Source organism: Anastrepha ludens, chromosome 2 (genome assembly GCF_028408465.1).
Source record: "Anastrepha ludens isolate Willacy chromosome 2, idAnaLude1.1, whole genome shotgun sequence".
Classification (NCBI taxonomy): Eukaryota; Metazoa; Arthropoda; class Insecta; order Diptera; family Tephritidae; genus Anastrepha; species Anastrepha ludens.
Window position 1 is genome coordinate 95,165,213 of NC_071498.1, and position 72,089 is coordinate 95,237,301.

The window sequence follows — 72,089 nt, forward strand, 5'->3', positions numbered from 1 at the left end:
TCCTTACTAAAAAGCTCTTCAACAGTGAAAATTTTCTCATCTGTGAAAATAATATTGTCATGGCCGTTGACCGCGTGCCAACGAGGGAGCTGCTGCATCTGTCGAATCTAATTTTCTTCAAGCTTTCATGTGGAGATCATCTCTAATTAGTCTTGACATGGATCTGGTCGATACATTCATTTCCCTGGATATGGTTTTCTGCTAAGTGTATTTCTGCGAATTTTTCTCGAATAGCTTTTATGACTGCACTGGTTCGGATCACGCAAAGTAAGAGCTGCCTACCTAAAACCTATGTATTTATGGGCATTTTCTGGTTAAGATGTAGCTTCGATTTGCTAAAACTCCACGTGTGCGAATCAGTATATGAACCAGGATTATCTGGCATGAGCGAAACTAATATTTTGTTTAGTATAATCTGTAAACTGAAGTAAAAAGTAATTGATTAATATACATACAGATTACCAAAATGTAAGTACAAAACTCATAACCATCAAATTGAGACTGTTATAGCCTTTTCTGTTAAGGCATAAATACTGTGATTTCTTTCATGGAGCGTTGGTACGAATATTCGCACTTTCAACAGAGTCTTTCACGACTCAGCCCAACACTTTGAGCATACACTGCCAGCTTTGTGTTTTGCATCTAATCATTTGTTATCATCGGTTTGATCCACCGCGCACAGATATTTTATCCGAAAATGTGGGCCGTACTAGGCTGATATTGAAATCATTGTCACCACTTTTGGTACATACTTTTATGAGTGGAGGAATGGCGAAAAACATAAAGAAAAACAATTCGCAGCTAAACTTTCGTTTCAAGAACAGATCTACAATATAACATTTTATGCGTCCATCTGTTTCAAAATTTTTTTATTTGCTTTCTCCAATGAGGGGACAAATTTGTTTATAAAAATGAGACTCGAAAATTTCCACGAAATGAGTTTGGCGCAATTATTGGTTACTATGATTTCCGAAGAGAGCACAACGACAAGTGCTATGCGTGACTTGTTAGTATGAAATGCATAGTAAAATCAGTAAGTCCCATCATATTCTTCTCAGTTATTGCATGGCATTTGAAGTAATCGGTTGATTGAAAATTGGGTTAAGATGCCAAAAGATAGAAAAGAAACGACGGTTGAATTTATTGTGCGTATGAAAAACCAATTTCCCAATGCTTTTGGTCGGACAAATCAGTTTTATTTTGTTCACATTGCAATTGTTTGTTTCAAGTCAAACAGCACATTGATTCAGTGAAGTACAAGGATGCTCAAGAAAGAAAAAATCAGAATTCTGAACGTGAAATGAGCCAATTGTTAATATCAAATTATCAACAGAAACATGGGCCAAATCTTTCGGAATTCAATATGGATTTATGTAAAACTTCAATCAAAGCCAACATTCCATTAAATAAAGTGAATCATCCGAGTGTAGTACAATTCATAGAAAAATACACTTCACAATCAGTTCCAGATCAAAGTACACTTCGTCGTAATTATGTGCCATATTTGTATGAAAAATCGATTGAAAAATTGCGTTTAAAAGCTGATGGAAAACATTCATTCAGAGTTCCATGAAGTAAATTTGTTGATATAAAAAGTAAAGGCTACCTTCGTCAAAGTACGTATTGCTATTTTTATCTATAGTTCAAATTCTTATATTGAAAAAACCATTAAATTCCTTCACAGTCAGCAGCTCGACGACAGCTGTTTAATCCAGCAAATCCGAACATTCCACTGCCACCCGAACCAATTGTCACTAGATGGGGAACTTGGCTACAAACATGTGATTACTATGCTGACAAATTTGACGCTTTAAAATCGGTTGTTGATTATTTGAATGATGCAGATTCGGAATGTATTCGAGATGCAAAAAAAGCGTTTAGTGCGTCCACAATTCGACAAAAGGACTTGAATTGAAAAAGTGTATAGAGCTGTATAAAGAAGTTCATTCTATCTTAGGCACAATGACCGGCGACCGTTTTTTGAAGAAGTTCGAAGAAGTGTTATCTCGGAATGTTGGATATAGTTATTTGCTTGAAATTAATGATATTTTGAATGGAGATTCATGAGCTGGCGCTTCAAATGAATATATCACAGCATTGGCACCATGTGAAATAACATTTTTTATATTTGCTGTTGCTACATCTTTGGAATTAGAACGTTCCTTCTCAACCTACAAGTCAATTTTAACTGAAAAACGGCGGTGTTTCTCGTTTGATAGTCTGAAACAACATCTTGTTTTGCCTTGCAACAATGAATTACTATAAGTACCTGGCTAACTGAAATAAAAATGTTTAATAGCCCAGGAGCTACCTTTTTGGCATTTTCGGTATTTTTTGAGAGATTTTCGAATATTATTTTGGGCTTTTTTTGCATGTTTTCATACATATTTTCGTGCATATTTTGTCTTTTTTTGCATTTTTTCGTGCATATTCCAGAATTTTTTATGCATTTTTGCATGCATATTTTGACCTTTTATTTTGCATGACTATCACAGATATTTATGCTTATTTATTGAGTGTGAAATAACTAAATACTAATTCGAATGATTAAATGAATATACACGAGCTGCAACTATCTTCCAATATTTCGACGGATATGCCCATTAAAAATATATGAATCAGCTTACATAAAGTCTCACACTAAATTTTAAAATTTTTAATCGTGGCAGTCAAAATCTATACAAATTGCATTGCCGTGAAATATGCGTGAAATTCCTATGTATCTCACGGCCAAGTAGTACTCAGTTCACGCCGTGAAAACACACGCGCAACATGCCAGCAACAATTTTTCAAATATGTCATTTAAAATTAAGCCGAAACTGAGAGTTCGTTTGCGAGTGAAGTGCCTGTGTTCGAATACTCCGAAGATATTACATTTGTCAGCGAATCATCTTCGCAAAGAGTGTAAGTCAATCCACTTCATATTTTTTTGTTTCAATACTTATACGAGTATAGTATATATGTACATAAGTATATGTTTCTTAATTTGTTCAAAGACTCTTGTCTTAGCACAATTTGCCAAATGCTTCTAGGACGGTACTCATAAATTTGATGTTTCTTCTCATGTGACAATCAATGTTGCTGGTGGAATTTCACAGCTGTGAAGTTAGAACTAGCCCAATAATCCATGGGCTGAAGAGGCACCTCTTTTTCAGGTAACCTTACAGCTAACCTTAAAAAGACAACTGTTAAAATTTACTGAGAGTGACGCTACTCTTGTTATATTCAAAACCACGGACCAAAAAGAATTCGTGTTTTAAATCCAAAAAATCCACAAAATCGTGTTGAATGATCAAAAAGTGAAATTGCGTGAGTTTGCTGACTTCGCAAAGATATCAAAAGAACGTGTTGTTTTTATATTGCATGAAATTGAACTTCGAATTGCTCCCAAATCTACCGTATTCACCAGATCTGACTCGCAGTGACTACTGGTTGTTCGCAGACCTAAAATAAATGCTCGCCGGTAAGAAATTCTCGCTCGAATGAAGAGGTTATTGCTGCAACTGAGGCTTATTTTTCGGCAAAAGTGGAGTTGTCACATTTACAACTCAACTTAATCTAATTGTGAATCGCAATAGGGGCATAAGTCATAGAAAATTACATAAATCCAGCTGATTGTCTATCTCATTTTCATCAGGATCATCATAATGTAAATTGTTTTTACTAATGTCATTGATTTTTTTGTTCATTAAAAAATATATATATTTACCCTTCTAAATAAGTTTTAAATCAAGTTTAGAGTCTTAAGTTATTTGCTCAAAATCGCAAGATTGAGCCATCTTGGGGAAAAACCGTTCTGTGAAAGGCAGGCAGATCTCTTCTTCGCCAGTGTGGTTGCTTTGTTGGTTTCCTTGAAGCTATTTACTATGCTGGTGAACCCGAGTCTTGTCTACCGATATGCTTGCTAGATACAATGGGACAAATTCTTGAGAGCATAATTTGCCACAGGCTTTCATCTTTTGCAGAAGATTCATCAACATGCCAGTTCTGCTTCAAAAAATCCCACTTAACAGTGGATACCGTGAACTGAGGTTTAGAACCGATAAAAGCATTGAAGAGCACAACGTATAAGAGGGAGTCCCCCAAGAATCAGTTATAGACCCACTATTGTGGAACCTAATGTGTGACGGTGTTTTAATGGTTATCCCTCCTAGAACCAAAGTTATTAGACTCGCGGATGACATTGCAGTTGTAATGATGGAAAAGCACATCCAAGATCTTGAGAGGATCGCCAGCGAATCAGTCAGTAGGATCAATGTTTGGTTGAAGTCAGTAGAGTTCATGAAGGTAATATTGGGACTGTAACTCTCAAGCCAAAACCCGCTATTAAATACTGAGAGGTGATGATTGGTTGTTTATTAAACTTTAAAACGCTCCTAGAATATGCTGTGGAAAGGGATCGAGTGTGCTGTGCTGTCTAGACCGAATAATGCTAAACAAAAGTGGCCCTAGCCATAGCAAAATAATGCTATATAGTAGGGTTATCGGCTCAATCCTTTTTCACGCGGCGTTGAGCATAAATAGCTACTAGAGAAAACTAATAGCTGTCTATCGGCTAAACGCTTTCCGGACTATTTTTGCTGACGCTTTCTTCGTCATTGCGGGACTAGTCCTGGTAGACATTGTGGCAAAATAAATAAAGAGACTATATGTAGTATATAAGGCTATCCTAACACGACGGTAGAGCAAGGCATTTATAAATTGCAGCAAAAGAAAGGTATCGTTCGAGACCGGTGACTCAGATAATATAAGCAGAGAGGGACGCATGAGTTAATACCCATCCCTGGGTAGAAAGGAACCATGGAAGTACAAACTAAAACCTAAATCAATTCCTTTCAAGCCACGGGCTGTTTAGAAAATAACTTCATATATTTGGCCAATACAGTTCACCAAACTGCCTAATCTACATGGAGAGAGAAGAAGATGTCCATCACGTCTTCTTCCATGCTCTGCTTCTGAAACCTCTAAAATCTTAAGCGGAGAAAATATTGAAGATTTCGTGCTGAAATCAGTTGATAACTGGAATGAAATCTGCGCTCATGTAACACATATTCATAATGATCTAAGTCGCGCGGAGTTTCGTAGGCGTTAACAACAACTAGGAACTCTTATGCTCAGTGAGATAATAGCTTCTTGGCAAGTTCCGCGGGGAGAGTGGCGGATTGTGGAGAGGTGCTTAGTACGTAGATCTAAATGTGAGGCTACAAGTTGCGCATACTGATATTTTTTTATTTAGTTAAAAAGTAATTCCAAAACGAAATTTTGCGCTACCTTGTATACATATATTGGCACTTTGGCGAAGGCGAGCATCGTAGGCGATGAAACAATGAGCTGTATGAGCTTTACGACGGTATAGATATAATGTAGTGAATAAAGAGGGATCCCTACAAAATGCTGTATATCAAAATTCTTTTCGTACGAAATACTGTAAATTAACGTAACAAAATTCTGCAGTGACAAAACTCTGTATTTACAGAATTCTGTATTTACAAAATTCTGTAAAAACAAAATTCTGTACTGTCTTAGAAAAATTCTGTATTGACGAAATTCTGTACTGACGAAATTATTAACTTAGTATTAACAAAATTCTGTATTGAAAAAATTTTCTGTTGACAAAAGTCAACGAAAAAAGGAGTTCTACGCAAAAATACGGAGGATTGCGTAGCCGCAGTCGGACTGATGAGGGTTATTTTTTTGAAGCGCGGCCGAAGGCCGCCCACGCGAATAGGAGTTCTACGCAAAAATACGGTGGATTCTATCGAAACTGAAGAAAAAAAGTGTTGAATTTCTTATCATTTACTTACAGCATTTCGTCAATACAGAATTTTGTCAATACAAAATTTCGTCAATACAGAATATTTTTTACAGAATTTTGAAATACAGAATTTCGTATACAGAATTCTATAATACAGAATTCTGAAATACAGAACTTTGTATACAGCATTTTGGAAACAAACCGAATAAAGACCCAGCGGCTCCGCTGACTGGGTCATGTCATCCAAAAAAAATGTTCGGACTCTGAAAGTATTCGTTGCCAGTACCAGTTGGAGGTAGTAGAGGAAGAGGGAAGTCCTCAACAGCTTGCTTTATTCCTTAAATCTATTTTTTTATGTTGAGTCAAATTGAAATCTTTTTTCTAGGCCTGATGCGTGTCAAAACATGCTGATGAATGAGTTAAAGATACAACGCTTTGGACTATTCGAAATTTGTTGCAAAATATGGTAGATACTGTTCTAACAAACGAAATCTTATTGAGAAAAATGTATGAATGAAGTAGAAATTAGTCGTATGTTATATGCACTAAAAAGCGACGAATTGCATTTTTCAAATTTTTTAAATTAATAATGTAATGTACTGAAAAAAAGAATAATTTCCCTTAAAAAATTATAACTGGCATTTTAAGCGCGTAAATGAACGTACAATCAGCTCAATAATGAGTACTTAGTTACATAGGCAATTATTGTAAGTCACTGTAAATTTTTTTCATTTTTGTGCCAGCTCTTTCTCTCTCCTACTGGCCCGCTCTCCCACTCGCTCTTTCGTGTTCGCCTTCGGATTGTAAAAATATCCTGTGGTGCGCTTTAACATGCCAAAGCCGCCTAAGCGACAAATTGACATTAATCACTATTGTTGCGCGATAATGTTATTTAAAAGTGTACGCATACTGTTGTTGCTACTTGTTTGCTGCGCTGGCTGCTGACTGATCCAATTGGTAAGGCGTAAATCACGCGCTGTCATTCAGCATTGTCGTAGTATTCCATTTTATCACTTGAGTCTTCCCTCTCCTCAAACATTTCTACGGTCACTATAAAATGTTGCTGCTTCCTCTGAGCTGAGTGCAGTTGTAGTTGACGGCTGTAAAGAGTCTGTTCTGGTTTTTCGATATTTTATTTAAAATAAAAACAAACATAATTTTTGATTGAAATGTTTCAATGAAATAACACGAAATAAATTAAATACCGATATAAAAGATAAATTGTTTAAATTCCACTCACAATGGGTAACTTAAGGATTTTTACATCGTTATTATTCGCTTTTACGTACTATTTGCTGTGTAGCTGTAAATTCCCGGTACAAAATAATCGTCAGGTAAGTGTTGGTGCGCACAAAAATCGGGAAATTTATTGCTGACTCAAAACGCGCTAAAAATACGACTTATTTAAAATCAGTTTATGGGTAAATATTTGTGACTAGACTGGGAACTCGTATAAATCAGCATAGAATATAAGGCACATTAGAGGTGTTTTTCAAAAAAAAAAAATATTTTTTTTAATTAAAAAAAGTTCTTTTGAAAAATACTTCCCAAAAGGGGGCGAACAATGTTTGCGCTATATAAGGTGTCTTTCAACAAATACACCTAAACTTAGTTTTAAAACATAACATGTAAAAACTTGGCTTCTTCAGGTTTCATCATATTTGCTTAGAATACGTCTCGTAACAATTATGTGCGAAAAATGACCGGTAACCTACATTCAACCAGCATTTGGAAATTTAAAAGCCTTCATAGACCAGCTAACTAACCTTCAGAGCTGAGACGTATATACTCCGTCAAAAGAGTCGATTCATGAACGCCTAATTGTTGAAGCTTCTTCGGCAACACTTTGCGCTACAGCAGCAATATTCGCAACAGAGCGTACAGTTTTTGGCCAACAAGTCCTTTTTCTATCCTCGATAAAACTAATTTCTTGAAATTTTTTCACCAAACTTTGAATTGTCGACTCATTCAGACAATTACTTCCGCCGAACAAATCAGGAATTTTGCGTTAATAAGTTTTAATAATTTTAACGCGTTGCTCTATCATGTAAAATTGTATTTCTGTCTACTTGACAAGTGTCAAACAATACAAAAAACAAAAAAAAAACAGGTATCGTTCTAGGAATTATTCACTACAGACATCTAGGCATCATTTTTGAAAGATTCTTTACTAATCTCTTGTTCGAAATATGCACTTTTATTTTATCTCTTATATTCGCTCATTATTGTGAATAATATAAAAAAGTTGTACATCCATTTCTTTCTGTTTCTTTTTCAGCTCGGCGAATCTGCGAGCTCATTTCCTTACTCCTTAGCTACTCTGAATCGTCGGCCACATACTGCCTTCAATGCGGATCGATTTAATGGACCAGCGCGTCAGAAACGTTCTAAAAAATTAGACAACTTCGTTGAATACCCAAGCACCGAAGTGTTTGATGCACCCCACCCCGGCTTCGACCGAATACCCTTCAATGATTACAATCGCATAGTTAGCGCCTTAAAAGGTTCGCGTCGCACTTTCACTATGTTATTTTAGTAGAAATATTTATGTACAACACAAGGTGGCGCAAAACTTAACACCTTATCGGAAGGTTTGTAGTTTTTGTCAATGGCATCACACGTCAATCATATTTGACGCTTTGAAACTGGACAACTGCCGTAACATATACAAACAGACAAACAATAAGGATTTCCATCAATCAAAATCATTTTATAATTTTTTGTATTTAGTGAAAAAATTGTTCAAAACACAGAAAAAATTATGATTAATTTTGCGCCATTTTGTATTTCGTTAATTTCGTTTCCATTTCTTTTATTGTGGTGTCTCGTTTTTTTTTTTTTTTTTGGTTTCCATTGCAGAGATGTTGCGTGCACGCGACGAAAAAACCATTATATTGCGCCCACGGCCTGGGCGTCGTTCGGCGGGCGGTGACTTTCCGTTATGGCACTATTTTATAGATGATGCTGACAACATGGGTCTGGATGGCTCTGATACCGCCGCTATTGTGGGCGATTCAGTTGACGCACTGGCGGATACTTCCCTGAAAAAGTCGGCACCATTCAAACCGCGACTCGGAAAACGTGGCGGAAGTCGAATATGCGAATGAATTGCTGATGGCAGTCCATAGGCCGTCCTGTTGAGGTCGTTGCGCAGTTAGCGCGTCGCAGGTGTGCTCACATGTATACATAAACATATATACATACATATATACGGACAAACATATATAGATATATACGAGTCTTGTTAGTTTATTTGTTTTGGTTTGCGTGTTGCGGTTGTGTGGTTGTGCAGCCCGAATGGTTTGGCCAGTTTGTCAAGGCTAAAAGTGATGACCTGTGTCGGCGAATTTTTGATAGCAACAAATTTTTCTATGCACATATTTACGCATTTCAATGTTGATGATAGAGATACATGCAGTTTGATAGTCACCATTCATCAAAACAGTGAAATGGCCTTTGATATTCATGGAAAAAAGGAAAATGTGAAAATCCATTTGTGTTTGAAAAGTAGAAAATATCTTTGTTATTGTGCTATGTTGGCGTTGTAGTGCAACTGAAATGTTAAAAAGATTTCTTGTTATTGCTGTAAAAGTTATCAATTACCTGGTGTCCTAAATTTAAAAAAAAAACATTTAAAACTCGCTAATTCGTATTGAAAAAGTAGAAAATAATTCTATAAATTGGGGTTTTTAATTTTAATATTTATTCAAAAGTGATACAATTAAGAAAATGCAAAAATATATTGGAAAATATTTCCACATTAAATAAATGTAAAAAAGTCGAATTTATGAAGTATTTATGTATGTACATATTTAAATAAGTTTTAAGCGGGTTTAGCATAAAGAATAAATAAATGATATAAAAGAATATAACTAAAAAAAAATAACTATAGCTATACATAGATAGATATATTAATGTAAAAAAATAAATGGCAAAAACAAATTAGATACATCATCGCTGTCGTGACGGTCCGTGTTGAAACTTGGACACCCTCAATAACTTCCTATTCTAAATCTTTTTTTCGTTTGGGTCCATCCTCAGACAGGTTCAGCTCACTAAAACTGTCGGCGATTTAGAAGTTGTTTATTTCAGCTGAGCATTCGTCGTTGTAATGCAGGTGATAGCTGACGTGATTTATTCGCACCGGTCCAAGAATGTGGCATAAAATGTTAAGCTTTTCTTCATCCGCCTTACGCATCTCCCAGGTTTCAGAAGCATAAGTAACGCACGACCTATTTATTGTTTTATAGAGTTTCAGTTTCATTCGTTTAGAAAAAAATGAGGAGCCTATAGCCTTGTATAGGAAAAGAAGACCACATTCCCCGCCTGGAGCCAGATACATATATTGCACATTGCATTGAGGTTTGTAAAAATAATTTCACAAACTTTAATAACAGCGTAAAAGACGACAAGTGCACCCGCCTCAAAACTTCAGCGCTACGATTTAGATGGCATTCGGTGAAGATAGTTTACTTCTTCCTCCTTGCACTTAAATATTAAAACTCGAAAAAATTTTAAATTTTAAATTAAAATTAAAAACTTAAAAAAAGTTTTTTTTTATTAAATAAAAAACTTAAAATTAAATTTTTTTTAATTTTAAATTTAAATTTGAGTGAACAAGTTAAATTTTTTTATTTTTTTGAGTAAACAAAAATTTTATATTACTTAAAAAAAAAATTTTAAAAGTTTATTTTATATGTAAAAAAATTAAAATATTGTATTAAAACTTGTAAAATGTTTTAATTTAAAATTAAAAACTTAAAAAATGTTGTTTTTTTATTAAATAAAAAACTTAAAATTTATGTTTGTTTTATTTTAAATTTAAATATGAGTGAACAAGTTAAATTTTTTTTTGAGTTAACAAAATTATTACTTTAATTTTTTTTTCATATACAATTTTTTTTAATCTTTATAAAAAAATGCAGAAAAAAATTTAATCTCTGAAAAAAGTTTAGAAATTTAAAAATAAATTTAAAAAATTTATTTTATGTATTGTATAAAAAAGATTAAAATATTAAAACTTGGCAAATATTTTAATTTAAAATTAAAATTAAATACTTAAAAAATTGTATATTTTTTAATAAATAAAAAATTTTAAATTAAAATTTTTGAATTTTAAAATTAAATTTGAGTGAAAAAAAATTAAAATTTTTAAATTTTTAATTTAAATTTAAATTTAAATTAAAAAATTTTTTTTTGAGTAAACAAAATTTTTACTTTAAGTTTTTTCATTTAGAAGTTTTTTTTTTTAACTTTTATAAACAAAATATGCAGAAAAATTCGTATAGAAAAAATAGTTGTAGAAAGAAATTAAGACTTTAAGACCCAATTTTCCTGCAACCACTCAATATTTACTCCCCCACATACGAATTTACGCAAGAGAACGGAACGAAGTCGAACCATTTTTGAACCGGACGATAGATTATGATAAAAAATGGGAAAGTTTGTTCACAAACGACAAAAAAAATCCTAACTAGAATTGATGAAATCATGCTGAGCAAAACAAAAAAACAAGCACAAACAGGAAAATGATCGCTAAGCCAGGGAGTGATTCGCTACAAGTTGTACCCAACGACCAAAACACTCTGTTGGTAGTTAACTGGGCATACTGAAGCAGACGATCTACCAGAAGTGATCAAAAAGGGTAAATAAGGAGGGTTTTGTATTTCATTAAGACACCACCAACCTGTACTCTTCTTTATTGATGCGACAAAAGCTTTGAAAGTTTGGTTGGGACATCAAGACATATAATGCAAGCCTGGCACTTTCTCTTTTCACAAGTTTGCAAAATTTTCTTGGTGGTACAAAGCTATTTTCAAGAACGGCTTGTAAAAGTACGTTGACAAGGTTTTTGTTTTTTACGAATAGAGACGAGAACTTCTTCAATCGTAAACTTTTGAATTTATTTATATATTTATTTCCATTTACATATTTGATTTAACTAGTTACATACAGTGAAGAGCATAACTGAGTGCATGTAGATTTATTTTAATATATTTATATACTAGCAAACCCGGCCCCCTTCGCTGGGCACACTAAAATAGAATAGATATGGTTTATTCTTTATTCTTTATTCAAGCGCTTTGGCATAAACAATATTTTTTGTTTTTCTATTTGTTTTTGAGTAAATATAAAATATAAATTGAAAATCAGGAAAACAGAAGATTGTTTTCAAATTTCAAATCAACGCATATGAATAAACAATCTTCTTTTTTCCTGATCATCCATGAATTTTTCGTTTCAATTTATATGTTTTATTAAGCATTGGAGCTTTTTTAACCATTATCCATTTATATTTAAAAAAAAAAAAAAAAAACGAAAAAAATTGTTTTTTCCACGAACACATAATTTCATTCGGGTTTCACATTAAATTCTCAAATTTCGTAAGAAATTATTCACTGTTCCAAAACCCACTCCAAAAAAATTCACAAACAATTTTTACATGTTGCACTTACGTTTTTTCCTTATGGCATCCAAATCAGAAAGAAATATTGACACATTGTAACTCACACTGTCAATTTGACAGTTCAGTTCCGCCCCAAGCGTTAAAAAGTAAGCGACATTATGGCTGGTTCAAAAGAACGCTGTACCCGTTGCCAGTGCTCCGAATTACAACCAAACTTTACGAAACCCATTTTCAATACTTACTTAACAATGTGCGTAAGTTTGGTTTAATTCGGTGCAAAGACACGGCGGGTCCACGTTTTGGCATATATTTCGAGACCCTAGTCATCAATAGGTATGAAAATTACCCTGTATTAAAGCACTTATCAACAGCTTTCATTTGATACCCATATTGTACATACACAACCAAAGGTTACCCGGGTCCACGTTTTGACCTATATCTCGAGCCCTATTTCCAAAATAAAATATAATCCATGTTACTCGTGGATGATGTAGCTTTCGAATGGTGAAAGAATTTTTAAAATCGGTCCAGTAGTTTTTGAGCCTATTCATTACAAACAAACAAAGTTTTCCTCTTTATAATATTAGTAGATATAGATTCCATATAATATTTTTATACACTTTTTTTATTTATAGTTTTATTACTTTTTTTTTTTAAATACTACTATCTTATTTAATACTATTCATTCTCCAACAAAAGCTCTATAAATCAAACTTATACAAAATTGAAGAAAAAAAATCAACAAACTTTCATCTAAATTTCCAAATTTTTTAAGTTTTAGTAAAAGCGGCTCAAAATCACAAGGATTTTGAATAACTTTTTTTCCATGGTGAAAGAAAATGCGGAAGGCCGTTTGCAAACAAACAAAAAACAAAAAATATAATATATTATATTGTAATAAAAGGTTCAACTCCAGTTTCCATAAATTGCACTTTCTATATGAAATAAACTATGAGAGCACCAAACAGAAATATTGTTGGAATGAATTTTTTGTATCATAATCTGGTAGATAATTTCATTGCATTTATTTTTTGAATATGATGTCTGCGGCTACGAATTAAATTTTCCATTCGATCAGTCCAATTTTTGACTACTTTTTCCAATAAATCTGGCTGTATGGCGTCAATGGTGGGTAGAATATTGCAACAAATCGATTCCTTAGCGCGCTGTATGGCAAATGCGCCATCTTGTTGGAACCAAATGTCTTCGATGTTTAGTTGATTAATTTTGGGAAGCAAAAAATTAGTCAGCATGGCTCGATAGCGCTCACTGTAATGGCAGCTTCTTCTTCATTTCGAAAGAAATAAGGACCGCGTATTCCGCCAGCGTGTAAATCGCACGTAAAATATATAAAGTGCTCTATGAACTTCGCGAACAGATTTGTTTTTTTTTTTTTTCAAGGGAAATTTCTACAATTTTAAAGCATTGTTATAGCTTTAAACGATTCATGATGCCTTGCCAAACGTTATTGAACAGAAATGCCAACATAGTTTGCTATTTTCTGCTATGAAACCATAGTTATCGATATGGGTAGTTCTCTTTCTCGCTAAAAACGCGCGTAAATATATCGTCCCCTTAGTATAACAATAGCCTATGTGCTCATAGGCTATTATTTTTTTATTGAATTTTTGGATTCTCCATCGTCGATTTTATATGTGGTCAAAATTTTGTCAAATTCTAGTTCCACAAAGTGGGTCAAAACGTCAGTCAAAAAATAATAAATATTTACAGACATAGTGAGATTTGAGTGAGAGCTACTTTCGACAAAAAGTTTGAAATTCATTTTCTCAAAACATTAAAAAATGTATAGGCTATTTTAATACTAAGGGGACGATATAATTATTTACATACATAAATTATTACAAAGAAAATAACTAGCTGCCAAAGGTTTCAATCTCACCAATGTATGGAGTGCATATTTTTAGAATACACTTGCTCTCCCCTGGCCCATATACATGAACTATCTCCAATGAATTATTTAAATTTCAATTAGTTTGTGTTAGCATGGAAAAAGTAGAACCACTTACCAATATGTGACAACACTCATACATACACATCTAGGTAAATAACACAGCGAAACTGCCAAGTGAAACAACGGAAGCAGGAGCAGAATGATTAGGGTCACCTACGCAGAATTTGCGGGCGTTTAAATGGCTGCTCTGTGTTGAAGCGGAGGTTAATTTTAAAAACGATGCTCAATCAAGGGTCATCTGTGCAGCTAGGTTGGTCGGTTCGTCGGTCGGTCGGTCGGTCGTCAGGTCGGTTGGCCAGGTTAATGGTGAATGAAAGAGGAAGCGAAACAAAAGCACAATAAATAGCTGAAAAAGGGGTAAAAGAGGTATACGCGCGTGTGTGTGTGTGCTGTTCTCTGAAAATATCAAAAGAACAACAGCCAGCTGCCATTGAATGTGTGAAAGGATTGTCAGCATATGCACATTTATGTATTCACGTCTTGGGTTAGCCTACCACGTGTGAGTATTTCAATGCGACACACTGATGAATACTAAGAACTAAGCCATTTAGGACAAATTGATTGATTTGTATCGCACTTTCTCAAAAGAGATTAAAGCAAGGATTTCCATGCCAATTTGCTACGCTACTAATTGTCTGGAAAAGTTTAAGCGGCCAGAAGCGGATGAAAGAAAGCGTTAAATGGGCAAACAAAACCAGTTGACTAAGCTTAGCAAATACTTAATGGCTCCGTAGGAAAATCCACTAGCTCTGCACTGGAGTGCTTGAACCGAATTTCGAACTGCGATTTGTTTGCGGTATTTTTATTTTCATTATGAGTTTTTTTTCTTGTTAAAGTTCGCGTTGATCATAAATGAGCTAATAATTTTGAAGAAATCTCGCAGAATATATATTTCTGATTAATTGAAATTTACTGGAAAAGTATTTCGTTTAAGTTTCTCTTCTAATTTATGGTGTGCGTCGTGATTTTGTCCATCAAATATAAATTCAGTCTTCTGCCTCTTCCAAACTGTAAATGGCTTTCATAAAAATTTGTTTCATTATTTCAACACTCTTGGAGTGTGCTAATGCATTTGTTAAGGCCTGCCTTTCACGGCATTATAACTTACGGTGCATTCTACAGTCCGCGAAAAAATATAACCATTTTGACAAGTTTTAACGGTAGATCTGAACAAAGACTATAAAATACGAATATCCAACGGAAAGGATTACCAGACCAGAGTAATGTCAGATGATAGTGGTCACCATATTTATACAGACGGCTTAAAGATGGACACTGTATTGGAGGTGTACTCGGAACAATTCTTTTTAAATTTCTCCTTTAGACTTCCACACCGGTGTAGCGTGTGCCAAGCTGAGATCTACACTATAGCAGGAAAAACGATAATATGTTACAGAATGAGTTAAATAATGCCGGAGGCCGCTCTCGCTTATCCAACAACATAACACTACATTTTGTTGGGTCTCCGGCCTCTCTGGAGTGAAGGGAAATGAAAGAGCGGATGACGGTGCGACGAAAGGCCCTGAACTGGACCTACGTCGAGTAGTGGAAGACATTGGGGTTCTTCTAAACAAGCTGTACATTACGATTGACTGACTTGAGCGAAATCGCGGAAACCAATAGAAGGTGGTCTCTGACTACTAACTGCAGGATCTCCAAAGCGTTCTGACCAAAACTGAATTTTAGAAGTATAAAATGCCTGCTTGGATTAAACAGATCCTCACAGGAGTTATAACGAGTCTCTGTACTAGCCAGTAGAATAGGTACACCTTACAATGACTTCTATAGAATTTGTGGAGATCAAGAAGAAATTTAGTCGATACAACACCTCCTCTGTGAATATCCTGCACTTCAAAGAAGCCGTGGCAAATATCTTGGCAATTATATTTTTGGAGACCTGGGAAATTTGCAAGATGCCTCACTGGAGGGACTAGTTACCTTCTTAAAAAGATCTAAGTGGTTTAAGCAACTTAGTTAGGTGATGGAAATAAATGCAGGTAACACAGAGGGCCTAAGGGCCACCGAGTGTAATGTCTTAGGCAAGTAACCTGGCTAACCTAACCTATAAATTTATTTACTCATTTTTTAATAGAAATAATTTTTTTATAAATATTAATATTATAAATCCAAGTTTCAAACTGCGTGCAAGATTTCTAAAAATTCGATAAATTCTCGTAAGAAATTGAAGATTTTTGAGTAGTCCATTACATTTTAGTACATATAAGAAGAGCAAATTATTAGTAGCTCAAAATGCTGGTTGATTTTTGATATTTTTTCCCTGATAGTGTTATGTATTTGCTCCACATAAAAAAGTCATTGATTTCTGACAAATCAAGGAGATTTTCTAGCAGTTTGAATTTTGTATTAGAATTACTAAAATTTGTTCTATAAAAGTGGATACCTATTTTTTTTAAGTTCTGATTATAAAATCTGCAATGAGTATTTTTTCAGTTTTTCTAATTTTTGTATAAAGCTTGAAATTAAGATTTATATGGTTTTATCTTAGACAATTGCGGTTTACTTTTGTAAAAAAATATTGAATATAAAAAAAATAGTCAAAACTGGCCAAACTGCTGTGGTGCTATATTTTTCTTGTGGGCCGGCCACAGTTGAGTTCAAAGTCATATTCAGAAGTGCGGACTGCCATTTTGCCTGCGGTGTCTCTCATGACCAAATCGGTACTAGTAAAACAATTTAGAATTATTTGGAATAGCGTTTGCAATCGCCCCTCGGCAGGCAATGGCACACCTCCGAGGGTATTTCTGCCATGAAAAAGCTCCTCATAACAAAGACTACTAGAAATTCTAGCTTCTTTCTCCGAAGTGCTAAGCATTAACCTCCACTGTCATGAAAATCGTTTGCAGGTTTTCCAGGCTGTGACAAGTCATGGACCCACATTGTTGGAATTCCCGTAATGGCTCACGTATTCGTCCTCGCTTAATTCTCCATGAATAGTTGCTCGATTGACAACTAAAGAAATTACGATTGTACGGTTCTATTCGGGTTACTCACCCTCTGGCTCCATTGCTCCTATTGTGATTTAAAGTTGGACGTGGTGTGGATTTGTCGATGCCTTGTATTATTAAAGAGAGAAAAAAACAATGGCTAATAAGAAACTTTGTGACAGCGAAAAAACCAACAGTAGCGATTAATAATTTGAATAAAACCTAACCCCTGACAGCCCATCTGTACATATCTGACATATCTAATGATTATAGCATTTTCGGTCCAGTCCATAATAAATGCGCAGGCTTGTTATCAAGCAGCGATGAATAGTTGCACAATTGATTTTTTTTCTTAATTTCAATTTGAAATTTTATATGCTTTGTAATAATTTATATCAAATTTTTTTGTAATAAAATGAATTATTTTTGTTTTATAAAAACCTTTGTAATAGGGATCACTTTCCTACGGTTTTTTTGGGAAAATAGTTAGAGTTCGGAACCTATCCCCAAATTTACCATATTTTGCATGCATTTTTTACGCGATTTTTTGTTTGCACGTAGTTCTAAGGAACGTATCTACCATGTACAAAAAAAGTTGGGTGTATTCACTTTTCTAACAATGCCCCCATGCATTCTTGACTTACACATACATACATATAACAAGAGCAATAGAAATAAGATAATCAGCAAACAATTATCATTTAATATGTACATGACCAAGAAAAACAGACGAAATATATGAAATTGTGAGCAAATAAACGCAATAAATCTAAGTTTCTGAGGCTATAAACATTTTATTTTCACTCTCCAAACAACCATTTGAAGATTCTTTGAATAATCTTTGTACCTCGACTTTCCGTTTTTATTTTGATAAAGAAAAAACTGTTTTTTGCACAGTTTAGTCATAAACGGATTCCCCGACAAGTCGCTTCCGTTAAAACTTTGAGCTTTTTGGAGCTGCTATCGCTACACATTATTTTAAATATAACATTCGGTGTGCCATTTCGTCACCTTGGGCTGAAGGATCGAGGGACAGATAGGCGGTGTTCTAAGTTCCGAGCATCTGGGGATCTTCTTCAATTTTAACTCCCTGACTATTGCAGTGTTTTTCAGACTGAAATGATGCCATTAATTAAGAATGTGACACTAGTACTGTACGATGCGATATCTGGAGATGATATCTATCATTGCCACTGATAGCCAGGTGGCGAAAAAACCCCTCACAAAGTAGACGACAACTTCTAAGGTAGCCATGAAATGTCGCACATGCCTTAACCAGATGGTTGAGCCATTTCACCCAAAGGTAACATGGATTTCAGGCTATTGGCCATAGCGACATCGAAGGAAATTGTAGAGCCAAAGAATTAGCGAGACTTGACACCAAGTTGACTGATGAGTACACAGATAATGATATGTAAGGAAGTTATTTTTGAGAAAATTTTAAGAACAGCGAACGGAACTAACAATCCCACTTACAGAATCATCACACAATTATGGCCGACATTGAATGCTAAATCCACAAAATTTGTGTTGAGCCGAAATCAACGTAATCGCGTTCACCGATTTTTCCTATAAGGCGTCACTATCTAGCCCTCGGGCGTGTACGTCTTGCTATAGCGGGTTACTGTCTAATAGACGGACACGCCTGTGGGCTAGGCTCGCAGGCACTTGCATTCTACAGAATTCGTAAAGGAAGAGGAGGGAAGATGCCTTATATCCCAGACGTATATCCACCACTTTAGGTAAATAATTCTGAAAAGAATTTACTAATCGAAAGTACCTGGGTACTATGCCCTAAGAATAACTGCCACGAAATATGTGACAAATTCTAAGCTTCTCGTTGCTAGATACAAAATCCTGACGTCAGTATGACAGTTTTTGGTGCATGTGACTCGACTTTGGAATTCTCTTCTCTCAAATTTAGTACGAGTATCTATAAGCAACAAGAGCACATTTAGCCTTTAGCTTTAGAGATATATTAGCAATAAGGCAGACAATATTAATTCAAAAATATTTTCTCCTTTCTTTGAAAGTTAATTTGATTTGTTTTTCTTTGCAATTTAAAATATTTATATAAATTATATTTTGAAAATTGTATGCTTTTGTGAGTTACACTAATAATTACAATATAAGCTTCACCCTTTCACGCTACTGTCGTCTACCTGACCCATACATATCTACGCATGTATTAAGCTGGGCAATAAGTTCATAGCGATTTTATATTTTCTTTTATTTTACAACGACTTGTTTGCTGTTTGGCAAAAATTCATTCGATAGAGTCCTTTCTACTCTACAAAACTGTCTTAATTGTATTTTTGAGTTACCTAATTTTTTATTAGTTTTGAGGCTTAGAAATAGAATACCCAGGAGGCAAAAATCAACATTTTCGACATCTGCTCTTCTTTACTTTTAATCGAGGTCAAAAAGCTGCCGAATCAGTCCGGGACATTTGCGACGTGTATGGAGAAGGTGTCATAGACGTGACTACAGCACGTAAATGGATTAAAGAAAAAAAAAAAATATAATAATAATTGGCGCGTACACTTCTGTTAGGTGTTTGGCCGAGCTCCTCCTCCTATTTGTGATGTGCGCCTTGATGTTGTTCCACAAATGGAGGGACCTACACTTTCAAGTCGACTCCGAACGGCAGATATTTTTATGAGGAGCTTTTTTATGGCAGAAATACCGCTATTAGAAAAATGTTTTTTTTTATTAATTTTGCTTTCACCGAGATTCGAACTAACGATTTCTCTGCGAATTCCGAATAGTAGTCACGCACCAATTCATTCGGCTACGGCGGCCGCTGCGTACGCAGCACGTAAATGGTTTGCAAAGCTCAAAAATAGCGAGTTTGACGTCGATGACACGTCCCGCAGCGGAAGGCTTTCTGAATTCCATGAAAAACGTCTAAAATCACTTTTGAAGGAAAACTGTCGCCAAACCAGCCGTGAATTGGCGGAAAAAATGAACTGCGATCATAAAACGATTCTCAATTACCTTCATTCAATGGGATTTACCGAAAATTTGGAGCCTGGGTGTCTCACGAACTCAACAAAAAAAAAAAAAGAAAAGAAAGTCGCTTTCAAATTGCTTCTCAGCATCTCGCTGCGCGGTCATAAACAGCACTTTTTGTAGCGCATCGTCACGGGAGATGAGAAATGGAGCCTATACATCAAAACGAAGCAAAGAAAGGAGTGGATGGTTCCAGGAGATACGCTAAAGCCCAGAGTCAAGCGGGTCTTCATCCAAAGAAGATCATGATATGTGTTTGGTGGTTCTAGGAAGGAATGGATGGTGCACTGTGACGTGCTCCAAAAAATTGCCCCGGTTCACAAGGAGTTCTACATTGCCCAGCTACACCGCGGGAATGAAGCTATTTGCCTGAGAAGATCTGATGAGACTATGTTGATCCATAGTCCTTCACGACAATGGCCGGGCCCATGTTGCACAAGTCGCACTCCAAGAGCTCAAAAGGGAGGTCCCTTATCATCTGCCGTATTTTCCGGACCTTGCACCGACCAATTACCACCTTTTCCAGTTGCTGTCAAACCATATGAAAGGCGTTACCCTCGATATCAAAGAGGTCCTTAAAAACTGTTTCAACAACTTTTTTGACACAAGACTAGTCGAAAGGTGGGAAGAGGTTGTAAATAGCAAATACAACAGCGAATATATAATTGATTTACTTATTGATATAATTATGGTTTTTTGTTTAAATAAAAATCTTCGGTAAAAACGCTACGAACTTATTCCCCAACCCAATACTAAAGGGCCTATTCAGCATTGGTGGCTTTACATATATACATACACCGAAGCTAAATGCAGCACAAGCGCGTCGAACTCCCAAGCAATCGCTAGTTCCAACACGTTTTTCATCACGGTGGGCGTTTTTGCTGTCAGTATTACTACGCGTATGTATGTATGTAGTTACATTCTCGTTTGTTTGTTTACCAGACTTGCTACTAATCATGTAATGATGACGCTGCAGGAAAATTGTTTGCCACTTCCCACATACGCCCAGTTTTAAGTTCAGCTGCTTGCTAACGTTTTTGTTTCACTTGCTGCTGCTGTTCTACATATGTCAGTTGCTGCTGGCGCGGGAGACGCTGTTGCTGTAATTTGCCGTGATTGTCATTGCGTAAATAACGTCCCGTGGCGTTGCTAAACGCAGGGCACGGAATAGTCTCTAACAAATTGACATTAATCTCTATTACTAAATGTTTTGCTGTTGCTTTCGGTCAATGCTGGTAATTGTTATAGCCTGCTGTGTGCTTGTTGCTGTTCTGAGTTTTTGTTGTTGGCACACAAAAGTGGATTAATATATCAAGGCATAACAAATTATCAACAGCTATCCATTTGTTATTTTTTCCCTTCTTTTTCGTTGTAACAACCAACTGGTGCTGTGAAAAATTATTGCTCCTTAAAACTATAAAAATCCACAGCTTCTTCGATACATTCATCAGTAGCTGCCAATTATCTATAGTGTTCACATATCCATCAAGCTAACTAAGATTTTCAGGAATTTCGTTCTGTGGTAGCGGAGAAGTGAAAAAGTTTTAAAGAGCATCAAATCAAAGTGCTCTAAACTAATTTGGTTTTTGTTCAGCTTGTCATGTACAATTTACGCGCGTACACTTTTCTTCTCGCTTTAGGCACTTCCTGCTACGTTTCTGCTAGCACCAAGACAACCAGCAATGACGATGATTTTCTGCAGGTGAGTAGTCTGCATTGCAATGGATACGAGTATAAGCAATTTAATGTTAATTAAGTTTGTGTGCTCTTTCGAAGTTGAGTATGTAACCAATACATATGCGTTTCTTCTCTTACCACTTCTTATATCGAATTTGCTTTGAGCGCAAATTAGAATTGCTTGCGATGTGCGATGTGTTTTCATTCGCAATTAAGCTGAGAAAATAAACTGTAATTTGGCTTGAGAGCATACTCGCACAAATGCCCTAGTGCAAACATAAAAGTTAACATTTCATCGGGGAGATGTGGCACATACTCATACTCGAGAGTTAATCTTAACAGTTTAAAATGGCTTTGACTGGTAATGATGTCTATTATACGTTGAAATTAGAAAATCAGATTGAGTTAAATGTAGTTCGAAACATTTTAGTTGTACTTGAAAAATTTGCAGACAAAACTTTCGGAATAAATTGAATTGCTTGATTTTGAGAAGAGAAATATTTGTGAAGTTTATATTATACCAGCTTAATGGAGTTTAGTTCGATATACAGGGCACAACAAAAGGTAGCACATCAACAAGTTTTGACTATTTTTCTTATTTCTTTTATTCAATGCCCATTATTTTCTTTTTGTGAAAGTATAGGAAAAATTAGGAAAATTTCGCAAACTTTTCAGCTCAATTCCATGGCTTTTAATTGGAGTTTCTAAAAGAATTTTGGGTATGCAATCTTGTACTTATAAAATTGAACTAATTGAAGTATAAAAAAAGTAAATTGGCGTAATATTAATTATCCAACTTTTTTGAATGAGCGTTTTATTAAATGAAGACAAAAAAATGATTTTGAGTGATGGAAATTTTTTTATTTTGACCTTTACATCACTTGTCCGTTTGTGAACTGCAGCTGTCTAGTTCGAAAGTGTTAAATATGTCTGACGTACATTGACACTCTACCATTTTCAAAAATTATAAATCTTCCAATAGAGTGATTAATTTTGTGCCACCTTCTAATAATAAAGTGTCAGTTTGAGTGGACGAGCAACATTTTCTTTCCCTCAATAAACTTGCAAGATTCATAAAAAATTTGAGCAATTTGCAGAGACGTAATGAATTCCCACCCCATTTCCCACAAATTGTCTAGACCTTAAATATAATGAGTAATATAATATCTCGTGACTGTTTCGAAAAATTCCCAGAGTGAATGAAGGGCATTATTGGTGAAATATGGGGCCTTTCGCCTAGAGTTGTATTTTGGCTCAATAATACCATTAGAAAGCCAATTTTTTTATATGGAAACTCACTAGAGAGGACGACTTCGGTGAAGAAGCTAGAGAGAATTCAAAGGACTGCACTCATTGGAACCAGTGGAATCAACGCACGGTTAAATGTGGTACCTGTAGACATCGCAGGTAAAATTGCTGTTGCACGTACCGCAATCATACTGAGGGGTTCGGGCTATAGGCTCAACCTCACTTGTTGACACTCAAGTATGCTAAGAATCTTTGGGTTCATCCCCTCGTCGGCGGATCAATGTCTTCGCTTAGTCTAAGCGGAACTTTTTCCACCCATATTCCATCAAGGGAGGAGCGAATGGGGGGTTACACCTTTTCACGGATGGTTGGAAGTTGGAAGGAATGGTTGGCGGAGGAGTATTCTGCGAGCAGTTCCCCATAAGACTCAAGTTCAGATTACCGAACCACTGCAGGGTGTTTCAAGCAAAGGTTTGGCTACTTTCAGGCGTATTAACTCGCAAGAAAGTAAATATTTACTCCGATAGCCAAGTGTTAATTAGGGCCCTGGGGTCAATGAAGGTTCATTCGAAACCGGTCAGGGAATGTTTGGTCACTTTCGATTGCATCCAAATTCTTTGACATAAGGCTAATCTGGGTTCCTGGTCATACCAACATTGCGGGAAACTTTGTGGTGGATGAGCTGGGCAGACATCCTGCGGTCAGCTCCTGGAAAGATGGGGTTCGCGCCAACTCAGCGAGTGCTGGGTAAGTACACAAACTTGTTAGGTCGCGAAATACTTCTGGCCACATTTGGATCGGAGGCGTTCGAGCGATCTTCTGACGCTGAAAAAATCTCAGCTCTCGAGCTTCGTGGGTGTTTCACAGGACATTATCCGCGAGGTGTGCATACTGTGAGACTTGGAATTACCTCTAGTCCTTTTTGCGTCAGATGTATGGAGGATGAAGTGGAATCATCTCAGCTCCTTCTTCTTAATTACCTTGCCTTCACAAGACTTAAACATCTTATCTCTCCCCTCTTTGCGACACATGCTGATATAATAGGGTTTGATATTAAATCTGGCGAACTTCATCCGCAGCATAAAGCGGTTAACGCAACCGCATCACGTTCATAATCCACATATACTAAATCTATCCTCCTAAAACTACTTTTATACTGATACTCGTATATGTATATGTACATATATACACTTCTCACAAAAATTAAGGGAACAGTAAAATTTCCTAAATTTCTTAGTGATTTTTGAAAAGCTGTATCTCGGTGAAAAATGGTCGCACGGAGTTCCGACAGAAAGCAATTTGAAGCTTTAGACTTCTAGTTCTAAGATCTTTGAGCAACATTTTTTTTTATTTAACGGTTATTTTGTAATCGTCAGTTAAAGGGCGACACAAAAATTTTCGAAATTTTTTCATGGGCTTGGCAAAATTTTTCCAACTAAAACTAGCCATACAGTCAACTAGCTTCATTTTTTAGCTTCAATTTGCTTTTTTGAATTCTCGCTAAGATCACTTCTCTCTGAGATATCCGCATTTTACGAAAAAAGACCACTTGACATTTTTTAACAAGATAATAAGATGCATATATGCGAAAAAGTTAAAAAAAAAAAATGTTTTTTCAATTTTATGTAATAATGTTTAGCCAATGTTTAAAAACAATGCACTTGTTCCTTTAATTCTTTTGTAAAATTTTGATCAATCGGTCAGGAAAAACGGGTTATTAGTGGAATATTAAACTGTAAAAATCCCAGGAAACACGAGTCCCCACATTAATATTTGTAAGTGAGCGATAGATTTTTTAAAAACCATAAAAAGGGTTGTTTGTATTCATTTCAAACCAACGTTAAGGATAAAAAACTTTTTTTTTTCAAAAAATTAAATTAGGACCTTATAGGAAATTTATTCTACTTTCCAAAACCATTGCCCCATTTATTGTGGGGTTATTAGTTGCTGAGATAATTATGAGCAAAGATAAAATGGTCTTTTTTCGTAAAATGCGAATATCTCAGAGAGAAATGATCGTAGCGTGAATTCAAAAAAGAAAACTGAAGCAAAAAATGAAGCTAGTTGACTGTATGGCTAGTTGTAGTTGGAACAATTTTGCCAAGCCCATGCAATCAAAAAAAAAAATTTCGAAAATATTTGTGTCGCCCTTTAATTGAAGATTACGAAATAACCGTTACATATAAAAAAATTGTTGCTCAAAGATCTTAAAACTAGAAGTTTAAAGCTTCAAATTGCTTTTTGTCAGAGCTCCGTGCGACCATTTATTTTCACCGAGATACAGCTTTTCAAAAATCACTAAGAAATTTAGGAAATTTTACTGTTCTCTTAATTTTTATGAGAAGTGTAGATATATCTCGTATGGCGCTTACACCCTTTTTGGGAGTTTGGCCGAGCTCCTCCTCCTATTTGTGGCATGCGTCTTGATGTTGTTTTCACAAATGGAGGGGCTACAGTCTAAAGCCGACTCCGAACGGCAAATGGTTTGTTATGAGGAGCTTTTTTGTGGCAGAAATACACTCGGAGATTTGCCATCGCTTGCCGAGGGGCAACCGTTCTTAGAAACAACTTTTTTTCCATTTTGGTATTTCACGGAGATTCGGTAGTCACGTACCAATCCATTCGGCTACGGCGGCCGCTGATATTGATATATATATATATATGTATAACAATTAACATAGAATTCAATTAATTGGAAAAAAGTACGGCCAAAAAATAATACCTAACTTTGTTTTCCTTAACATGCGCAAACATTGCTGTTTTATATGTTTTTCAACTGTTTCTGAAATAAAGCTTTGTGCTATTGATTTTTCTCTATAATTTTAATATGGTGTACGAGCTTTCTTTCAGAAAATGGCTCTTAACTTTAACAATAATAATATTTGCTGGAAGTCAATAACTCAATTAATGATATGGTATGCAATGTTTGTGTACAAAAGGTTGACCGCGCTCAACCCGAAGTGCCAATACCCGGTATGAGGAGTACAAAAAGTTCTATCACTGCGATTGTGTTAGTTTGCTGCCGGCTGATATTACCTTATTGCTCAAGCCTGAAAAGCATTTCTTTTGTTAGGTGCATATGGCCGTGCACCGTAATTTTCTTCGTTCTTCATCTTCTTCCGCTGCTTTCGGTGAGAGAATTTATGCTGGTGCCACCAACAACGCACCCCTACTACAACCCTCAGTAATCTAAATCTGTTCAACTACAACTTAGTGAAAATTCAAAGAAGCATAAAAGCTGGCAAAAAATAACACTACTTACTGTATACGAGTACATATAATGAAATTGTTGCTCTGAGAGCTGATAATACTTGAATTATCTCTGTAATCAGTGGCATGGGCAATAGTAAAAAGCAACTAATGAACATTTCTGATGTTTTTCGGTCCGGAATTCGTAGAAATAATTTATCATGGAATACCAATAAATGCAATCATATGAGTTTTTCTTAAATTTCGAATCCAATTCATATAATTTATACTATTTTTAAATTCCAACTCAATTCAGTTAAACATATTGGGGATTTGGATGATGTATTTAAACCTGGTTAAATTTTGTTAAATAAAATTTGCTCTTTAATTCCGAAGTCTTTTAATAACAAAGCATTTTTGCGGTGAATATGTGGGAGATTTTAAGAAATATTCTGCTTGATTCAAAACTTGATTTTTCCTCGACAGTTCTCATGCTAGTTATTTTTACAAATCCGCTGTATTGAAGAATGTACAAATCGTTAAAAGGATCTTAAACATTTTCAAAAATGGTGTACCTTGATCCATCCGCATTGAATGCCGACAAATGATGCGTGGTTTCATACAAAAAAAAAAATCAATCCATTTATTTATGATTATAAGTATTTTGAACAGTATTAAGCTTTCTCGCATTACTATGTCTCCAAATCTTTTTCTATGATTAGAAACTTACGTCGTAATAGGGAAGACTCTTCTGATACTTTGAACTTGAAAGCACTCTATGTTTCGGAATTTCGAAGTCGACTAGATTCCTGTTCATTAATATGGAACTCATTCTACCATTGCTAAATAAAGAAGATCGAAAGAGTCCAAGTTTACTAAACATGCATTGTATAAGCTGCGCTGGCCCCGCTTTTATAAGCTGGCTTTATTTGGGCAGACTCAAAGTGATTGGACTGCAAAGCAAAGATACACTGCAAGCTGCAAAGATACACGAATCTACTTTTCGGCTCTCTTCGTGTTTATTCTTTAAATTCCAATATAAATTGCAATGAGCTATTGAGTTTAATTAAAGTTTAAAACTTAAAATAAGGCAGCATAATTTAAAGCAGGTTCGTTTATTTGTGGATTAACGGCGTAGAACTAACTATGCCTTCCGTGAACCAATAGTGCGACGCATTCAATTCTGCAAAAACTATTTTAACTTTGACTTTAACTTAGGTTTATATAATATCAGCAATAATATCTAAATACTCAGACACATTTTTAATATAGTCTGCAAGATTTATCTATAGACTGAAATAAATAAAATAAAATAAAGATAAAAGTAGTTCAATTAACTAATTAGCTGCTTCACTTTTCATAACCTTCACCGACCTATTTAATCAGATATTTCATTTATTTACTGTTTTATAGAGCAAATTCTGCAAATAAATTTGCAAGTACGCGTGAAAAGATATGTTTTAGAGCTTCCAAAAACGTCTAGAGTTGTCAACCCACTTTTTATTTGCTTTCAATCAAATAGCAAAAAAAAAAAAAAAAATCAATATTTAAATCGAATACTGAATCACTGCAATCTTCGATATAATTTACTGTTTAGTATAAAATCCAGTCTGTAAAATTGTGAAATGAAACAAGCAACGAACGAAAAACTCTATTTTGGTTTTTGGTTGCTGCTGCCCATGTTGGGTGATCTGTTCTAATATTCATAGCTGTTCAGTGCCCAGAGTATAAGCATAACTTGACATAGCTGCTCCTGAAACCTAATCTAATTGAATCCCTTCTTCCTTCTTCTTAAATTCCTTTCCCCTCTACTTACATTACTGTACTATTCTTGTTTCTAAGGCCACGCGAGCAGCTTGGCTGTAACTACACGCCCTTCCACCCTTTTCGCCATATATACAATTCACTATATTAAGTATTGCGAAGTCTTCTGATTGACAGTACATTCTCGTCATACTTAAAGCAGTAAAGCATTCGGTCCAATGCCATGCAGCTACTATATCATTTTCAGCCTTGAAGCTGTCGCGGGCAAAGTTTTTACCAAGCTCACCAAGAAAGACTGACGTCATACGACATACATATCATTAAGCTCCAAAAACAGAGGATACTGTCTGAGAATTAAAAAAAAAACCGACTCAATACTTAATAAACAACAAATTTGACAAACGCCGTAAACATCTCTTTATTAGAAAAGTGATGCCAAAGCAAAATTTTAGGTTAGGCGAGGTTGCAGCGATTGCTCAGTATAGGTCACAGTCAGGCTTATAACCCATTGTAATGCCGTGTGGAGAACTTGTCCTTTTCTTTCATAAAGTTAGTGTGCATTTTTCAAAAATTTTAGAAGATCCCTGATTTCCACAAGACTGATATTTTCGAATTCATTACAAAAAATGCTGCCTATTATTAGATTATGTAACGACAAATACGAAGGTCGAAGCTAGTGATAAATGCAAAAAAAAAAAAAACACAACGTTATACAACTTAAGAAGGTTTTCATTTTTTGTGGATCCTAATGAAATTTATTGTTTAAGGCGTTTGTATAACATATTGACATATATCTATGTATAACTGAGCGATTCCATGTCTATGTAGTTTTGGCATAGTTGGAAATTTTTCTAAAAATTGGTTCATTTATGTGCTAAAAATAAACTAAGCGAAATTTTGTAATTTGATATTTATTTATTTATTTAATGTGAGTGAATTTTCTGTGAGTGAAATGTCCCCGGTTATCTTTAATATTTTTATAACTGGATGGTTGAAATGCTTCGTTTTGTCAAATTTGCTACTTCATTTCGTAAATTAAATATTATTTTTCTTTCTCTAAAGTAGTTTCTTTTGATTTCCTACTCATATTTTAAACAACTTCGTATATTTTATTACACATTAAGGGAAAACTATCGATACCATAGAATTTTTCTAACAGAATGAGTTTCAAATTCTACCAACAGCGACGCGCTTTTGTATGTGCCTTTGCAAAGTCTATTACGATTTAAAAATCCGAATACTTAAGTGTGTGAATTCAAGTCAGTTCCTGCTTATAGCAATTTACACCCATAATTTTCTTTTTGAGATGTTGAATTTTTTCTTTAAAGAGAAAGATAAATATTTATATATTAAAAAATGAGTTGTTGAATATGAACCCGAGATAAAATAATCTTTTCTTTTTGGACTTTCTACCAGGAAAATTAGATTTCCGAATACCTTTGTGAGGAACTGTGTGCATACTATATTTACTTCAAAAACAGGTTTTTGGATATATTGGGTATGGGAATAATTTTCCGCCCTCGTAAAAGAGGTGTCGCTGCTGTTACTATATTTGTGTTCGCTGTGCATAGTAATATACTGGTGAATTGAATTTGTATATGTGAGGTCTCGATCACAGTAAATGACATTCGTTTAAGGCGTAAAGAACTTTTTTTATCTGACGTTGTCTACGTTCGTTCAGAAAAAACTGCATTTGCGGGAGGTTAAGTTTCATTTTTACCTTTTAAAGAAAAGTGCAGCTGATGTTGACAGATCAACCGCCGGTAAACGTTTGCACGCAATGGAAGTGGTCCAGAAAGCAGGCAACTGAGTGCCACATCACTTGAAGGAAAGGGATATTGAGAGACGTTTGGGGACGTGTGAGATGCTTCTTGAACGGCAGAAAAGCAAAGGTTTTCTGCATCGCATCGTCACTGACGATAAAAAATGGATCTTTATGAAAAAAAAATATTCATGCTTCAAAGGATATGTTGTGCATTTGGTGGGATGAGAAGGGTGTCATCTATTATGAACTCCTTAAACTATCTGAAACCACCACTGGCGATCGTTACCGACTGCAGCTAATGCGTGTGAATCAAGCTCTCAAAGAAAAGCAGCCGGAATTGAACGGTATACATGACAAACTGATTTTGCTGCATGACGACGCCAGGTCACTCGTTGCTAAATAGGTCCAGAAATATTTTGAAGGATTGAAATGGGAAATCTTACATTACACCTTCGGATTATCATCGGCTCCGATTAATGCAGTCAGCCCTTATTGGAGAGCGGTTAACTTCTTACGAGATCATCGCAAACTGGCTCAAGTCAAAGGAACTCGAATTTTCATGTATTATTTAATTGTTTATATAATTCTTAACTTTGACTAAGAAAGGACGGAAACTTATTCCCATACCCAAATTTTGTTGACAGCCTTCTGGCAGTGCAAGGGTGTCTTTAGGAGAACGTGGAGTATTTCTCCTAGCAAGTACCTACGGATCTACATGGCTATGATAAGACCTATTATCACCTATGCATCAGTGGTCTGGATGAGTAGATTCTCTCATGAGAGTCAGGAGGCCGTTATCGAGACTATAATGCACTGTCGCCATCTGATGCACCGGAGCTTTTCCGACTACTTCAGGCCTGGCATTAGATGCTCTGATTGGTCTACCACCACTTGATGTTTTCATCCAAGGAGAGGCCTTGAAGGTCATCTGCAGGCTGAAACACAATAAGAATTGGTACGGCCTCTGTATGTACAACAGAGTAGGCATGCCATCCAGAGTCGTGCTTGACAAGAGATACAGTGTGGTGCTGCCAGAGGCTCAACTGTGGTCAAACTTAGAAAATGAGCTTGGGAAACACTGTTTTTGCATTTTCACGGATGGTTCCAGGACCGAGCACGGTTCCGGCTCTGGTGTCTACGTGGAATCCAAAGAGACAAAACTGCACTTTGCTCTTGGAATGCACGCATCTGTGTTTCAAACGGAAGTGTATGCGGTTCAAGAAGGAATTCCATTATGCAATTTTCACAGATTCTTGAGCATATATAATATATATGTATATAATTGGCGCGTACACCCTTTTTTGGGTGTGTGGCCGAGCTCCTTCTCGTATTTGTGATGTGCGCCTTGATGTTGTTCCACAAATGGAGGGACCTACAGTTTCAAGCCGACTCCGAACGGCAGACATTTTTATGAGGAGCTTTTTCATGGCAGAAATACACTCGGAGGTTTGCCATTGCCTGCCGAGGGGCGACCGTTATTAGAAAAATGTTTTACTTTATTTTGGTGTTCCCACCGAGATTCGAACCGACGTTCCCTCTGTGAATTCCGAATGATAGTCGCGCACCAACCCATTCAGCTACGACGGCCGCCGGTTCTTGAGTATAGTCCCTGCTATTAATGGAAAAAATTTGAAAAAAAAAATTTTTTGGGGTTTGTTTTACAAATAAGGCAAACAAATTTGAGTTTCGAAAATTAAAAAAAAGGTTGTGCCCAAAAAACAAAATTTTTTTAATTGTTTATTTTAGACCAAAATTTTGAACAAAAAAGGGTTAAAAGGTTTAAAAACACTACAACCTGAATTTTTAATACTGAATTAATTTCAAAAGTATCTCATCTTACTTCTTATAATACACGAGGCTACAAATACCAATTCTCGGAAAAATTTAAGACCATGTCTAAAATACTTGGATCACTTGATCACAAATCCCTCAATTGGCTTTTTAGAAAAGTTTCATACATAAAAAGGTTTTAAGATCTCTTTCAAGTAGAAGCCAGAATGCTCAAATATTTGAGAAAAAAGCTAGAAAAAATGCTAGCGGACCTCTATTATATAAGTAGGTCTCTGGAGGAGGAACTTGTATTTGAAATCACTTGCTATAAATTAAATTTGAACTAAAAACAATGTAATGTTAACTTTTCCCTGCATAAGATCCCCTATATGGTAGAATTTTATTTCCAAATTAAGTATTATAAAGTAATTCGAGCTATTTTAATTCATCAAAAATATATTTAGAAATAATAAACGGGACAAAATTGTTTATGATTTTATTGCGTTTCGAAATAAACTCACTTTTGTTCAAGTGGGTAAAAAGCAGGATTGAAATACTGATTATTTTTCAAGAAACGATAACAGAATAAAACGTAATCACCTTTTAACAAAAGAAATATTTTCATGGAGTCAATATACTCATCTTTTTCAACAAATAGTAATTTTTTCGCTTTTCAACTGTTATATATGGTTCCGTAAAACAAAAAATATATGCGAGGTGAAGTTCAAAATAAACAAGACTGAAAGAACAGGAGCTTTCTTCTGATACACTCTGACATCGATGAACTGTTTTGCACGATCTACAAGCTTTTCGAAAGAGTGCTTCAGGTCATTGACCGGAATGTCCTTCAGGATGGCGGTACAAGCCTTTTGGATAGCCTCTGCGGACGCAAAACTTTTTCCTTTCATGGTCAAATGCAATTTTCCGAATAAGTAGAAGTCACAGGGAGCCATGTCAGGCGAATATGGTGAGTGATTGATGGTTAAAATGCGATTTCTAGTCAAAAAATCAGTCACAAGAGTGGATCGATGAGATGGTGCATTATCATGCAATAAGCGCCAGCTTCCTCCTTCGCAGCAACAAATGCTTCAAAACGCCAAGATAGAAAATTGCATTGACAGTTTGGCCCGTTGCACAGTGCGGCCGATTCCCGAAAAGCTGGCCAAAAACTCAAAAAATTAAGTAATTGATTCAAAATTTCGCAAAATTTCGAAATTGTCGGGGTCGCTGATTACGAATTTGATCTTAAAATTTTGAAAATCCACCCCCTTCCACCCCTATTTGCCACCCCCTCACGTGAAATAGCGTATATTCAAGAACATAATCAAGATGCATGTAAATTTATATGTTTTCGGGGTCGCTGATTAGCAAGTGGTAGCAGCTGAATCTTGTTTTATTCAGTAACCATTACTTTTTTGAGTAACCTTTAATAGGTTTCAAAGCAGCATATGACGGCGTTGTATTACTATATAGTTTGAAAACTCAAATTTTATAAAAAAAATTGCAAAAAATGTATCTACGTATTGCTGCAGCTAAAAATTTTGTGTCGAGGTATTGATATGTACTAAAGATTTCTCGTATTTTACTAACCTTCCGAAGATGATTCCATTTGGTTTTGTTCAATTTACTCCATTACAAAATCTTTCAAATGTGTACAACTTTCACTATTCATCGACAGTAATACGATGCTCAAACGAAGGCCACGTTGCGACTGAAAATACAGAGGATACTTAGGGTACAGGACGTTGCTATGAACGGTTTTCACTACTCAAGGCATTACTGTAGCCAACCCAAAGACAAAAAACTCTATCTAGAAACTTTTTTTTTCGACTTCTGGCCAGCTTTTTGGGAATCGGCCGCACTGTGCGTTGGCACGAACTCCTCGTGGACAACTGCTTGGGAATCGTAAAAACAAATGCGCATCGTCTTGATTTTTGATTTCTCCAAACGCGATTTTTTGGGTGGTGGCTAATCAAATATTTCTGCAAACATTTTACCGGTTTTAAAACAAAATTTGATATTAGCTCTTTGTTCGAAACTCATTTTTGTACCGATGACACAAACATACTGACAATTTAGATGCAATAACTTCGCTTTCACTGAACCGAATGTCACCAAGCATTCACTGCAGGTCAGCTAGGGATGTAACATTTTTATGACGCCAGTATTGTTTATTTTGGATTTCACCTTGTAAAACTTTTTCAATATTTTTCTTTTAATATTTCTTATTTATAATTAAATAAAGATATCTTCACCGTGAAAGAATTTCTTGTTCAGCAAAACATTTGTTTAACTTCATTACTAAGCATTGATACTAACGTTAGCAATGAGTTAAGTTGATGTTTTCAAATAGCGGTTCCACTGTGTTCCCAATATTATCACATCCCTCTTTTTGTCCTGCACTGTAGCAAAAAATATAGTATTTCAACTTTCTTGTTGAAATTTCAATTACTTTTAGCTCTTACTGGTATATAATAAAAGTGTGACAAACTGTACTAATTTATATTCTTATGGCCGAAGTATTTACTTTAAACGCATCCATGTAGGCAGCTTGCTCGAAAATCCAACTGTAGAGTATTTTGAGAATCGTACTCATACTTTGTAGCGGTGCCTTGCGTGGCTGCAATTTGTAAGTCATCACGTAAAACTTTGCCATACATTTTCCATCATTACTCTTGCCATGAAATAAACTTTCTTCGCATTTTGGTTATTTACTAGTAGAACTAGAATTGTGTCAGCTCCAACCTTGTTATATTTAATGCAGTTGCTATTGTTGCCTGCTGCTGACTTCGTCGTGAACTCTTGGAAATTCTCTACCGACAGTTGACGAAATTCTTCGTTCTGGTATTGAAAGTTTTCAAGTGACTTTTGACGCTTTCCGAGAAAGTGAAAGGTTTTACTTTTCATGCACTTAGCAAATTTTTCACTCGTCACTCATCTGTGTCAAAATAGTTAAGTAATTGTAATATTCTTGCAATGAATTTTAGAAAGAAATATTTACTACACATCTTGTGTGTGTACGTGTATGAGTACACGGGTGATTTGTTGCTCATACGCCATGCTTGTTGACGCCAAATTTTTGCCTTAAATTGAAATTGTAATTGATAAAAATAAATGTGGTTGAATTGCCATATTTTATGATTTTAAATGCAATGCCCGTTTATTCAGCCATTTCAAAATTACTTTCCATTATTTGTTCGTTATGCGCACTTTCACATCCGATTTTTTAATTTAGGTGCATTCCTTATTTGTTCATAAATTCAGCTGCAACCTTAATTAAATATGCACATTTGTGTTTTATTGGAGTGCACATTGCCAATTTTTGTAATTTTGTATCGTATGATGAATTATATTTTATACTGAATAATTCAGGCTGATTAAGTGATTTCTATTAAAAATTTATATGGAAAAGTTATTGTGTAAGTTTAAAATTTCAGGTGCAATTCATTGAGGTCATAAGGGTAGATTATTGCATAAATATTTAAGTTTATTTAATAAGGGATAAAATAAAAAGAACGCGGTTATTTAATGGATTCATTTTACTTAATTTTTATAACCAGTGCACCACAAATCCACCACAAATATTGTCATTGGATGGGTTGGTATTCAAAGGCGACCTTGAACTACGTTCGCATTCTAAAGAATGAATACAGTTTGGCATAGCGTGAGAGGTGGAGAGAAGCGGGGCAGAGAGGAGTGTGTGCGCTACTAATACTTTATATAGGTAAAAAGGCTTGTTAATATACACGAAAATTCAAAAATGTTGAGGCTATGTGAGGACACTTACTCCTATGCAAAAAGTGCAACCACTGGGCGCTTTCATTTTACTATTCGATAAACTAATTGAGAATTGCAGAAAAGTATTATGTGAATAATACAGGGCCCGCCATCTATCGTTACGGATTTGAACTAGGTAATTATTATTTGAAGAAGGGTAACATTTAGCTGTCATCTGATTTGATAGAAAATTAGTTTTATTCTTCCGCTGAACGAAAATGGTTGTGTATACGCTCAAAGAACGCTGGGAAATATTGCGACATTACTTTGAAAATCATGGTAATGTTGTAGAATGTGTACGAAAATTACGTACGGCAATGGGAAGAAGAAAAGAACCGAATGAAGCGTATATGCGTTACTTTGCGAAAAAAGTAAGAGAAACTGGGTTGCTTATTGACAAACCAACGCGTGACCGATCAAAAACCGTTCGTACACCCGAAATTATTGCTGCTGTGGCCGAGAGTGTTCGTGAATCCCCAGGAACATCAGTTCACCGTTGTTCTCAACAATGCAATCGAAAATGTGGTGAAAAATTGGACCGATCGTATGGGATGGTGCATGGCTAGCCGAGGCAACCATATGAATGAAGTTGTGTTCCATCATTAACCGGAAGGATTGTACTTCAAAATAAAAAAACAGTTTGGAATAATATTCAGTAGTTTCTTTTTTATAGCATTTTTAATTCCGTAAAGTTATATGGCGGACCCTATAGAATTATATTAGATATAATTTTTTATATTTACCGGTGAGGGAAAAGTAAACGATGAAGAATTTGTTGGGAGGCGATTATTCAAAATAAAAAATGAGCATAACATTTCGAGTTCTGACGAGTTCTACGAGTATATGTATGCATGTACAGTGGCTCAAATTGAAATGGCTCCTTCACCTATCTTTAAAAAGCACAAAGTTTCCAAAATTTCCTTGTAAAAAAAGAAAAACAGCAACTAATGTTTTTTAAAAATTCATTGTATTGCCAGCCCCCTAAATCCCATACAGTTCATAGTTTATTCAAGTTACAATTTAAGGCCCAGTTCCAAAAAAAAAAAATTGAAAATAATGTCCAAGTTTCTAATTTCAGAATGAAAATTACCATTCTATTTTGAATGAATTTAAAAAATTCTAAAATTTATTACATATTTTTGATCAGATCAGAAAAACAGGAAAATTAATTTAGATGAAAATAATAACTTCGAGCATTGTGACGCTTCTATGGAAGGCGTCTTGAGCTTTAGAAGCATATACCATGACGCCAGGCCCGATGAAAACGATTGGAGAGCGCCCATCTGCGGTTACAGTGGCCCAAACCATTACCCGTGGCGGGTGCTGCCTCCTGGTGGCCAATCGATGACTCAAATCATCCTATGAACGATCGGTCCAAAACCCTATAGTTTTGGGAGTTTACGAATTGCTCAATTTGAAAATTTTTCTCGTCAGAAAACTCGATGTTCGGAAATTGACCGCTCTTGGCCAAGCGAAGGCTTGACTTTGAGATCATTTTTCAGTGTGCAGTAGATGCTACTGTCATATATTTTCAGTTCCTTCGCCACTTGATCGGCACTTCGACGGGGGATTTTGTTCAAGTCGCTTCTTCACTTTTTGAACCATTTTGTTGCACCACCAGTTGCAGTCTTTTGATGACCACCTCCATGATGTTTCGCGATGCTACTAGTATCATTGTAACGAGTAATGGTGTTATAAAAAAACTTTATTTACTTTAAGATGCTGGAGCTCAAGAGCAATCGCGGGTTGTGTTTTTCCAGCCAAATATAATGCAATCACACTATTACGTTTGAAATCTATTACTGGTTTTCTTTTTTCGCGTTTCCTCTCGCCAAAATGCTTCCGCGCGCTTGTAAACAATACTTTGGACTGTTATTTAGCCAAATAACAGACAGCTGATGTCCGGGCGAGACACTTCAAGTGCTGGACCCTGTAATCTGCTTCCATGCAATATTCGTCCAAAGCTCATACATTTTCCCACTCTTGATAGTATGATAGTAGCCCATAACTTCCGTTTGAAGAAATGGACTAGAAATCTAACTTGTAGCAAATTAACTATAAATGTTTAGCCTATCATTAGCCGTAATGTTTCCCCTGTGTCAAGTATTAAGGCATTTGTGCCTCTTTTCTCAAAATCATATAAAATATACTAAGACCCTTATGCCCAAATTTTAACTCTCTTTCCTGTACTATTGATATGTTAAACACTGCTATAAATATTTAAAATTTAACTTCATGGCCAATGAGCTTTTTCGCAGGCTCAATCACAATTGCGATGCACAATGTAAGGGCAAATGTCAAATGTTTGAAGGCCGTTGGCGAGCTCGGTTAGGCGCTCATTTCAACGATCAAAAACGAATCAGTATTGTATCCATTATGCTTATATGTACCTGCTGGAGCGTTAGCTTGAGATGGAATATCAGGAAAGAAATTGAATAGTTATTGCGGTGCAGCAGTTGGTGAATACTAACAAAAACTTTTCCGAATATAATTTGCTCTCATTCCACCTCAGACCATTTATAATACGAGTATGTAAGTGTGCGTATAGGCAGATGTTAGTGCAGTAGTTTCGTTGGTTACGTCTATTGCGCTGTTTATACTTATACGCAATCTATGTGGTCTTCATAACAGTAAGTCTTTTAATTTATACGGAACTTTTCATTCGTACGGTTTTAAAAGTTTCAAGGAAAACAAGCATATTTTAGGGTGACTCAATGTGTGTATTTTGAAAACCAGCTTAAATAAACTAATACACAGAGCTCATTATTGCCTAAAATCAAATGAGAGCTGAAATGTGGTTGCTTTATTTGCATTATTATTATGTTCAGTTTAGATGATTATCATTTGTTCCCTATTTTTAAAATGTGGCATTTGTTGCTCAAATGATTGCAAAATTCTCTGTATGCACAACTTTAGAATTAAGGGAAACCGGTGGTCCAGAAATTTCAAAATATCGATTTTTTGATTTTTCAATATTTCGAAATATTAAAAATATACTGTGAAAATTTCATGCGGAAGTTCCCAATATTATAGCTTCTACAGCCCATTAACTAGGTAGAGAGTGGTCCACGCGTTCCTGTACCTCAAATTGTAAATTAATTTATCTCGAAACGACTGTTTTCGACCTAGTGTTGTCAAAAAAAAACAAAAAAAAAAAAATATTCAACCGAATCGTCTGAAATTTTACTATGTTGTTCACATCAACGGCTATCGCCTATACTAAAATTATATTATTATTTCAATTATTTCGTATATTTTTATTTATATTTTATTAAAAAACTGAAAAAAACTTGATTGTTAGTATCAAATTCAAAACCGCGCCATTTTGTCAACTTTTTTTATTCTAGAACGGGACATATCTACAGTCATACTGATTAATAATTTTTTTGGTTTTTGTGTTTCAGATAAATAGAAGAGCCAAAATGGACAATACCGTGCAGGTCCAATTTTTTGGGAGGGCCAATTTCAGCGCCATTTTTTAAATTAAATTTAAAAATACTTTTTTTTTTTATTTTTGTATGTGAGAACCTTTAGTTTTTCTCTAAAACTGTATCTTGGCTTTTTAGGGATTAATATAGTTAACAGTTCTCGAAAGTCTCATTTCTGGAACGTTTAGCCGAATACTTGTAAAAATTAATTTTTAATTATATTAGAATTAAAAAAAATCTGAATACACAGTTTTATAGTCCATTAAAATTTAATATAATAAAGAGATGGTTTGAAGTAGCGCGTTGAATTTGATAATTTTTTCCCCTAACAATACCACGTCATTTCCCTATATACAGTGAGCGAATATATACATATATATATATATACCTTCTGCTCAAATATGAACGAGACGTTATCAATAAAACGGTCCGCGGATGACATATGGCAAAAATAAATTTTTTGTTTTTTTCAGCGTGATATGTCACATAGTTTGTTTTCTGTGCTACTGTAAACAAGTCAAGCTCGAGTGTGTTCTTCGAATTTAACGATGGAAATTCAAGTTGAACAAAGAATTTGTTTGAAATTTTGTTATTCCAACAAAATTTCGGCTTCAGACGCCTTAAAAATGTTGCAGACAACCTATGGGGACTCTGCTCTATCGCGTGCACGAAAAAAGCTATAAAAGATCAACGTAATTATATGCACAGTTTTACATAATGTAACTGTTAAGTGAAATTTTTTACTATCCTGAAGTTCAAAAATTAATTTTCTTGTGCTTTAATTGTTTCAAAGCTCAAAATTCAATTTAAACTGCAGAAATATGTCGAAACGGTAAATTTGTACTGTAACAGTTTTCTCCTATACCTGCGATAAAAATATGCAAAAAGTGGGAATTTTGATCCCCCCTAAAAATTTTTTAGACATAAACTTTGAAATCGTCGCCACTCGTATAAGAAATAATAAAATGTGGGATTTAAGTCTAGCAATACATTTTTTGATTTCATATGACTTCAATGAAATAATATTTTTGCACTCGTAGCTTTTCTGCGATGTATTTAGTCATAAAGCTGATTATGTCCAGTTCAAGGAAGACTTAAGGCAGCTATGAAGGTCAAAATCAAATCACTTATTTTTGTTTTCAGCCCTGCTTTCTTAAAAGAAATTTAATTTATTTCACACTAAAAGCGCTTTAAAATACTATTGCAGAAATACTCTTTACAATTCTCCAACGTACTGCCGCCCAGTTGCTTAGTTGCCCAGGTGTCTGGTGTTGCATTATTTTAAATACCGCATGGCAGATTATTTATTTTGAAATATACATTCAACCGTTAAAAGGACTTAGTTAAGCCAGCTAAGGTGGCGTAATAGGAAGTTTAATTTTAAAGCAGGAACAGCACAAAATCAAATATTATTACATTAGTGGTGGAATGTAGCAATCGAAAAATTACAGCTACTTTCTTGGGTTTCATCACAGAGGCGGCAAAGGTCATAAAAGGTAGAAACAAAAAACACAACGCACACAAATACTTATACTGCTTACGGAGCTAATCGTTACCCTGTAGGAAAATCCACCTTCATTGATATAAAGCAGTGATGCCTAGCGTTGGCGCAAAATGGTTGCCTAAGTATTTGTGCTGTTTTCGGCTTTATAAATTTATAAATTCTAAAGTCTTGGTAACGAAGTCTTCGTGATGCGGCTTAATGCTGGTTCTTCATCAAATAATTTTTTTTGAATATATTACACTGAGGATCGTAAAAGAGTTTAAGTAGAAATAATATTTAAATTACAATTAATGGCGACATTTTCGGTTTATTTTATAAATATTTGTTACTTCGAATTAATAAAATAAATTAGCGCAAGTGACGCTTTAGTTACGAGCAATGTTACCAGGTTCACATTTTTAATTGAAAAGTACAGTGTTTTAAGTATGACACAGCAAAAGTTACAGTTTTTCTAGAATTTCAGACTTGGTAGAATAAATTAAAATATCTAAAATTTTTTTATTTTTTTTTAATTCAAATTTTTATTATACAATAAAATTAAATGATAATATTGAATGATAAAAGTGAATGATAAGAACAATCGAATCCTCGTGTCAAATAAAATGTTTAAAAAAATTAACAAAGCAGTTTACGAAAAATAATGAAGCCAAATTTCATTAAATGAAAATCTGATTGAATTTAAATCTTTCAGTTTATAAGGACTGTTTAGATAAGAATAGTGGAGATTCTTCATGTTGTTTTTTTCTGTTATTACATGCAGTTTGTTTTAGATATTTGGAGTTTACTTAATTCAAAATTTCATCTCCAAAACTGTACGAAAAGTATGATTTCAGCGCTTTTCATCGTAGAATCAGGCAACCATAGAGCCCCATGTGGCTCATTGTTGCCCAATGCTTCAATTGAGAACTCTAGGAATCGATGATGATAATGCCCCATTGCTTTTCCATGAAATTAAAATCGGAACTTCATGCTGCCCCTTGCAGAAGAAAGATTTAGTACATTCTATACCACTCCAAGGATGCCCTTGTGCCATGGATTGCTGCATTGTCCTGTTGGGGACGCCTTGTGTGATGAGAGCGCCTTCTAATATTGCGATTTTAGTGAAATTAATGATTCAGTTTTTAGTGCAGTTTCAGAGAACACCACCGCTCTCAAGGGTGATAGATTATCAGGCTTGGCCTTCAGCTATGGTGCAAAACGAAATTGTGAGAGCAGCAGAATATTGCAGAATACTGCCCGCTCATTTCACAAGTATTCCAAACAATCATTGTTCAGATGGCAATGAAGCAGTACGGGCATGATTTTTTTCGTAGATAACCACCAAGGTATCCGGTTTTTCATAAACAAACCGCTATAATGACCACGGTTACGCCAGCCAATCAGCTGATTCTTTCAAATTTGCTGAGAGCTGGTTAATTGGTCTGATATTGGCCACACCTTCTGAATTATTTTCACCATGATCGCTCCCACTCTAACTCTCCCACCTCCGAAATTTGTTTCGATATCTGAATCGAAGATCACGCCAATAGCATCTCATGGAGTCTGAATGGTTAAAATTAAATAACTTCTCATCGGAGAAGACAATTGTGTTCCAATCCTTTGTCAATTGTCTGCGTGCAAATTTTAGCTTTGCCATTGTATGAAGTGATTTAAGCGAGGGTGGGTGAGCAGCCACTTATTTCATTTAAGGTGAAGCGTGGATCGTAAAATATGTCTCGATATGTCTTTTTTCCTTGAAAGTTGGGAATGACAGACTCAGAATTGGTTACTTATTTAGGCTACGGCTATAAATAACTAAGTAATTAAATATTTCGCGAAATATAAGGCATTTAGTGCCTGGCCGAAAAAAATAAGTTTAAGTTTTGTATGTACCTATGTAATACGCAAGATTTTTATTTTATTTTTACCACACTTGTTCTTATTTGACAAAGTAGCACAAGCTGTGAATGCGAAATTTATTTCACTGGTTCATGGTTTCTTGCCGGGTCACTTTAGTCGTCTATTTGCAGGTGCTTTATTTGGAAGTTCTTTTCAGCGTGTGTGCTCATGTATGTGTTTATAAAAACGCATCGATGTGTTGGTACTCAATTGAGACATTTTTGTATCGGTATCAGGTGCCGGCAGCTGTAAATACTGATAAAAAAACAAGATTCTATTGTAGGAGAAAATACGGAAGGAAAACAAATTGCGAATTAAACTGTGAGGAAATCAATACAGGTACACAAATAAATAAAATGCGTGCAAGAGAATATATAAAAACGTGTGGACATCTTTTGAAGCGAATTGAAAGAAGAATTGAACAAATTTTATAAAATAGCGGATAAAATATTTCGGAATAGTCGTATAATAATATCATATAATATTATATTACAGTACAGTGACAGCTCCTGGGAAGTAAGGAAAATACACTAAAAAAATGTAAGGAAGCTGTTGGCAATTGATATTAAGCAAATAATATGTAATAATTTAGTTCACTAGTTTAAGGATAAGTAGGTTATGGAAACAAAGTACGCTAGGCATGTTTAAAAAAAGTTACAGTGACAAGCTACTGAGAAACAGCGTTGCCAGATTGTTTTTTTAACCACACATTTCCGATAGAACGGTCGTGGCAGAATGGGGTGACACCTCTCTCCGCCGGTAAGTGAACAGAGGCACTCCGCAAGGTGGTGTTCTCTCGCCACTACTCTGGATTGCCGTACTTAACGGTCTGCTGGAGAAGCTGGAGGGGAGGGGCTGTAAGGTGATTGCCTACGCGGATGACGTGGCACTTATTGTCAGAGGCAAGTTTCTAGATACTCTGATGGAACTGATGCAGGGTTATCTGAATCTTGTTATCGATAGATCCTTTGAAGACGGAGCTCGTCTTATTTACGAGGCAATACAAAATACCAAGAGTGTTTCTCCCCTCAATAGGGGGCGCTCCGTTGGTGCTCTCTGACAAGGTGAAGTATCTGAGACTCATCCTTGACAGAGGTCTTACGTGGAAGCCAAACATTAAGGAGAGAATCAGGAAGGCAACAGTCGCCTTGTATGGTTGCAGGGGCGGTATCGGCAAAAGATGGGGCATTTCGCCTAATGTCACTTTTTGGCTTTATAACACGATTATAAAACCAATCTTGCTATACGGAGTCCTTGTCTGGTGGAACTCGCTAGAAAGGATGGTATCAGTTAACAAGCTGGAGAGGGTACAAAGGTCAACCCTCATTGGAATCAATGGGGCGCTCCGTACCACTCCTACTATAGCGCTTAACGGTATGCTGAATGTGGACATTGTATGAAAAATTACCGCTGCACGCGCCGCAATCAGACTAAGATGTTCGGGCCATAGGTTAGACTTAAGTTACGGACACTCTAGCATTCTTAAAAACTTTGAGTTCATCCCCATCGTGCTAGACCACTGTATACCCACGCTAGGTCCGAGCGGACCTTTTTCTACTCACATTCCCTCAAGGGATGAGTGGGCGGGGTGCAACATTTGGCAGCAAGGCATGGCAAACATGTTCACGGATGGCTCGAAATTGGACGGAAGGGTTGGTGGGGGAGTATTCTGTAAGGAGCCTCCCATCAAACTTAAATTTAGGCTCACGAGCCACTGTAGCGTTTTCCAAGCGGAGGTATACGCAATTAAGGAAGCGGTGGACTGGTTGCTTAAGTCGGCAATTACCATTAAGGAAGTAAATATTTAGTCCGATAGCCAATCGGCAATTAGGGCCTTGGGCTCGCTGTTTGTGCGTTCGATATTGGTCGGGGAATGTCTGGCTTCTCTCTCGATTGCATCCGAATACTTCGTCATCAGGCTCATTTGGGTTCCCGGTCACAGCGGCATAGAGGGAAACTGCTGGGCTGATGAGCTGGCCAGACCGGGAACTTTGGAGACGGTTTCGTCGCGAAATGAGAGAATTGGGGTTCCCCTGAGAACCTGTGGTCTGCTCCTGGAAAGATGGGCCTCGAGTTAACTCAGCGAGCGCAGGGCTAGTGCGCAAACGTGCAAGGTCGCGAGATCCTTCTTGCCACGGGTAGATCGGGGACGCTCAAGGGAACTCCTAAGGCTAACAAAGCCCCAGCTCTCGATTTTGGTGGGCATTCTTACCGGACATTGCCCGTTAGGTGTTCATTCCGTGAGACTTGGGATTGCCTCAAGTCCGTTCTGCAGAAACTGTCTGGAGGACGAGGTGGAATCTCGTCTGGCAAAGATTTAGACATCTGGGCTCTCACTTTTTCGCTACGCCTGCGGATATAGCCGGTGTAGATATCATAAATTTGGTGAAGTTCATCAGTAGCTTGTTGCGGCTAACTACGAACGCATATCAGCCACCGTCGGCGTCCCTTCTCCTTTCTCCTCTTCCATGTATGGCACCACAATGGATGAATTTTTAATATTTGTCCAAGTGAGCCCGTAGCTAGGGCAGCCATTTAACTTAACCTAACCTAACCACACATTTTGAAAATCTAGTTTCGACTAAAAAACTGTTATCTTCAAAACGAAGAAATTTTTCGGAAAATAGTTTTTTTTTTGTTCTAAACATAATTAACAAAAGGAAAAATATAATCATTTAAAACAGAAGAAAATAAACAGCTTCAAAACAGTTTTTATTAACTGGAATATTTAATTTAAATCACAATTTCTTTAATGAAATTTTATTACTTTTCATACTCTGTTTTGCTAATTTTTTTATACACTTGATTCCATACTTAAAATTTAGTACAATTTAAAGAATTTTTTTTTAAGAAATCTTTCGTTCAAAAAAGACCAGAGAATGGTGGAGTTTCTAATTTATTTTTAATATATATTTTTTTAAATTGATGTATAATTATTTTTATGGTAATTCAAAACAAAAAAGGAAAAATAGGATATTTCAATTTATTCGTTAAAATCTGAAATTCCAGAAAAACTGGAAACTGTAAAGAAACTCGCAAGCTTTGTTTTTAAACAGTAACTGACAATTAAAACTGTGAATCTGGCAACATTGTCTACAAGTGACTATTTGCAGTTTCTTGCTTATCACAAACGAAAGACGCCAGAGAGTAAATAAAATTGTGTTTGCTGATTAGCATTCAGCTAAGTCGGCCTTTTGGTTGTTAGCTGCCTTATAAATAATGTAGACAGTTTTTATTGAAAGGTCAAGCAGAAGTGCAATTCCCAATTTCTCATAAGTATCAATTCAAAACTTTGCTCGATTTGATTTTCTTATATTCAATAACAGCCAATGATTTTTCCTTGGCTCGTTTTGTAGATCTCGTTACGTCGCCCAGTTTAAGGCTAATCAGGATTAGTTTGTTCATCAATAGAGTCAGTATATGAATCGAATCATCTGACAATCAAAACTCATCAACCATAGAGCCATCACCCGAAAAATCAATGCTTCACTGTTTTTGTTTAATTTTGGTTCGCCATTTATAACCAATTCTCATAAACAATTCTGAAAAATTGAAATAAAGTAGAATAGAAATTTTAACAAAAATAAAATTAAAGAGAAAAATACATACACAAAATAGAAAAAAAACATTTCACACATTTTGGTAGGTGTTTTTCGATTTCAGTGCCGTCATGCTGGGCCATGTCATGCAAAAACTTGCTACATTATTAATAATGTAATAGTTATAAAATCCAAAATAAGCAGCAAAGCAGATCGGAGATGGCACAGCAATCAATATGCCGGGTGGTGCAAAATTAATCATATATTTGACACTTTCGAATTGAACAGCTGCAACAGATCATCTATGAAGCGAAAAAAGATTATTTAAAAATGAAATCGGATAATTAGATTTGTGCCACCTTGTATAATGTTTTCACGTCGCTTTCTAACTGAAAACCTGCTTGGGCTCATTTGGAGATTGTCGTCGAATTCACTTGGCCCTCAATGTTTCAAAGAAAATATACGAGCTCGGTGAAACACCAAAAATTACAACTAATGATTAAAAACTGTGTAAAAGTTTGCTTAAAAGAGAAAAATTAGTTATCAGAGGGAACCAACGAAAAAAGAAAGGCTGGCCCACAAAGTACAAAAAAATGAAAGAAATTCGTCTTTCATGTTTATAAAGTGAATATATATCAAATACAAATTTGAACAAAATTTGGCATTGAACGCTGTATAAGCTGTATAAATGCGTTTTTTGTTTCTAATGGATCGGCGGTGTACCGTGGAGGGTAGACCCTTGACAGATTTGCGCCCAAGTTTCTCCAGTCTTGCATGTTGAATTTTTCCCATTAGAAAAATCGAGCACTTCTATGCTATTTCCGAATGACTGCGGGCTTTTAAAGATTGCGTCAATAGAATTGCGCAACAAAAACCTTAAATATCCCATAATCACATGAACATTAAGTTCTAAGCTTTTTCTCAACATTTCCTCCAACATCTGCCTCGTAAAACTAGCCTAGAAGCTGAGAAATATCAAATAAGGCAGCAATCGAATTTTTTGAGGAAATAGGATTGCTGTGAGGGATTTTAGCTCGTATTTTTCTTCATTACATATTTTTTTGCTGCATTGCGATCTGGTGCTTTTTGGACTATAAAAGTCTCGTGGCTTGCACCAACTTTGGCTCTGCCCACAAATGGATTAGAGCAATCTACTATTAAGACGGGTTTTTCAGATAGCTGAGGATTTTTCTTCAGCAAGCTCACTACTTTTCTAGTCACTAGAACCTTCTTATTTTCCGCTGCCTTTTTCCTGGTTAGCAATGCCATTTATAACTCGCCAAAATTCTACTGACTTTACAATTTTATTAGTAACGCTCTAATAATAGAAGAAAGCCAATTGAAGAAACAGCAACACAACGCTGGAATCACAAAAACCTGTCAAAATAAAGCTAAATAAATGGCAAAAAAGTGTCTCAAAAAAGATACACAAAAACTTGTCGTTTTCCCAACATAAGTACATGTTTTTTATTCTTTCTATTTCTTTTCTGCTGCCATTTTTCTTGCACGCCCCATACTGATAAGCTGATTATTTGTTTTTGTTTCGTTGTAGGCCATGAATTTGGCAAACTCTCCCAATATCAACTCAAAGCCGTACACGCCCATACAGGAACAACAAAAACAACAACAACGTCAACAACATGAACAACATCTTCAACACCCAAACAAACGGTCATTGTTAACGCCAGAAGTAGCGACAGCGACATTGAAAACACGTCAAAAACGTTCACAACATGGTTTGGCCACTTCGGACGAGTACTTGAGAAATATGCCAACGTATGCTTACAATCTGGCATTACTCAACATTATGCACAGCCTGAGGAGTGAGTATACAATTCGCATGGAAATAAATCATATTCACTTATAATCTAAAATATTAATGCTCTTGAATTGAAGTGTTGCGAATGACGAAGTAAATAAAGTGCGTCTCATATTTATAGCCCAACCTCTTGTTGGAGTGAAAAAAATATAAATGAAATTTTGGTTTTGTTTTAACAAAGAAGAGAAAATGTGCATGAGTATTCTCCCGTTAATAATTTTCACATGGGCGCTAAAGTAGCCATAGTCATTACTTTTTAGCCAAATAAATTCTAAATTTTCTATTTATACTAGGCAAGCAAAACTTCAAAACGTTCGCTTGACTGAACTTTGACTTAACATGACAATTTAGAAGTAATTTAACCATCCTCATGGCCTTATGGTGGGTATCGCTAACTTTCCTATTCCGTGGCCATAGGTTATTTTTATAGAATTCAATTTTTTTATTCAAATTGTTTTTTTGCTACCGCTTGCAGTTGCCTGGAAAGTGAAGCCATTTGACAAAACGCATGCACACACATGCAAAAGTTTTATAGAAACCGTGCAAATATCAAAACAAACATTTTTGAGCTTCCTAAAAACATTCTCACAGTCAGTGAAAAATATTCTTTTAATAAGTAATGATGTATAAATATGATGTGCCATGAAAACGGCCGTCCAACTTTAAAATGGGTAGAGGCGAAAATTTGAAAGCGTGCCCTTATTGAAAGAGTGCCGAATTCAAGCCAAGAAAAGTGAAAATACTTTTGCCTGTCGGTTTACTTATGTTAACTGAAATTAAAATAGTTTGTTCCGCTTTGAGTAAAATTTTTCACACTTAGCTCTAACACCTCATGTAACGGGACTCCAATTTTATATACCTTCTGCTCAAATATGAACGAGACTGATTTAATAAAACACAAACGGTTAATTATTGTTCAATTTTTATTTTATCTCCTTCAAAGTAATCACCATTGGAGGCGATACACAACGGTTTTTCCAATCATTTCTTTCTCATTTAGAATCGATTTCGGTATGGATTTCAGTTCCTTCTTCGAATTCTCTTTTAAGACTTCAATTGTCTCAAAATGTTTTCCACGGAGCGGCAACTTGAGCTTGGGAAACAGGAAAAAGTCACATGGAGCCATACCAGGCGAATACGATGCTTGCGGAACGATATTAACATTATTTTTGTTCAAATAATCGCGAACAAGACGTGATGTGTGAGCTGGTGCATTATCGTGATGCACGAACCATGACTTGTTGTCCCACAATTCCTTCCTTTTAAGACGAATGTTCTCGCGCAAACGCTTTAAAACGTCTAAATAATATTCAGCGTTAACCGATCGGCCTTGCGGAAGGAACTCCGAGTGCACCACACCTTCGTAATCGAAAAAAACAGTCAGCATAACTTTAATTTTTGAGCGACTTTGGCGTGGTTTTTTGGGTTGATGTACGGCCCTCTTTGAACGATTTGTACCACTGGAAAACACATGCACGCGATAGAGCAGAGTCCCCATAGGTTGTCTGCAACATTTTTAAGGCGTCTGAAGCCGAAATTTTGTTGGAATAACAAAATTTCAAACATATTCTTTGTTCAACTTGAATTTCCATCGTTAAATTCGAAGAACACACTCGAGCTTGACTTGTTTACCGTAGCACAGAAAACAAACTAAGTGACATATCACGCTGAAATTTGCCATGTAAGCTTATAACAGTCCTACCATCCAACAAAAAATTTATTTTTGCCATATGTCATCCGCGGACCGTTTTATTGATAAGGTCTCGTTCATATTTGAGCAGAAGGTATTTCTTCAAGTATTGTTACAATTTTTCGCATTTAACTTCCAAAATTGGTTACCTAGTTACTTTTGGATACAAATTTAATTCTATACTTTTGGAAAGCCACCAAACAAGTATGACATTAGCTAATAATAAATAAAACCAAATTTATTGAGGACAAAGAATGTAATTGAGTTTTAAAAAGTGACTCTTTCGTTTATATTTTTGACGTCTTATGGTATGCGTCTTGATGCTGTTCCACAGATGAAGGACCTACAGGTTGAAGCCGCTTTCGAATGGTAGATGGTTTTTATGAGGAGTTTTTTCATTGCAGAAATACACTCGGTGATTTGTCATCGTCTGCCGGAAATTATTAGAAACAAAAATTTCTATTTTTTATTATTTTTTACACGTTTTCTTTCGAATGCTAGTCACGCACAATTTTCTATGGCTTGTTACTCACTATAATAATGAAAAATTATGTGTAAGTGAGTTGCAATTCAGAATCAGGATTACGGGTGGGGAATTTACTTATGGAAAATTTTTTGTAAAAATCTTTAGCACTTTTTTCGCTACCTATTAAAGTAAAAAAGAAGCATGGCCGGGTTTTTTGGCAAAGATTAAATTGAAAAAAAGACGTTAGACGACAATATACAATGTAAGTGTTCAAAAACCAGATTACAATATAAAATTTCAACAAAAGTCATTATGTTTAGGTAGTAAAGCAGAATTATTAAGATTTGATTCAAACTACTGCACCATAATCTTGCTTAATGTGCAAGTGAATTTGAAATAATAATAAATCAACACTAATATAAATGATAGTGGTGCAGCCAAATGCAGCATCGACACCCTATACCTTTTCATTTGATCTATTTTCTTTGAAGATTTCGGTCTAAAATTAGATAAGCCAATAATGATTACATAGGTCCGAATAATTGTGTACTCGGCTCGAATGCCGCGTATAAAAATATTCATCTATTTATATTCATATACTTAATACTATAACCCTCGCAAGTGTCTATTAAATTAGAATTATTTTCCCCTTTGTTACCAGCATCTCCGCAGTTGAAAGTGAAACTACTCAACAGATATTCTAGTTAATGAACTGGAAGCTTACATACTGGTTCGAGTGCAACTAAAAGTAGACCAGTTGCAATATTACCAATTAGAGGTGCATGCAAAATGCTTCAAATTATTCAAAATTCACAAAACAAAGGTTCCTTTTCTTCATTGCTTAAAGTCTTAATTGCTTTTCTTGTTTCTTATGCTTTAAATACCAATAGTTAATAATTTTTATTTGAATTTGCTTTCAATTTGCTTCAACATAAATAAAAATTTTAATATGGTTATTGTTTATTTTTTATAAAATAACATTAGTCGAACAAATTTACAGATGGGAAAATATTTAGTGTAATATTTTAATTTTAAATATTTTTTAATTTTCTAAATTTTGATTCACTTTTGCATCTCGTCCGAAACTGGTAAATTTGACCCCAAATTGGACCTAAATTTTCGAAGCCTTGATGACCTAGTTCATTAACTGGCACGATGCTGATGCAGGGGCTAACCGGTGCGTTGATTAGAATTATGCTGTTGTACGAGGTGTGTTCAAAAAGTATTGCTAATTTTGTGTTTTTTCAAAAATTATTTATTTATTTATTAATATCTATGTTGTCCCCTTCAAAGTAATCCACATGAGATATTATGCACTTGAGCCAACGTTTTTTCCAATCTTCGAAGCACTTCAAAAAATCAGTTTTTTATCTTGTTAAGCTCCTCATTTGATGCCATCTTTATCTCGTCAATCGTAGCGTAGCGTCGTCCTTTCATAAGCCTCTTCAGTTTCGGGAACAAGAAAAAATCACAGGCGAATACGGTGGCTGGGGTGTCATTAGTGTGTTGTTGTTGGCCAAAAAGTCGCGGAATAGCAACGATGTGTGAGCAGGGGCGTTATCGTGATGCCAGAGCCAATTTTAGTTCTTCCACAAATCCGGGCGTTTCTGACGGATTGCTTGGCGCAAATTGCGCATAACTTGCAGGTAATATTCCTTATAGACCGTTTTACCCTGTGGCAAGAACTCATGATGCACAACGCCCCTGCAATCGAAGAAAACGGTAAGCAAAACTTCTACATTCGACCGAACTTGGCGCGCCTTTTTCGGTCTTGGTTCGTGCGGCAGCTTCCATTGAGATGATTGAGCCTTGGTTTCCACGTCGTAATCATAAACCCACGATTCGTCACCAGTTATGACCCTCTGGGGCAAATTTGGGTCGTCGCGCATAGAATCCAACATATCATTAGAAATGTTCATGCGATGCTGCTTTTGGTCGAAATTGAGCAGTTTTGGTACGAATTTTGCGGCGACCCGTCTCATGCCCAAATCATTGAAAAAATCGAATAGCACGGGCCAATCGATTTGTCTAGGTCTTCAGCAACTTCTCTAACGGTGATTCGACGATTGGCCAATACCATTTTCTCCACTTCATCCATTTTTTCGTCTTTTGTTGAAGTGCTCGGGTGTCTGGCACGCTTTTCGTCGTTCACATCTTCTCGCCCTTCTGAACACATTTTGTACCACCGATAAACGTTGCTTTGGTCCAAAATAGCTTCTCCGTATGACGCAGGCAACATTCGGAATGCATCCGCGCACTTAATTTCGTTTTTCACACAAAACATCTTTTTGGATACGTAAAAATCGAAGACGAGCCGAAACACGTGCAAGCAAAGCAGCTGTCAACAATTAACTGAACATTCAAAATGGCCGAACTCGTCGGGATGAGTGAGAGACATGAGTATCAACATATCGCCATAAAAAAATCGAAATTTGAATATACTTAACCTGCGAAAATTCAAAATGGGCGATACTTTTTGAACACACCTCGTATATGTAGGCTAGCAGTTGGTATTTCGTAGAAATTTGGAGAAAATGCGATGAGATCACTTTAACGCAATGTTCAGCTGAGTACCGAAACGAACTACTTCAGCCGCAAAGCAAACTGATAGCCTGTTGGTTCACTACTCGCAGGCTTAACTGCAAGGGTACTATACAAACATATATGTTTATGTACCTAAGTAATGTAACTTTGACTATTCCTCGCCGAAAAATAACAAACCCTCACTGCCCATTTGCTCACTCATACGAAAAACGACACTCTTTCATTTACATGTTTGTGTGTGTGTGTTCATATTTCTTGTTTTCTTTTTCGCAGAACAACTATCCAACATCGAGTTGGCGCGTTTACGTGCACGCCTTGGACGTAGTGCTGCAGCTGATTTGCAATTGTTCAATGAAATCTACAACAACGACAACAACAATGCCGCTCTTTTCAATGAAGAATCTGCAGCGCTGTATGGTGACGACTTGGGCAGCAGCAGCAGTAGCAGCGGTAATGGTGGTGGTGTTGGCTTTGCAGCTGGTGCCAGTCTTATTGGCACTGACACTGGCAATGGTGGACTTGGAATGCTCGGGGGCGTTGCTGATGCAGGTGCCAATGTTGGTGCCGGTAATGGCATGCTTGTCAATGACATTCAGGACCTTAGCATGCCATGGAAATTTGTGGGGCGGGTCAGCAAAAAATCCTCAGCACTGTATAAACCGCGACTGGGCAAGCGTACGCAACAACAACAACAAACAGCATGCAACTGAAATGACAGCGGCAAGTGAGGGAGGAGGCACAACATTTAGGTTGTGCGGAAACATGGAGCAAAATGTATGAGTTTCATTTACAGCATTGTTTGTTTGGCCACCGTTTGTGACCAAGAGTAGCAATTTTTAAAGTGGGCGAGTTGGTATGTGGGTCAACGTTGACAACTTTGTCGAACATGCACATGCATACACACGGGCGCACATATGGGCTGGGAAAATTCAACTACATGCACAACCGCAACTGCAATTACAATAACAATACTTGTACATGAATGTGAAGGTACCCTTTAGGTTTATTTATAAAAAAAATATGTATGGCCATAAGAGGCAAAAATGCCAATTAAAATGTAGTTGTAGTATTCGGGAGGAAGTTAATTATTTGTTAATATTTTAGTAATAATTTATATACATAAATATATATATTTAAATGTTAGCCGGTTTAAAAGTTGGATATTATGCACTAATGCAATTTTATATATGTCCCTAACCTAGACAAAAATATAAATACGGAACTGTAGAAATTGCTTTTTAATGTTTTTATTATAGTTATAAAGGGCAGTAGAGAGTACCTTTTTTTAAAGTATGCATTTGTCAAGTAGACAGATGCACAATTTTGCACGAACAAGAACAACGCGTTAAAATTATTGAGAGTTTTGTGGAGGAACACAAAAATGAGGAGGAGCTCGGCCTAAATCCCAAAAGTTGTGTAAGCGCCATATATATAAATATATATGTATATATATGTATGTATATCAAAAAATGGTCGTTCTTTAAGAACAACATATTGCAAAACTCTTAATATTTTTGGTGGAAATATCCGTAAAATTTATTAGACCATAATTCAATGGTGAAAAAATATCAAGAAATTGGTTCTGTCAAGGATATAAAAAGACTGGCAGTCTAAAAACTGTACGTTCTGTTGAGAATATTGTTGTAGTAACGCAAAGTGCTGCTGAACAACCTTCAACCTCAATATCTCGACGATATGGAGAATTGGGCATTCATGAATCGACTGTTTGGTGGATTTTACCTGTAGACGTGCACGTAGTGGATATTTACGATGCCATTTTTCAAATATGTATTATATATGGTAATTGTTACGAGCCGTCTTGTGAACAAATATAGTGAAACTTGAAGAATCTAAATTTAAAAAAATCTATTTTAAAACAACATCTAGGCGTCTCTTTTGACAGACTATTTACAAGTGAAAGGTAGGAAAAATTTACTGAAAAAAAAAAATGATTGTGGATTTTTATTAATGGGCGACCCTTTAAAATAATATTAACAAATGGGCGCAAAATTTCCTTAAGTATTTAGGTCGCCTATAGGAAGGGAATGAAAACGGAAAGGGGATGAAAAATGGAAGAGAAGTGCATGCTTCAGTGAAACTCCCCGACGATTAAGATATGTTGAACATAACTTTCAGAGGACAGACCAATGCCGGATAACTTTTTATTAGACTTGTTGAAATTCCATCGGCATTTGCTTGAGAGGAAGATGTCAGTTGAAGTAAAGCAAAATTAAATTTACTTAGAAAGATGGATAATTGTACTTACAATCTTAATCGTTGACTTGCGAAAGAATTCGGTTCTGGTTCTGAAAAGATAAAACAGAAATTATAACTAATGTGCAGCGATATATTATATAAATTATACAAGTACATAAGTATATTTATCTACACTTAATCGTAAAATATAGTTGAGCCCTAATGTATCGCGAAGCAGCTGTTGGTGATTGTTATGAGACTTAGCTGCATTTTGTCAAAACTTTCGAATTGCTGTGACGTTTTGAAAAATGATAGATTATTGGGTTTTTTGCTAGTTCCGTAGCAGACTTTGACTCGACTCAGAGTCGAGTTTTGCATTCCTAGCCAAAATAAGACTTGGTATGCTTTGAACGGTCATTTTAGAGCAGATATTCATTGTACCAAGCCATTAAGGATCTATTAGATTTTCGTACATTTTCAAGTAACTTTAAACAATCTAATAAATAACGTTCCAAAGATAGCGGAGTGTAATATCTAATAATGTGACGAATAAGTGCACTACACCCACAAATTAAAATAATTTTGTTTTATGGCGTTTTTCGACACTGAAGGTTCATTTGCACATATAATTTTGGAAGTCGTAAATATTGCCATAAAAGATGTGCTATTAAATTTCTGATACATAAAATTTCGTGAAATAACATATGCGCTATTTTGTGCTATATAAAAAAAAATCTGCTGAGCATACCGGTTGTCAAAAATTGTAAGTTAATCATGTGCCAAACGATATGTCATCATTTGTATAAGTATACATATAAGAATATATATGTGTATTAGCGTACTTGCATATATATTGTAAGTGTGAAAATTTATTTAATATTTCCAAATGAAGAGTTCTATGAAAAATAATAGCAAGGAAGTGAAAAGGTAATAAAAAGTGACAGCACGGAATAAATGCGGAATAAATTCCTGTGTTTATCAAAGCAAAAGTGCATACGCCCACCTGTGACAAATAGAGATATTTAATGTTTTCTTTGAGGCAAGAAATTAACTGTGATATGAAGAAAAATTTGTATGCCAGCCGAGCAAAAACTGAGAGCAAAGAAAAAGTGAAGTGAAGTATATGCACATTTAACATTTAACATTTAACATTTAACATTTAACATTTAACATTTAACATTTAACATTTAACATTTAACATTTAACATTTAACATTTAACATTTAACATTTAACATTTAACATTTAACATTTAACATTAAACATTAAACATTTAATATTTAACATTTAACATTTAACATTTAACATTTAACATTTAACATTTAACATTTAACATTTAACATTTAACATTTAACATTTAACATTTAACATTTAATATTTAACATTTAACATTTAACATTTAACATTTAACATTTAACATTTAACATTTAACATTTAACATTTAACATTTAACATTTAACATTTAACATTTAACATTTAACATTTAACATTTAACATTTAACATTTAACATTTAACATTTAACATTTAACATTTAACATTTAACATTTAGCATTTAACATTTAACATTTAACATTTAACATTTAACATTTAACATTTAACATTTAACATTTAACATTTAACATTTAACATTTAACATTTAACATTTAACATTTAACATTTAACGTTTAACATTTAACATTTAACATTTAACATTTAACATTTAACATTTAACATTTAACATTTAACATTTAATATTTAACATTTAACATTTAACATTTAACATTTAACATTTAACATTTAACATTTAACATTTAACATTTAACATTTAACATTTAACATTTAACATTTAATATTTAACATTTAACATTGAACATTTAACATTTAACATTTAACATTTAACATTGAACATTTAACATTAAACATTAAACATTTAATATTTAACATTTAACATTTAACATTTAACATTTAACTTTAACTAATTTTTCCATGGTTGCTGGAAAAAGAGGTAGACGAACTAGAGTAGTACTTTTAAGTAGTTTTAAATCTACTTGAAGCCTACCAGTTGAGAAATAGTTAGTAAATTCATACATATACATATATGTACCTGTACATACATAATACATCTATGCACACATTTATTTCCATTTTCTAACACATATTTGCGAAACTTTTCACATAAATTCTCTTCTAAATATATTACCACATGAGCCACTTGTTCGCCAGCGATACGTGCCCGTTGAAATACGTTATGGTTATCCCTGCAACTTATTTATATTCTTCATACATACCTGGACACGTAAATGTCGTATATTAATAATTGTGCTCGCGGTTTGTGAAAATTGATTACAAAAATTATTTAATGCATATCCTGGCGTTGCTCGCAGCACTTAACATTTATTTTGTGCCAACAAATACACACAAACTCTCTAATAAGCCTGTTAGAAATATTGCAGATATGAAGTTGGATGGGTAATGACATCAGCCATACGTAAGTTAAGAGTTTTAGCAAGGAACACGCATACATGCATACGCACAAATGCCATCGTACTCGCTTGCATACTAATATAATTTTAAAGTGATATTTATTGTTTGTATTTTCTACCATTTGCAGGTGTGTTCGCATGCAAAAATAATGGTTATCATTTATATGAAAAAATTGAAAGCCTTTAGCGCTAAAAAATAGTAGCACTCTTTTATTTATGAGCCACTTTAATATGCTTGCATAAAAATTTGTATAAATTCTTGTATACAGGCATGTGTATTCTGAATGAATACACAAATTTAGGTCGATTGTATTTATTTGGGGCTTTTTCAGTTGAATATGTAGACATGCAAGTGTAATTTATGTAAACTTACTATGAAAAACTGCAGGATTATCATGTATGAACATTGGAAGTATCATTAAAAAAAAAAAAACTGTAAGTATACTCGTATATAGTGGATGAGATGCAAGTAATATAGATAATTTTTGAAAGCTTTACCTGCATGTTTGGATGTGCTAGTTTCCCGAACGGATGAACCGAGTTTGATTGGACTTTCTGGGTCGGACTGATATACAAAATACGTAGAGGAATTTTCTGATCAGAATATAGTTAGGCTACTTTTCTCCCTAAAAGTATTAGTCATCAGACTTTGTTGGCGTTGAAGCATTTTGTTAAATCTTATTTATGCGCTTATTCGGCTCATATTCAAAACATACAGTGCATTAAATGAATATTTCACACAGACTTATTGACAATTTTATACACTTTATTTATTTGCTATTTAGTTTTAATAAATTTTATGAAAACATAGCTCATTCCCTCACAAAATCATATGAATCCAAGTTTCAAACTTTGTGCAAATCAAAAGAGTCAAAAAAATTGTCATCACAATTTTAAACATTTTAACCCATCGATTACACCACTTACCAAACCATGCACATAAGACCAGGAAAGAATAGACATTTTGTTTTCGAGGGATTTAAAGTTAATCAAAAGGAAGCGATAATTGTACGTAGGGATGGGAGTGGAGAAATATAGGGAAGATAGGGAGTATTTAAGGAAAACCCTTTGAATACTCTCAATTCTATCAATAGCAAATTCGTGATGAGGTCTCCAGCTAAATGCAGCATATTCAAGCTTTGGACGAACAAAAGATGAATAGAGTAACTTTAGAGTGTAGGGATCTGTAAAATAGAACTACTTCGACGAACAAAACCCAACGCAGCATAAGATTTAAATATGATGAAATGGATGTAGTTGCTGAATTTAAAAGAAGCGTCAAAAACTACTCAAAGACTACCCCAAGATCTTTGATCTCGTTAACGAACTGAAGGGAAGTACCAGAGATACTGTATGAAGTTCATACAGCGTTACGTAGTTTGGAGAGCGCAACGTGATAACACCTACTGATATTGAGATGTAAGGGAGACCGACAACACCATATATGCAATCTAGTGATCTCTTATTTAACCTTTGAATCATCTTCAGAACTCCTAATCGAAGAAAAAACTTGTAGGTCGTCCGTGTAAAGTAAATATCTAGAAAACGAAAAGCAACTGCCTCTATCATTAATAAAATGTACAAAGAATAGATGTTCTAAGATACTTCACTAAGGTGCGCCAGAGGGTGTAATAAAGGGAATAGAAGAAACCCATCTGTTGAGACCACAAAGCTCCTATTACGTAAATAAGAACGCAACCACTTCACAAATATAGTCTGGGATCCAAACGTGGCTAGCTTGCGCTATAGAATGCATGGGATACTTTGTCGAATGCTCTAGAAAAATCAGTGAGTCCTGATAAAAACTTATTAATGTAGTATTCGCTTAAGACCACGAATTTGATAATCAAAGACCGCACGGCTACAAAGCCATGCTGGTGAGGTGAGATTAAACTCTTAACTATGCTCCTGAAAAGTTTGCTCGTCATCTCAGTTTGTGCCCACATAAACATTGTTGAAATCGTATAAAAGCCATGCCCACTTTTTATATATTGGGTAGTCGAAAAAGTCTTTTCATATTTCTAATCAAACTTCAACTCATTTTTTTATATTTATAATGAACTTTATTAAACCAAATATGTACCATTTTGGTCGACCACCTTTTGCCATTTTTCTTCTAGAGACATTATTCCATCAGTGTAAAACTGTTGTAGTTTCTCGGCGAAAAACTGCGACAAGTAATTTTCACAGGCTTCTCTTGAAGCAACTTTACTCCATTAAGGGAGTTCTACATTGACCGAAACAAATGGTAGTCCGATGGTGCAAGGTCAGGGCTATATGGTGGATGCATCAAAACTTCCCAGCCAAGCTCTCCCAGTTTTTGCCGAGTTATCAAAGATGTGTGTGGCCTGGCGTTGTCCTGATGGAAGACCGACGCCCTTTCTGCTGATCAATTTCGGCCGTTTTTTTCGATTCCTTGCTTCAATCTCATCAGTTGTTAACAGTAAAGTGTAGAATCAATCGTTCGAGCAGGCTGGAGCAGCTCATAGTGGATGATTCCTTTCCAATCCCACCAAACACACAGTATAACCTTTCGAGGCGTCAATCCTGGCTTTGCGACCATTTGTTGAGCTTCACCACCCTTGCACCATGATCTTTTTCGCACATTATTGTCGTATTTGATCCACTTTTCGTCTCCTGTTACCATTCGCTTCAGAAATGGTTCGATTTCATTTCGTTTCAGCAAAGAATCGCAGATGTTAATTCGGTCCATTAAATTTTTCACAGACAATTTATGTGGTACCCAAACATCGAGCTTCTTTTTGTAACCAGCCTTTTTTAAATGGTTCAAAACCGTTTGATGATGAATGTTTAGTGCCTTGGCGATGTCATGGCAGCTTATGTGACGGTCCTGATCAATCTTTTCCATAATTTCATCGACTTTTCCAACGATAGGTCGACTGGAGCGAGGTGCATCTTTCACATCGAAATTTCCAGAACGGAAGCGAGCGAACCAATGTTGTGCTACACGAACTTATACAGCATCGTCTGCGTAAACTTCAAAAATTTCATTGGGGGCTTGCGTGGCATTCTTCCCTTTTTTATACAAAAATTTCGAAATATAGGGAATTTCTTCATTATTTTCGCTCATTTTTGAACAGCTATAACTTTTTTTCAACTTCTCCGATTTAATTTTTTTTTTGGTTAAATGAAGCTTAGAATGACACCTTTCTAACACCATATGATATGACACAATGTGATTGGTAGCACTGGCGATAGATGAATCCAACGACATCTATTGACAAAATACGAAAATACTTTTTCGACTACCCAATAATAAAACTATGTTTCCACCGTTCCTCTGATGTGACAAACTATTGTAAGCTCTCTTTGCTTTATTTCAAAAATGAACAGCCTGCCCAAATTCAATTTTACTAAAATGCGCGCGGGTATATTAAGTTCAGTCCGAACCGAATTTAGCCTTTCCTACTTTTATCCTTCCTTTTCTCTTTACATTTACTAATGAAAAAACAAAACTCTGAACTCCTGGCATACTTTGCGTAAATCTCATTTTGGTAAACAGGATATTGGCAGGCAGTTCAAAATTGATAAAACAAACACATGCTTACATCAAAAGTTTCCACTTTATTCGGCACAATTTAACAAGGTTGTTCGTGAGTCAAACTTTAGAACGAAATTGTAAATGGAAACAGCCTGTCGCATCTGAGCGGCAGCTCAAAAGTGCGAGGGACGAAAAATTCGAGCTATGAAAAGTTTGCAAAATTATTTACTGGTGGTCTTACATGTATTCTTACACATACATATATACATAATCGATTGCTTGCTTAAGCACTTGTAGTTTTCAGTGTTGCCGCATAAACATTTTTTTCCTACGAGTAAAATTACCAACTAAAATATGAATATTTAAAAACTTTAACAAATATTTAAAAATGAAAAAAAAATTAAATGGTGCGCACGGTAGTTGAGGGCAAGCATACTTGTATATGTAGCTTTAACTTCCCAAAACCATTATTTTGCTTTTTGGTCCTTTTTAGATAAGCTATGGAGGACTACAACTTAACTCTAAGAATTAAGGGACATTTAGGTATCGTGGCTATGTTATGAATGCAAATCACACCGATTTATAACTCTCTAATTTTCTTAAGAGCGACCGTTCATTTATTCATAAGGTTTGCCGTTAATTGGAAGCATTAGACGGCGATTCAGAGCCTGTTGCTAAACATAAACAACCCGAGGAACATTTTCACATTGTCCGATCTGGATAACTTATTCAACAAGTGCAAGCAGTCATTGACGAGGGCCTGCCGAGTCGTCCATGTGAATCTCTGAAGTAAATCCTACGTTATGTGACAGACATAAATTGTTGGAGCAAACATGAGAAGAGTGAGTTATCCGATCCTTCTAAACAAAACCCCGAAGCGCGTGATATGCTGCGGTTTTTTCTGACGAAAAAAAATTTATCAAGGTCAACCGCAGAAATTACCAAAATAACAGATGGCTATGTTCCAATCATACAGAGATTCCTGTTGTCATGCACACGAAATTTCCAGCCACTGTTATGGTTTTAAGTGTTGCGAGCAACAATGGACATGTCATGCCAACACACTTCTTTACTCAAGCGAGTGAATTCTGCTGCATATGTTGAGGTTCTAGAGACAGTAGTAGTAGTTCTAGAAACACTGGATTGATGGTGTACGCGGTGAGAGCCGATACATCTTTCAGCAAACCTCTGCTCCTCAAATACAGTGATTTCGAGGTTGGATGACTGAAAGTTTCCATTAAAATATAAAATCGAACTTGTGGCCGCCTATTTCCCCAGGCTTTAATCCCTTGGATTACTAATTTTGGGGTGTAGTTGAGTGTGAAACCAATAAGCATCCTCATAACGCCATTTCTTCTCTGAAGGCTGCAATTAAGACCGTTATGGTTAATGTGGCAATGATTTTGGCACCTCCGGTACGCACTCTGTATATAATTAAAAGTAATAAATTATTACTTGCGTTAGTCCCTATGGAGCTACAAAGTCTTCTTGCGTTTGGCAAGAGACTTCATCCAGAAATACTTCCAATTTTTAATCTTTGAATGAGCAGATGTTTTGATTTGCTAATGTGAACAAAACTTACGAAATCCCATTCTAACTTACAAACGTATCTGCAGAAAAAATTATTCCAATTGTGATAAGGAAAGCTCAAAGTTGGCAACACTACTGGTTGTTGATTTAAGCGGCGATGTTTTTTATGAAAATCGCCGCATTTTTTCATCTGTTGCCTCACTGCAATTGAATTGGCGACACGTTTGCGTCAAAATTTCAAGGCGAATGTTGCCAAAGGACATGGGCATGAACTCACATAGCCACACTTAAAATTCACTAACCCACGCACACACACAGTGCGCAGGTGAGACGACGGGTATGCATAAAAAAAAAAACAACAACTATATACAACCTTATTGTGTGAAAAAATATGTTTTTACTGCTTAGTGCCACGCAAAAAATAAAAATAAAAGAATATGTCAAACGTTTTTATAATCCTTGCTCGGTTATAATACCAAAGGCTCACACGGTGCACTGAGCTGGAAGCTGTGTTGAAACTAGAGAGCTACCAGCAAATATTTGGCTTACATGCAGTGCGTAAAGTCATCGAGAAATTCATATTCATCGCTTATTTTTTCAGCTTACAGAAGGGATTATTTTAAAATAGGCATGTCACTGGAGGTAATTTGCAGCTACCCAATGTAAACTCTACTGAAAAGCATGGAAAATGCGATTATAAGTAATCGATTTTCAAATTATACTTTGTATGTAAGTCCGAGTAAAAATTATTATTTTATTTTTGTTAATATTTCCATGATATTTTGTTTAAGTTTATAGAAGCAATTTAATTTATTTTGCTCTGGCAATACCTCTAGCGTTGTTTCCATTTATACACACAAGAGACGCAATTTGAGCAATAATAAAATTGCAGGACCGTTTTTGTTTTCATTGTAGCAGTTCATTGCCTGTGCGGTGTAGTTACCGACCGTCATCGTCTGTTTCATTCAACGTTAGGCCCAGGAAACATGCAGTTTCGAAGGGATTATGAGTAGGTGATTGTATCATGATTATATACTTGAGTATATCGGGTCGATTCTGTATAGGTAAGAATTTAATCTGCTACTGTATCCAGAATGTAATTGAGACAAAGTTACGCGAGTCTCATGGGGGGGGGGGGTTTCTGAAGCTCTTCATATGCGATGGCAGTAGGGGTTTTCCCCAATAAGGGTTGCTACGCGAGTTAACTAACGGTGTCTAGTGCGCTGGGCCTCACAGTAGGACCGCCGTTCCTGTGCATTGGAAATATGAGATAGATTATAAAAAATAAAGAAAATTGTAGTGTGCGATGCAGTAAGTGACAGAAATAATGATTGAGTCAGGATTCCATTTGATTATAAATTAATAATGTGGGCTGAGAGGCGATTGATGGGGCCCAAAGAGATATTCTGCTAAATGATCTATCAAGTGGAGGTGTTATGATCGTTAGTTGATGTGATTTTATTCAGATATTACCAGCGGTAAGAACGATATACTACCGCTGTAGCCGGATGTGTTGGAACCAAGTAGTGTTCGGGCATGAAGCACCAAATGATGGGGATGTTTGTTTTTCTAGATAAGCGATCACTCTAGGCAGGCAATGGCAAACATCTGGGTGTATTTCTGGCATGAAAAAGCTCCTCATAAAAAAAATATATCTGCTAACAGTAGGACCCTCCTTTTGTGGAAAACATTAAGACACACACCACAAATCGGAGGAGTAGCTCGCAAAAACTCAAAAAGGGTGTAAGCGCCAATTATGATATGTATACATTAGGCCGGGTCGATTTGTGGGGAGACAAAAAAATCGCCCATTGCTCTGTGAAAATCATAATCTGGGGATCAAAATAAGAAACTTTGCCGAAGGAACCATACCTCTAAAACGAATTCTGATGTCCCCCAATTTGTGTCGAACTTTTTAGTTTCTTTTCTCATGTAAAGGCCAAAAATGGTGATATTTTGAAATGATTGTATGGGGAACCCCCCAGGGGAGTTCCAGGGGGTGTGCCACTGGCATGGGTGGATAGGCCGCGTAAAGTTCGTGGGGGTCGGTCATACATTTGGACTCGATTGGAGCACTCTAAATAGGTCAAAGTGGGATTTTTCGTTCGACCCAAATTGGGGGACATCAGACATCGCTTACTACTACTTTTTCCCATCTTTCTGGCAATTCACGGATTCCCTTTGTGAAAAATTCGGTCGGTTTTGTCGCAATCCACGAATCGATCCATTTTTTGACTTCATCGTAATTACGGAAGTGCTGGTCAGCCAGGCCATGTTGCATCGATCGGAAGAGATAGTAATCGGATGGCGCAAGGTCTGGACTATACGGCGGGTGGGGTAGGACATCCCATTTGAGCGTTTCTAAGTATGTTTTGACCACTTGTGCAACATGTGGCCGAGCATTGTCATGTTGCAAAATAACTTTGTCGTGTCTATCGGCGTATTGCGGCCGTTTTTCTCGCAGTGCTCGGCTCAAACGCATCAATTGTCGTCGGTAGACATCCCCCGTAATCGTTTCATTCGGTTTCAGTAGCTCATAATACACAACACCCAGCTGGTCCCACCAGATACACAGCATAACCTTCAGGCCATGAATATTCTGCGCCGACGTCGATGTTGAAGCATGGCCAGGGTATCCATACGTTGCCCGACGTTTTGGATTGTCGTAATGGACCCACTTTTCATCGCCAGTCACAATTCGATGCAAAAAACCCTTTCTTTTGTGCCGTTGAAGCAGTTGTTCGCATGCCATAAAACGGCGTTCAACGTCTCTTGGCTTCAATTCATACGGCACCCAATGGCCTACCTTTCGGATCATTCCCATGGCTTTTAAACGTTTGGAAATGGTTGATTGATCAACTCCCAAAGTTTTTGCAACCTCTTCTTGCGTTTGAGCCGGATCTTGATCGAGCAATTCCTCCAATTCGGTATCCATGAACTTTGGCGGCGCACCCTCGCGTTCTTCGTCTTCCAAGCCAAAATCACCACTTTTAAAGCGTGCAAACCACTTCTGGCACGTTCGCTCAGATAGAGCATGCTCACCATAAACTTCCACCAAGATACGATGACTTTCGGCTGCTTTTTTCTTCATATTAAAATAATGAAGAAGAATTCCCCGCAAAAACACATTATTTGGCACGAAATTCGACATTTTCAAGTGTGGTAAAAATATTGTTGTTTACGCTTCAAATAAAAAACTTATACTGACGTTTGTGCCTTACGACAGTAGCTCTCCAATGAATGTTTGGAAATGTGGATCGATGGAATAATAATCAAGTTACGCCATCTGTTGTAAAACCGTAACGAACTTATTCATAGTCCTATTATATTATAAATAACCGCGGGGGAAGAGGGAAGAAAAAATTCAAAGTTGGAGGCTTTACTTGATGTAAACTAGCGTAAAACTCAACACTCCATTCGAAACGTCTCAATGCGAATAATTCAAACAAGCAATGGGTCTGCACGAATTGAAGCCAAGAGGCACTAAAAGGTATTTCATTACTTGTGAATAGTAGCTTTAATACAGAAAATGAAAGGTTTTCTATATCGCACTGTAAGATGACGACACAAAATGGGCCCACCACGATAATTTGAAGCAAATTTGAATTTTATAGAAAACCGAGTCAAATACTCTTAAGTGAGCGTTATTTGAGAAAAGAACAGCCATAGTATGAAGATATCCTATAGAAAGAAGGCTCTCCTATGTTCTTAGAAAGATAGAAATATGAGATATTATCTCACCTACCTTACCCTCCAGGTATTACCTATTACTGCTTCTTCCAATTATTTGTTACGCTTCTAGGCCTTCTCAAAAAATGGATCGAGTAATAGATCGCCTCAAAAGGCTAGTCGTTTTTCGAATGTAAATAAATATCTAATCTTTTTTTAAAATAATGCATTAAATGATGAGGAAAAGTTGGCGAAATCAAGTAGTATAAACCCTGTTCACTAAATATTATCTAATTGTAGGACTTTGAAATTTCATTGATGATAACCAAAAAATTTTTTTTTATAAATTTTAACGTAGAGTGGCAGAATATCGCTTTTCTCCCTGCATAAAGTTTGTTTTATGTAGGCAACACTAATATTTTGTATCTAGCTAAGGCAGGTGGTAATCATGGAAGTTCGCCTCTAGCTGTGTGTTTTACTATATTAGAAAGCTAAAGAATATTGTGAATAGATTTTCTTTTGTTTTCAAAACACGCATTGAACTTGACTATCTTACATAAGTATGAGTCTGATAGCGATCGCCATAGCCGAACGAGTTAGGCGTGACTACCATTCGTAAGTGGCTAGGTTCTAATCTTCAGGTATGAAAAACCAAAATTATAGAAAAAGTTTTTTCGGCAAGCAATGGTAAACGTCTGATTGTTTTTCTGCCATGAAAAAGCTCCTCCTAAAGAATATCTGCCGTTCGGAGTCGGTTTAAAACTGTAGCTCCTTCCATTTGTGGGAAACCATCAATACGCACGCCACAAATAGAAGAAGGAGCTCGGCCAAATACCTAACAATAATCAAAATATGAAATTTATGAAACACCCCCAATAATTTCACTAACGGTTTTTTGCACCTTTGTGTGCTTGTACGCCTAAAACCTAGTTTATTATCAACCGATTTCAAATTTCTTAACAGTTTAAGAAAAACAAAAAATCTTGAACCTTTCAAATGGTGCATATGTGAATCTTATGATTATATGAAACTTAAGACATCTGTATGTATTTTCCCTTCAAACACAATGTTTTTTTCACTTTTTTCGCCTTTTTACACTATTTAATAAAGAAGCTACGGTAGTCCTGAACGAATACAAAAAAATTACATTTCATAAGCGAGTGAAACGAGACAAAAAAAATTTTTTTTTAAATACAACTAAAAATGCATGACCATTGTCATGGAGGCTAAATTACAGCAGACAGCCTGGATGTGACAAAGTACATGAATACACATAAGTATGTGGGAATGGGCATGCATCACTATTTTTCATAGCACCGAACCTGGTAAACAATTTCATTACTATTAATGCATAAAGTAAGTGAATTGCTATTTTCCGGTCTTTTGTAATGCATTAATTGAAAGTCGTTATTCAAAAAGGAAAAAATGCTGCTGGGTTGTACCTGATTTTGCTACGCAAGTACGCTAGTTTATTAGGAGTGAGGACGTTATACAGGTATATACATATTTGCATGAAAGCATGCATGTGTGTATGTATGTATATTAATATATGTTACTAAAGCAGTTTAGAAGAGCCAGGCTCTATTATTTATGGTAGCAGCTGCTTGAGTGTTTCGCCTGCAGCTAAGTAAAATTTTATTTTTATGTATGTGTACAGTAGCAGCAATAAAAGTCAACCTTTTGACAACATTTGCAAATATGTATTCATAAAGGTATGTAATAAAAAAGTTAGCTTATGAACATGAATTGCGAAATGCAGGATTAGTATTTAAGTTTTTGCCATTTTGTTATTCCTATTAAAGCTTATACAACCGCTAAGTTGATCGGGGAGTGCGTTACGAGTCCTGATAAGATTAATTGCGGAACACAATCCATGGGGACGACATATGGTTGCCATAGGTATCACAGGCGACGATCCACTGCGTACAACTTCTTTGGAGGATAAAGATAGTGCAGAGCATCTTATCCTCTCAACTGCTGTCCGGCATTAGCCAGACATAGATAGTGGTGCAGTTTTGTGTCGGATATGTGGAGAACGGACGAGCTACACTATCTTTCGCTCGTCAAACTTTTAGGATCATGAGGTAAATTGAAATTTATTAACATTGAAGTCTAATGTCGCTTTGCAATTATTCCATAATCGTATGCAGCCGTTAATTTGTTCATTCCCTGCGTAGTTTGTCTTGTGAGTCCCATCAAATAAAATCTAGTATTGCTATGCAAATTAGTGGGTTTTTTTTTAATACTTTTATATAAAGAAAAATTCGAAAGTTCAGAGTAAGCTATTCTTTGGGATAAGATTTGAAAAAAAAGAAAAAGAAATTGTATTAGAAATTTTTCTATGGCTTAAAGAGTGAAGCCTTAGCATCGTCCTTCTGGCATTATAAGGCGGAAGGTGAATGGGTCACATCATTTCTTTGCAAGTATGTTTAGGTTGAACCAGCTCAATTTGATTAGAATGATTATTATGAGGCGGATACCAAATGATAGCGCAGTAATCAGCGACACTACCAACCAATGACATATAAAGCACGTGAATGGTGATAAGGTCTCTAAATTCCAAAGTATTTATCTTGTATTTAAAGAGAAATACTCGTAATATTGAAGTTGGCTGCATAACATTTATATATATAATTGGTGCGTACACCCTTTTTGGGTGTTTGACCAAGCTCTTCCTCCTATTTGTGGTGTGCGTCTTGATGATTTCCCACAAATGGAGGGAGCTACAGTTTCAAGCCGACTCCGAACGGCAGATATTTTTATGAGGAGCTTTTTCATGGCAGAAATACACTCGGAGGTTTGCCATTGCCTGCCGAGGGGCGACCGCTATTAGAAAACTGATTTTATGAATTTTTGTTTCACCGAGATTCGAACCAACGTTCTCTCTGTGAATTCCGAATGGTAATCACGCACCAACCCATTCGGCTACGGCGGCCGCACATAACATTTACTTAGACTTAAATGCAAGTTAGTTATGTGGTACCATTCTGCAAGTGAGCAGTAGCATGAGAGTCGGTCATAATTGTTGGGCGATTTCGAGGGTTCGATCGTTACACCATATATCGAGTGCTATTTTTATAAATTTCTCAAAAATTAGTAGCTTGCATGTCTACAAACGTATACCTATATCAGATTGGTGTCCAGTCTTGCAAGTTCATCGGCTCTACAATTCTCCTTGTTGCTCACACTACCTTCGGGCGAAATGAATAAACCATCTCGATGTGTGGAATTTAATGGCTACTTCTTGTGACAGATTTTGTCGCTGCCTGACTCTCAGTGAAAATGAAGATAACATCTCCAGGCATCACACCATACTGTACTATTGTCACCTCAACCTCAAAAGCACTGCTATAAGGAGGGAATCAGAAACTAAAGAAGAACCTTCCGCTGAGCTTTCCCTACAGCTTTGAGCCATCTGTGTAAAATCATGTTTTCTTACAAAGTCTTATTTCCACAACTTCTTCTTCTTGACTGACGCGATGGTTTAACAAAGCGCTCCAGTCGTTTCTTTGTCGTGACAACCGGCGCCAGTTAGACATACCAAGTGAAGCCAAGTCCTATGCAACTTGATCTTTCCAACGCTGAGGACTTCATTCTCTTCCTCTGCTACCACCGGCTGGTCCCGCACCGAATACTTTTACAGCCGGAGCGTTTGAATCCATTCGGATGACATGACCCAACCAACGAAGTCACTGGATCTTTATTCACTGCTCATTGTTCCATCGCCTATGATACTCGCTGTCGCTAAGGTTGAAAGGTCTAAAAATCTTCTGAAGAATATTTTTCTCAAACACTCCAATGAGGCGTCATTGGATGTTATCATTGTTCAAGCTTCTGCGCCATACGTTAGGACGTATTTTCATAATACTATAAGAAAAAAAGAGGTGCAGTTTGATGTGGAGACCTGGAAGTAAAAGAATTTTACAGTTCCTTGAAACAATTTTATCTACAAATTTTTACTTCAACTCAGCCTCTGATCGCGTGCCATATGATTGGGACCGCACAGAGTTAAAAAAAAATTGCCTTTCAACTCAGTTTCGAAAAGAAAAGCTACTTAAATTTTGAAGTAACGGTCTCCTTAAGGGGGAAGTCTACTGTGAATTTTTCAAAAAATCGATTTTTTTTTGATTAGCTTAAAAAATACTTTGAACCCTCTTAAATAAGGTACAATATGTGTTACAGCTGGCTAAATTTTTCTTCGTTGAAATTTCGACCTTTTCCCGAAGCGCTCCAAAGCATTAAACGCTGAAAACTGAAACTTTAAACGCATTTTTCTCGAAACTAAGTTTTTGTATACGGTGTACACGATATCTCGAGTTCTGATAAATGAATCAGCTTAAAAATTTAATTATATATTCTCTGTAATAGTGTCTCTCGCCTGACATAGGATTTTTTTGATATCGTTATTTGTTAAATTGTTATAAACAATAGTAACATCAATTTTAGGCAAAAAAAAAGAAACAAATTTCAAGAATTTTTTTTTCAACGCCAAAATTTTGTATCGACATAATCCTACGTCAGACGAGAGTCAATACTATGTATATGATAACAATATTTTGTTTTTTTGTTTTAGATCACCGAAACGTAAGATTCCATGTACACCGTTTAGGCACCTAAGAAAAGCGGACCTGCGCTTGCAGAAGTGCCACATCGGCCATTTTGAATATTTTGACTTAAATTTTTTTTTTCAAAAACTTAAATATATAATAAAGATAAGAGTTTAAATAGATTTTATGTACGAGCAATATTTTGTTAGAAATAAAATCCGGAAAATAAGCCTGTTTTTTCCCTTGTCACAGTAGACTTCCCCCTTAAAAAAAATTTAGCCCAAGAATGTAGCTGTATGAAAGTATACACCACACGGTGACTCAAGCTGCTCATGGTCTGATTCCTTATCTTGGGTGATTTCAAAGTTGGACACAATTAGTATTCAACTATTTTGCTTACTTACCTTGCCGTTAGGCCAAGAGACAAGCTTATTTTGACATAGAAATAAGGCTGCGCAAGTTTTCGCCCTTTTCTACCTAGAAAAGTTTATGGAGTTTAGCTTGTTTGTAAACTGAATGTTAAATGGAAATTTTGTCTGCGGGCTGTCAGCTACTAATTACTTGAGCAGATACATTTCTTCTCAAAATGATTAGAGGATCTGTACGATGACAGCTGCAGCAACAGATATTTGTTGGGATTTCTGTGTTTTTGATAAATTGTCTTTGTCCCATGATCGGTAAACAATTTTACCAGCTTCGCTATAGCCCACTCACTCTGGGCCTCCAAAACGCGGTTACCTGTATTTCTTGCTTATAAATTTTGCATTAAAAACATGCGATTTCATAATCAATTTTCATCTTAATTATTAAGTTTCGAAGATCTCGGATTAGTCTTATGCATTTCAGTATAGTTCACTAACTTCTGTTTTTAAGTTAAAGTGTAGGAAAGATTCGTAATAAAATATAAAGGGTGATTTTTTAAGGGCTGTAGGAATGTTTTTCAAAAAAACACACGTGAATTTCAGAAAAATGCATGAAATTTTTATTTAAATCGATAGTACAGTCCATATAATTTAATGCTTGAAGATTATTTCATGCAAATGTTGACCGCGACTGCGCTTCAAATAGTCCATCCGCTTAGTCCAATTTTGGCATACTCTTTCCAATGTTTCGGCCGGTATCTCACATATAAATGCTTTAATGTTGTCTTCCAATGCGTTAATTGAAGTAGGCTTGTTTGAATAGACATGAGCTTTAACATAGCCCCGCAAAAAATAATCTAAAGGCGTTATATCGCACGATATGGGTGGCCAATTGACAGGTCCCGAACGTGAAATAAAATTTTCACCGAACTCGGCTCTCAACAAGTCCATTGTTACGCGTGCTGAGTGGCATGTGGCACCGTTTTGCTGAAACCACATGCCATGCAAGTCAAGCTCTTGCATTTTGGGCTAAAAAAAGTTTGATATCATTTCATGGTAGCGCTCATCATTCACAGGTTTGTTGCGAATCGCAGCATCTTTGAAGAAGTACGGTCCAATGATACCTCCAGCTCTTGCAATTCTTCTGGCTGATCTTCACTCCAAAATCGACAATTCTGCTTATTTACGTACCCATTGAACACAATTTTTCGACAAAAAAGTGGATCTTCGGCCAACTTTCCAGGAGCCCCAGTCACCAAAAATTCGGCGTTGTGGTAGGTCGTTCGGCTTCAATTCTTGCACCAGCTGTATTTTGAAAGGTTTCACACCTACATACTTTCGCAAAATTTTCCACGTTGTTGAGTAACAGAGGCCCAATTACTGCGAACGGCGACGAATCGATGGTCATCATTAACACTGGCCGATACAGCTGCGATATTTTCTTCAGTTCGCTATCTACGTAAGCGCGTTGGTGGTTTTATGTCCAATAATGTAAATTTGGTTCTAAATTTAGTCACAATAGCTCGAATAGCCGCTTCAGTGGGTCGATTAAACTGACCATAAAATGGAAGAAGCGCGCGATAAACTTTCTTAACAGAACACGCATTTTTATAATAAAATTCAATGATTTGCAAGCGTTGTTCGTTTGTAAGACGATTCATGATTAAATTATAG

The 72,089-nt window shown here is 35.8% G+C and overlaps 2 protein-coding genes across 2 annotated transcripts; both read left to right on the plus strand.

Annotated features, from left to right (window-relative positions):
• The first annotated feature begins 6,859 nt into the window (after positions 1–6,859).
• LOC128854811 (uncharacterized) lies at positions 6,860–8,956 on the plus strand. Its single transcript, XM_054089220.1, has 3 exons — positions 6,860–7,089; positions 8,034–8,259; positions 8,615–8,956. The coding sequence occupies exons 1-3, from the start codon at positions 6,997–6,999 to the stop codon at positions 8,860–8,862; spliced, it is 567 nt and encodes a 188-aa protein (XP_053945195.1). The 5' UTR covers positions 6,860–6,996; the 3' UTR covers positions 8,863–8,956.
• Positions 8,957–21,554: 12,598 nt separating this feature from the next.
• On the plus strand, positions 21,555–53,363 carry LOC128854812 (uncharacterized). The gene is made up of 3 exons (XM_054089221.1): positions 21,555–21,792; positions 47,182–47,452; positions 52,422–53,363. Exons 1-3 carry the CDS (start codon positions 21,691–21,693, stop codon positions 52,856–52,858), a joined length of 810 nt encoding a protein of 269 aa, XP_053945196.1. The 5' UTR covers positions 21,555–21,690; the 3' UTR covers positions 52,859–53,363.
• Positions 53,364–72,089: the final 18,726 nt, after the last annotated feature.

Excerpts from the sequence above, each read along its gene's own strand:
- LOC128854812 (XM_054089221.1), top strand. The coding sequence starts at position 21,691 with ATGTACAATTTACGCGCGTACACTTTTCTTCTCGCTTTAGGCACTTCC. Across the intron at positions 21,793-47,181 it reads ATGACGATGATTTTCTGCAG|GCCATGAATTTGGCAAACTC; the intron begins GTGAGTAGTCTG and ends GTTTCGTTGTAG. Across the intron at positions 47,453-52,421 it reads CATTATGCACAGCCTGAGGA|AACAACTATCCAACATCGAG; the intron begins GTGAGTATACAA and ends TCTTTTTCGCAG.
- LOC128854811 (XM_054089220.1), top strand. The coding sequence starts at position 6,997 with ATGGGTAACTTAAGGATTTTTACATCGTTATTATTCGCTTTTACGTAC. Across the intron at positions 7,090-8,033 it reads CGGTACAAAATAATCGTCAG|CTCGGCGAATCTGCGAGCTC; the intron begins GTAAGTGTTGGT and ends TTTCTTTTTCAG. Across the intron at positions 8,260-8,614 it reads CATAGTTAGCGCCTTAAAAG|AGATGTTGCGTGCACGCGAC; the intron begins GTTCGCGTCGCA and ends TTTCCATTGCAG.